General features: G+C 41.0%; 3 protein-coding genes across 5 annotated transcripts in view; all 3 read left to right on the top strand.

The window, feature by feature from the left end:
- LOC116816432 (uncharacterized) overlaps positions 1–6,290 on the top strand; it is a 40,623-nt gene extending 34,333 nt beyond the window's left edge. For both annotated transcript variants that reach the window (XM_032765653.2, XM_032765652.2), the window contains exons 9-11: positions 2,573–2,679; positions 3,647–3,759; positions 5,589–6,290. In XM_032765653.2, coding sequence (XP_032621544.1) covers positions 2,573–2,679; positions 3,647–3,759; positions 5,589–5,621 — 253 coding nt within the window. In that variant the 3' untranslated portion in view covers positions 5,622–6,290. The remainder of the gene's footprint in view (positions 1–2,572; positions 2,680–3,646; positions 3,760–5,588) is intronic.
- Positions 6,291–9,359: 3,069 nt separating this feature from the next.
- On the top strand, positions 9,360–15,908 carry RNF7 (ring finger protein 7). 2 transcript variants are annotated; one of them, XM_032765658.2, is made up of 3 exons: positions 9,360–9,567; positions 13,698–13,745; positions 15,275–15,908. In XM_032765658.2, the coding sequence occupies exons 1-3, from the start codon at positions 9,397–9,399 to the stop codon at positions 15,329–15,331; spliced, it is 276 nt and encodes a 91-aa protein (XP_032621549.1). In that variant the 5' UTR covers positions 9,360–9,396; the 3' UTR covers positions 15,332–15,908. The 2 variants fall into 2 exon arrangements, with proteins under 2 accessions (XP_032621549.1, XP_032621548.1); XM_032765657.2 differs by having other exon boundaries at positions 9,363–9,574.
- Positions 15,909–28,524: 12,616 nt separating this feature from the next.
- Positions 28,525–56,905, top strand: GRK7 (G protein-coupled receptor kinase 7). Its single transcript, XM_032765654.2, has 4 exons — positions 28,525–29,364; positions 29,818–30,255; positions 50,039–50,310; positions 56,127–56,905. The coding sequence occupies exons 1-4, from the start codon at positions 28,762–28,764 to the stop codon at positions 56,467–56,469; spliced, it is 1,656 nt and encodes a 551-aa protein (XP_032621545.1). The 5' UTR covers positions 28,525–28,761; the 3' UTR covers positions 56,470–56,905.
- The last annotated feature ends 13,181 nt before the right edge of the window (positions 56,906–70,086 follow it).

The raw sequence follows: 70,086 nt of genomic DNA, 5'->3' as shown, positions 1-70,086 counted from the left end.
TGTTCTTCGAGATGTGTTGCTCATATCCATTCCACACCCGCCCTCCTTCCCCACTGTCGGAGTAGCCGGCAAGAAGGAACTGAAGAGCGGTTGGGTCGGCAGGGGTATATATCAGGCACCATAGTGGTGCCACTCCAGGGGGCGACCTGCCGGCCCACCGAGTGTTGCTAGGGTAAAAGTTTCTCCAACGAATGTGCACACGGCGCGCACACACCTAACTGGAATGGATATGAGCAACACATCTCGAAGAACAACAGTTACAAAGGTGAGTAACCGTCTTTTCCAGTCTGTGACTACAAACTAGGGTGTGAAAGGATAAGATCTAGTTCAAAAATCTTGAAGGACACGGTGACCAGAAATAAACTAAAGCCACTTCCTTTGCTTAATAAATCAGTAAGTTTTCAGTGTAGAACAGATTTTGATAACCTTTTTTTCCCTTTCTTACTCATTTAACTTAATGTAAAAAAATTAAAACAGTTTTATGCACTTTTCATTGAATTCCAATTTCTGTCCAAATACAACTTGACACAAATCACAAGTAAACAATTAATTATTATCTAGTAAATAATAAAGGCATCATTCATTTTCTACTGTAATAAAAATTAAGAATCTGAATAAATGTATCTTATACCATATAACTGCTGAAATAAATGGGCATATACATATAGAATATCCTGCTGGTTAGCAAAAAAAAAAAAAAAGTACCAAACTTAGTGTAAAGGCTACATCAGTAGCAAATCAACATGTTTTAATGGTTTCCAACCAACTGAAATCAACCTTTCTTTAGGAAAATGACTAAAAAGTACAAGTGCAAAACATGATTAAAATTGATTATTTAAATCAAGGTCTCCTGCTTGCTGATTTTAATTGCTTTGATTTAAATCAATCCATCTTGCCACCTCCCCATGTTCCTTCTCCCCCAGCTTTGGAGCAGTCAAAAAAACACTCCCCACACTTGCTGGAGTCAGGGAGGAGAAGGTTAGGTTGGTGGATTTATCTAGTACAGATTCACTGGCTACCACCCTATATCTTTGTCAACAGGGCGGCTCCAGGCACCAGCGCAGCAAGCGTGTGCCTGGGGCGGCGGCCTGCTGGTCACTGTGAGGGCGGCAGTCAGGCAGCCTTTGGCGGCATGCCTGCGGGAGGTCCGCTGGTCCCACAGCTTCGGCGGTAATTCAGCAGTGGCTATGCCGAAGCCACGAGACCAATGGACCTCCCAAAGGGATGCTGCCGAATCTGCGTTACCAGCGGATCTCCCACAGGCATCCCGCCGAATCCACATTACCAGCGGACCTCCCGCAGGCGCGCTGCCGAAAGCCGCCTGACTGCCATGCTTGGGCCGGCAAAATATATAGAGCTGCCCCTGTTTGTCAATCCACTATATAACCCCCAGACTCTTCATCTGCTACTATCACCAGATAGAGACCCTGTGGAGCAGTGTTCTGCAGCATACAGGAAATACAGATCTGTGAAGTCTCTGCATTGTTGCTCCTGTTGCACAGTAGAACTGTACGTGTTCTGAATTCAGAGCCTCCTGTGGCACTTTATTAGACCAGAAGTTTTGGCCCAAGGAAATTAAAGACCAAGACCACAGATTTAAATAAAATTAGAAATCTAACTTTCTCCCACAGAGATGCCTGTTCTACACTCAGATGCAGATATACAACTGCCAGTGCAGTGGGAGCCACATATACATACCTAAGGGTCGTATCTGGCTCAATGGCGTGAATCTGATGTTGATTGTCAGCCTCAACTCAAGACTGACCATTCAGCCTTCTACACAAGGATAACTTTTAATTTAAAAAAAACAGATGATAAGCTAACACTTGGTATTAATATCATTAGCTAAGTGTATACCAGGTGAGAAGAAAACAGTGTCCAAAATTCAGGAAATAATAAAATATGTTATCAACATCAGTCGTCCTAATTAAATGTTAGAAACAGTTCTACTACAGTCCAAAGCAAAGTACATGAAATCAGAGAAATCTGGGAAACAAAACAAAGAGATTATATAAGAAGCAAGAGAAAATTTGGAAGACTTTATAGTGCTTTTACAATAAATAACAAAGATCCAACTGCTGCCCTCCTTAGTAATGCAGACAGTAATACTCATGTGAGTTGAGCAAGCAAGATGTGACTCTAAGGTTGTAATAGCTTTAAATGAAGAAAAGTGATTAATCGGCTGTGGAATCCACTTTTAATTTTTATTGTAATATATAAGAAATTCTATCACTCTTGTACCTAGAATTGTTAATATCAGTACAGGTGCCCAAATACCAAATTGATGAGGCAGTTTCAAAGTCCCATTAAAAATTTTAATTTACTAATGGAATTTTATCAATATTTATGTTCTTGGAACAGCTGAAGAACAATAATAATAATGAATACCAGCTTTAACTTTATTCCAGCACCCTCTTGTTTCTGAGCAAGTAGAAGAAGGGGATAGGATAAATATGACTGGGTGAAATTCTACAGGCTGTGTTATGCAGATCAAGATGGTCAGAATGGTTAGGGTTAGAGTTTTTTACTACAGCAGATTTCAGGGTTTTGTTGTTGTTGTTCTTAAATGCAGCCTAATCAAACACTCTGAACACTTGATAGAACTTGATCTACATGGCAACACTATAGGAGAACTTTGTGCAACAGACATCCTGGAAGCTCTTAAGGAGAGAAAAAAAGGTGGAGTGTCTCCAACTTCAATTCATAAGCTTTAAAAATTATTTTACTTTTTATTTAGGTGTTCATCAGGGTGTTTATACAAATGATATGAGGAATGTTATATGTAAGTTAAATTTCTATACAAATTCAGTACTATTTAAAATACAATACAACCATGAGTACCTTAGAGAATTTTCAGTGTAACAGATGTCAGGAGAACGTTATGAAAAATTGAGCTTTGTGTACTTATATTTGGGTGAATGCAAGGTAAAAGTCAGCAAAAGGATTCAAATCCTGAAAATGGCTATGTATGTGTGAGAGAGAGAGACTTGTTCTAATTTATACTTTAGTGATCCTGTAATAACCATATCATATGTATTGATGTATTAATTATATTTTATAGAAATGTCAGCAGCCATTTTCAACTGCTGTATCTACCTCCTTTCTAACCCTCCCCAATGCTGCATCCCTCCTAACAGTTCCTTGCTGTTGCACCTCATTTTTCCCATTCCCTCACCAATAGTGAACTTTCACACACACACTCCAGCTCCCTCCCCAACCCTGGTGGCTGTTTTTCCCATCTGCTTCTTCCCATTTGCTGACTCTCCCACATCCCAGGGAATTGTGATTTAGTACTTGGAAAAGTAAAAAAAGTGCTATTCTGTCTGTAGTTCAAATATTTTTGCTCTCAAGAATTACTGGCAGTCATTTGTCAATCAGAAGAGAACTGCAAACTTCAGGACCTTTTCAAATCAAACATGTGATGTTCTGTGTGACAGGAAAATATCTGGAGGGAGAAATGCTGTTCTGCTGGCAGGTCAATAGAAAACAGTGAAGAAAAATAGAAATCACAATGGAATTCCATTGTGGGGAACACTTCATTATTACATCAGTGAATATTTCTGTGAGGTAGAGAGGGTTGAAAAAAAAGTATATTTAATTTTTGTTGGTCGAAAATAGGAAAATATGTTCTTCACTGTCTCAACAGACAAGATGCCAGGCTTAAATATTAAGGTTACACCACAGATTTCCTCAAATACTTTCAAGTCAATTTTCAAGAACAGCAAGAAGCTCAAATCAACTAAAAAGAGAATGAAAAAGGTATGTACTTGCTGCTTTTCCAGCCTTTACATTAATAGAAAAGCTTCACCATGATTCTTGTTCTTAATGAAAAAAATTCACATAAATAGATTCAGATATGGAGGTTTTACTTCACTTAAGGCTTGTCTACACTTAAAAGGCTGCAGTGGCCTCCTGTCAGCATAGGTAGCATCTTCACTGACGCGCTATAGAGGTGCAGCTGTATCAGTACAGTGGAGCCGCGGCAGCCTTTTAAGTAAAGAAAAGTCATAAGACCCATGTTCTATTCACAATTCCACAAGAGCTGGTTGTTTCTGCTAAAATGATCAGCAGAGAAATAATTAGGTGCTGATATTTAAATTGTTGTTATTAGAATTCAGAATTAACATCTCATTCAAAAACAAGTGCAGTTCACATCCTCAGAGCTATTGCTCTCCTTCATGATTTTGCCTCAGAGTCCCACTGTAGTAGTTGTTTGCCAAGCCACATGACTCCTACAGTAGGGGAAAGGGGGGTTGTGCAAGCTGCATATTTGGAGCACAAGAGCTATTGTTAGTAAGTAATCCTTTATCAGAATGCCTGCTGTTCCCTCCCACACAGTGGAGATTGTTCTCTCCTACCCATCACCACATGCACTGCACAAATCTTCCTATCCTGGGTCTTAACTGACCCAGAGATCTGTGTAAATTGAAGGCTAGATATGGAGCCCTAAACTAAGAAAGGGAAAATGTTACAGTGGTCCAGCTGCCTACAAATCACCTAGAAGACACTTGGTAGGCTATTCTCTTGTATGAATTCCTCTCTGTAAGGGTCCTTGCCTTGAGAAACTGGACCACATAGTGGGAGCACTATGAAAAGGAATGCCATGGAGAAGGAACAATGCTGGAGGAAAAGAGTAAATCCACTCAACTACATAGTTGTACTAGTTCTGTTTCTGACATGAAAAATGTAGAGCCAAAATTTAATGCCCAGACTACAAAGACAACATGTCATGCTCCAAATTCAGGTTTTATTTGTAAAAAAAAAATTTCACATATAATAACAATAATAGAAATGGTTATTTTTTAAAAATAAAATCAGTTTTTGTTGGGATTTAAATATACTCCACTGTTTGCAGTCCAAATACTGCAGCACTGTGACAGTGCATGAGAACCAGAAAGAGCCTAGATAATTTTTATTTGCATTGTCTAAGCAGTGTGAAGTTCAAGTACTCAACTGTAATAGGGCTTTCTATACTTGGAAATTTACTGAAATAGCTACCCTGAATAATTCTACAGGAATAATTATTTCAATTTAATGGCCCAGGTGGACGCTCTTATTCCAGAATAAGAATGCCCTTTTTTCATTTAACTTTAGAAATAGTTTGCTTTAGAATAATTTAATTATTCTCGGATAGCTGTTCCAGTAAATTTCCAATTCTTGACATGCTCTGATGGATGATTTAGTTGGGGATTGGTCCTGCTTTGAGCAGGGGGCTGGACTAGATGACCTCCTGAGGTTCCTTTCAACCCTAATATTCTATGATTCTTGGCCCTGGTCCTGCATTTCACTGATGCAGGGACCCACTGAAATCAATGGAGATCTTCATGACTCAGGAATCTGTCCACATGGATCTAAATGCAAGACCGGTGTCTAAATGGTAGCAAGTAAAACTGACTTTTAAAATTATTTTAAATTTTTAATCATTGAAAGTGCTATTAAAGAACCTTAATTTTTTAAAAAATGATTTGAACCTGACAATGTCTTATTAAAGTTTGTTTTTAAACAATTTGAGGAAAAAAGGCATCATACTTTGAAAATAAAAATACAGAAAATGCTAACTGTTGTCCCTTTCTCATTAACATTTTTAGGGCCTACTTCAAACACTTCAGGCACATAAGTAGTGCCACTGAAGTTAACAGGACTACTTGTGTGCTACTATGTGTATATGCATAACCATTTTCAAGATCGAGATCTTAGCATAACTTATTTCAGATACACCAATTATGTATTCATTTGGAGTAAGATTGTGACATCCTATACCTTGAGATGGGAGCGCATCCTGGAACCCCCATATTCCCATGATCTTGCATATAAAGCATGCCTTATAAGGTATCGGGGAAAGGTTATGATATACTGAAAGTCATTTCTCTATCTATATATGTATATCACTAATGCATCTGAAGTTATGAGAATTATGTTGTATGGTGGTCACTAAAACATGCTGTAAGTTGGGGAATCAGTCAGATATTAGCTCCCCAGAGGCAACAGCAAGGAAAGTAGCCAACACCTGAGTGCACTGTCAATCAATCCATCAACAATCATTGTCCAGCAAGGGAGCTACAATGCAATGACTCACCTGCATGAGGCCACACCAGGAGATTTGCTTAACCTTGCCTGGAGACTCAGCAATGCACCCAGACATGCCTGGACTTGTGTTTTCCAAGCAAATGGCCTGAAGATATAAAACCAAACACAGGGGGCCCATGCTGGGCCTTTCTCCTTCACCTACATATGCTGCAAGCAACAAGGACATGCTGAAGACTCCAACTGAGGGGACTGGCCGAGATTTCAAAGATGAAATCTGTGTACTATGAACTGCAATATCCAGGTGGGTGAGAAACTGCTTAATCTAGATGTTGCCCAGTCTAATAAGGTTGAAAGTTTAGACTGAATGCTTATATTTTATTTTATTTTGGTAACCAATTCTGACTTTTTGCCTATCACTTGATATCACTTAAAACCTATTTTTGTAGTCAATACATTTGTTAAATTGTCTGTCTTTACCAGTGAGTTTGTATGAAGTATTTGGCAAAACTGATCAGGTTTGCAAAGGCTGGTGCATATCCACTTTCCATTGATGAAGTGGTGAACCAATTAATAAATTTGCAGTGCTCATCTTGAGCAGTGTAAGATGGTATATTCCTGAGGTACAATGCTGGGAGGTTCTGGCTGATGCTTTTCCCTGTGTGCTTAATGAGTGGCTCTGAGAGTATTCATGCAATATAGCTGGGTGGGAGCATAGGCACTGACTTCCCCTCTGCCCCATGGATGGTTGACACATCCCCACCCTGGCCGCCCCTGCACCACCCTCACCCTGCCCCAATTCCCCCTCCTTCCCCCAAATCCCCGCCCCGCCTCTTTACCACCTCCTCCCCCGAGCGCGCCGCGTCCCTACTGCTCCCCATCCCTCCCAGAAAGTCCTAAGTACTGCCAGAGCTGGTAGGTGGCAGGCAGGAAGCACTGGGGTGGGGGGAGGAGCAGGGATGTGGCACGCTCAGGAGAGGAGGAAGAGGGGGTGGGGGTAGTGGGAGGTTAGATTCAGACCAAGGACCTCATTTTGTAGGTAACATAATGAAAAGCATGTGCTAAGCATTTGGAATAAAACAGAAATTCCATGTTGCCAGTCACCCACAAAGCTCTGGGTTAGTGGAATGTACTAATTGGACTTTAAAGACTGCTCTGAGAAAAATAGTGACAGAGTCAAGAAAGGACTGGGATAGAAAACTCCCAATAATACTTATGGCTATGAGATCTACAATTGCTTCACATGGGTATACCCCCAGGAAGTAATATATGCAGAATAATGAGGACACCTGAGCAATGGTGGCTAGGTGGGATGCCGCTGGATGACTATCAACTATGTATTCTCACTCATGAATCAGTTTATGAGCAAGCTGCTAAACACTACTAGCACAATTCAGAATCAGGTTGCTATTAGGTTAAGAAGCAATATAAAGCAAATGGGCAAAAGATTGGGCAATATATTAAATCTTAAGGAATGGGATGTAGTTGACAGGGTTTTATATAGATTCTATTTGGAGAAGAACCATGCCTTAAGTCCCAAATGTCTATGTCCAGTAGTGATACTGAACAAGGCTTGCCCAATGGTTTACCAGGTGGAGGTAAAAGGGAAAAAGAAATGAACCCTTAAATGGTTTCACTCATCACAGTTAAAAGAGTGGAAGGGATTTGTTAAGTGATGTCAATAAATCCTTTTCTCTTTTTTCTTTTCTTTCCATCAGGAAAACCTTCACACCATGTTTTCAATCATTTGTTTTCGTACATTGATATACGTGTCAAGTTTAATGATTATTAAAAATGGGGAACACTGTTATTGTCAAGTAAACAAAAGTTATAATTATGAGTGGGATAGCGCTGAACAAAGTATGATACTATCCTGTGTCCAGTTCTGGGCACTGCATTTCAAGAAAGATGTGGAGAAATTGGAGAGGGTACAGAGAAGAGCAACAAGAATGATAAAAGGTCTAGAGACCATGACCTATGAAGGAAGGCTGAAATAATTGGGTTTGTTTAGTTTGGAAAAGAGAAGACCGAGATGGGACATGATAGCTGTTTTCAGGTATCTAAAAGAGTGCCATCAGAAGGAGGGAGAAAACTTGTTCATCTTAACCTCTAAGGATAGAACAAGAAGCAATGGGCTTAAACTACAGCAAGAGAGGTTTAGGTTAGACATTAGGAAAAAGTTCCTAACTGTCAGGGTGATTGAAATAAACTGCCTAGGGAGATTGTGGAATCTCCATCTCTGGAGATATTTAAGAGTAGGTTAGATAAATGTCTATCAGGGATGGTCTGGACAGTATTTGGTCCTGCCATGAGGGCAAGGGACTAGACTCGATAACCTCTCGAGGTCCCTTCCAGCCCTAGAATCTATTAATCTATCGTGCCCATTTCATTAAAAGGAACAGTTATAATTTATGTGAATGAAAAAGAGGACTGTCACATAGTTTGGAAGGAAGAGGTTAGCGGTAAGACCATAACTGCCTTCACAGCGAACAGTAATACACAGGATGTAACATTTTATGATTCAGAGGAAGAGCAACTCTCTTTCATGCAAAAGAATGATGTCACGTGTGCATGGCTTTTTAGTGATGACTTCTTGACTAGTTGTTCAGATGTAATGAAAATAACAGGGTCCTCCAAATGTTCATACATGAAATCTAATCTCACACAATGGGTGAACCATCAGTGTTGTAATGGATTACAATATCTAACTGATTCCATTAGGGTTAATTTGTATACTCCCGCTGATCAACATAATTTTACCATGATGTATTCTAATTACACTGAAAATTGTTTTGTCAGCTATTGAACTGTAAATCAGTTTTGAAACAAGGAAAATGTGACCTTTCATGTCAAATGTGATGGAAACCTTAATGTTGATGTTACTGTAAATGATACAGGCAAATGGTTGATCACTAGTTTATATCAAGTTAAGAAAGTGACAGGAGTTATTGTGTCACCTAAACCATATAAAAATCTAATTGAACCGCTGGTGGTAAAAGGAGACATAAAAAGGTTACTTATGATAAACCCCAGTGAGGGGCCCCAAAAATGAAGCTGAGCACATTGCACCTCTAATTCTAAATCCCCGTCTGCCCCCCGCCCTTCCCACAGCATCAGCGCAAGCTACAGGCAGCCGCCAGTAGGAGCCCTGCTTCCGTGGCCGAGAGGCGCCGCCTGCAGCTGGCCGCCCGCCACCTCTGCTCCCGGAGCGGTGGGGCCAGGGGGCGGGTCCCGCGGGCCTCCCCTTTGCCCCCGCCCTGCTGGCTGGGCCGGGCGGGTGCCGTCGCTCCCGACACCGGGTGGCGCTGCAGCCCCGCTCTCCCGGCTCGGAGGCCCCAGAGCGATTCCTCCGCAGCGTCTCCGCCCCCCGCCATGGCCGACGTGGAGGACGGAGACGAGCCGGGCGCCCCCCACGCTCACCCGGGCTCCTCGGGCGCCAAGGCGGGCGCTGCCGACAAGATGTTCTCGCTGAAGAAGTGGAACGCGGTGGCCATGTGGAGCTGGGACGTGGAGTGCGACACCTGCGCCATCTGCCGGGTCCAGGTCATGGGTAAGCGCTGGCGGGCCCCGGCCTCCCCCCCGCCCTGGGCGGAGCCCCGCACCCCCTCACTGCCCCTCCCCCTGCTGCGGCCGGGCCTCACATTCTGGGGGAGGGGCCTATATCTGCTCTCTGCCCCCCGCGGGGAGAGCCCCACATGCTGGGGGGAGGGGCCTGTAGCTCCTCGCTCCCCCCGCGGGCAGAGCTGGGGTCCCTGTATGTCCTCACTGCCGCCTCCCGCGTCCAGAGGTCTCCCCCCCATCCTGGGGGCCTGAATCTCCTCGGTGCCTGCCTCCCTCCCCAGGTAAACCCGGGGTTTCTGATGGAGCTGGTACGTACTGGGTTCCTTCTTTCCCACACTGACCTGTTTGCTGAGATGATACCAAGGCCATTTATGTAGTGCCTAATGCTCTACCTCTGTGTTTGTCCCACGTCCTAGCAGTAATTGCGCAAAGGATCCTGTGCTGGTACCAATGGGTGATGTAGCTTTATGTGTGTTTGTACCGGAAATAAATAATCAGCGGCTTCACCTAAGCAGTCAGCTTTACCTTGAAATACTCCTACAGTTCTTTATTTCCTTGAAATAAACTGCAGTTGGTTGACCTACCCCAGCAGCTCTCATGTATTGAGGGGACACTGAATAAACCAGGCTCTGTAGGCTACCATGTGGTGGCTGACCATGGCTTATGGTGCCATTGATATGGTGGTGGGTCCGAACAGATGATCCTCCTTAACTAGCTAAACAGAAACTTAATGGCTTAAATTGGATCACTTACTGGAGTCCTTCATCTCTGTGCAACTATTACACCATGCTGAAAACTTGTCTGTGGTCTGCTCTTCTCGCTGCATTTCACCAGGAAATGGTTGCTCTTCAGGGGTGATGTCTAGTGCATTCTTTGTGTTATCTGTTAATTTTGTCTTGCAAACCACTCTTGCATAAATGAAAGGTTGCATTATTGCATTAGCTAAAGTTTATTATCGCTGTATTTGTACAAATCTCCCCAGCTGATTACAAATATTAACACTTATCCAAAAGAAGGTTCTTATACCCATTTGTCAGATGTTACTGGAGTATCTCCTTCCCAGTAATATTGCTGCAGCTGTACTTTGGCTGAAAACAATGTTTAAAAGTAGCTTAAATTGTACAGATTAAGACATTGATAGCATAGCAATTACATATAATTATGATGACCTAAATACATTAAAAAGTGTGAATTTTTATTGCTGTTGAGATTGGATAGCTCAGGGAGTTAATTGGAGACACACAGAGCCTTTTCATCTCTAGGTCACGGTACAAATGCAGCTTGCGTAAGAAGTAATCCAAGTTACCATTTTATGTCTAATCAGTGTTGTGCATGATACAAATATAGTTTCTGTCCAGTTCCCAGTAGGTGAGTATTCAAATTACAAAAGCCGCTGCAGTTGGCGCACATTGGCAGCTTCAGTAGAATGGCCAAGGACAGAATGAATAGGGAAACTGAAGTGTCTTTTGTGTTGTAGAGACAGAATCACCAGAAAATAAAGAAGATATTTAACCCTTTTATATAGTGCTTTTCATCTATGAATTTCAAAGTGTTTTACAAAAATGGATAAGAAACTCCTTTAATGGGAAACTGAGGTTAAGTGACTTGCCCAAAATCATTCTTCCAGTGTTGTTCTGGGGAGCGAAAGATTGAGAATCCAATCTGAGTGCCCATCATGGCAATATCGGACATAACTAGGCCCGCTATTTCTCATATTTCTGTTTGTGTCTAGAACAGTCTTTTGAGCTGGGAGAATTTATGAGCATGCTAGAGGAAAAAAGACTATAGTGCAGAATGAAGTAGTGAAAAATACCTTCAGTGTCTTATTTAGCTTGACTTTATACAAGAAGTTTTAGCATGCTTTGAAGACAGTTCACACTTGGTCTTGGGCTGGTAGACAAAGCTCACATCAGGACTGAGAAATTATCTGCAATAGAATAACATTTTCTTAAAAATACAGTTTTTAGTTATATCCAATAATGGATTTTACTGAACCTGATTTATAAGGAAGTAGAAATAGCACAAAAGCACTGTGGAGAATAGATCTGAGTTTATACCTCTACTCATGCCAATTATGTTAAATCACAGAATTAAAGGGAAAAAAGGCTTAGATTAAAAGAAATTAAAATTCCTCTTATATTTATACCAAAAGAATAAATATTTTCTGTGGAGCTAAATATGGAACTCTGATTGCCTTTATATTTTAATTTAAAAAAATAATAGGATTATTAGTGAATTTGATATTTCTGAAGGTAATTGACTGACGACCCAGATGCTGGCAACAGGGATTGAAGTGTTTGAAGGGTGCCCTATGTGTTATCTCTTATACACTATTGAGATGTCTATTCCTGTCTCTGCCCCTCCAAATATGCCAAGACTTCATTGCTCATTTGTCAAATTTTCCAACAAGCACCTTCTCCCGTGGTGTTCCTTATGCATGGAATAGCTCCTTGTAAAAATCTGTAAAGCCACAACATTGTCCTTCTTCAGATCCCTCTTTAAAACACTCCTCTACTATGACACCTTCCAAAAATGTAATAGTGGCCACTAATGGTCATGATGTTTACAGTCATCTCACCTGTTACTGTAGAGGTGTGCAAACTATAGGCCAGGGGCTGCATCCGGCCCTTCAGACGTTTTAATCCAGACCTCGAGCTCCAGCCGAGAAGCTCCACTCTGCACATGCGGGGGCTCCATGCAGCTCCCAGAAGCAGCGGCACATCCCTCCTCCGCCTCATATGCATAGGGGCACGCGGGGGCTCCACACAGTACCCCCACAGCTCCCATTGGCTGGCAACCATGGCAGCGAGCAGAGCCGCCTGGCTGCGACTCTGCATAGGTGCCGGAGGAAGGACATGCTGCTGCTTCTGGAAGCTGCCTGAGGCACGCGCCGCCCAGAGCCTGCACCCCCTGTCCCCGCCTGCCCCTCAACCCCCAGCCCTGATCCCTTTCCCGCCCTCCAAACCCCTCCGTCCCAGCCCTCTTACACCTCCAAACCCTCAGCCCCACTGCAGAGCCCGCACCCCAGCTGAAGCCCTCACCCCCTCTGGCACCCCAACCCCCAATTTCGTGAGCATTCATGGCTCGCCATACAATTTCCGTACCCAGATGTGGCCCTGTGTTATTGTGTCTTTCCCGTGCCTGTTTGTTGTATTTCCTGTCTTTGGCAGGAAATAATAAAAGAATAAATAAATGAGAAACTCCTGATTGTCTACTAAAGGAAGAGCTGCTCTCCTCTGCCTCATTTGCGGAAATGTTGCTGCCTCAGCATTCCCATTCTCTTTGCTGTTTGATGACTTGATTAGGTGAGGAATCTGAAGTGGGAGCAGCAGTAAGCGCTTACATAGTGTGGAGCAGCCGCTGATGTGCTACTCCAACCAGGAGTCCCATATCCTTATTCCTTTCTGTCCCCTACAAGATTAGACACCATATTAAAAATATGTATTGTATGTCCCCGTCGGTCTCTGTACTTAGATTGCACAACTAATAAATGATCTAAAAGTATGGTGTGGTCTCTTCACTTACAGTGCATGACTAATAAATGATCTAAAACTATAGGGTGTGGGTGTGTGTTTTATATTCTGGTGAAGTTTCAGTTACACATCAAGTAAAATTGCAGTGTGTAAAAGGTGGCGTAGGGCAGGGTTTGATGAGAGGCTGAAAAACAGTAGAATTGTCAGCATCTCCTTTTAAGGAAATCATTCACATCTGAAAAACAAATTCCTGAAGTTGCGGGTTGCATGTGAGTGCTCTTATTTAATTTTTAATCTGCTTGAGTGGATTTGGCAGAAGTCTCCCAATGGTCACATATACAAAAAGGAGATTTTTTTTTTTGCAGCAGAGCTCATGAAAATGTCCAAAGAAAATGGAGGGTGTGAAGAGCTTGTCTTACAGTTTCCAGTTCTTTTTACCTCCTGAAAAGATATATTTTTCTTTTGGTATGCATAGTGCTTGTATTTTAATTTCCTTTTTATCTAATAAATACAGTTGATGGCAGAATTTGAGCTTTTACCATTATTAATATGTTCCACGGTTTATATTTTCATTAGAAAAGCCAGTTTAAGAATTGCATTCTGAGCATCAGATTGAGTTTTGTTCATGTTTACTTTTAGATGCCTGTCTTAGATGTCAAGCTGAAAACAAACAAGAAGATTGTGTTGGTATGTAGTGATTTCATTGTCATGTTTTTCAGCAAAGGCTTTTTCTCAGTGGGATGCTTTTTTAAGTTTGAAGATAATACTAATTTTATTAATGCGCAAAAATTAACCGTACAGCAATACTAATGTAAAAAAACACACTGTCATAGAAAAGTGCTTGACCGAGCAAATCTGCAACTAGTCATTTGTATATGTGCTTGTGACTGGGAAGAACTAGTTATATAATTCAGGACAGACAACTGTAGACTTTTGAGTTAAATAGGAAATACCTACTATCACTTCCTTTGAGATAGATACTAGAAGATATAACAGAAGAACTTCACTAAAACATGCAAGTGTGGATAAAATTTTGTCTAGGTTATGAAGCCATGGAATATATTTGATTGTCTTTTCCTCATCCAAGGTTTTTGAGGTTTCAAAGATCTTATTTGTTGTTGTTTTGTTAATCTGCTTTTCAACTAGAAAAGTGTAGCCCTAAGCAGTATATTAGATTTTTTATGTGATATGTAGACATTCAAGCATTTATTTAACTTGGAAGTATTACTTTGTTAATTGAACTTGTAAAATCAATAATGGACATTTCCATCTCTTTGCTGTTTACTTTATAAAACACATAATCTCAGTTAATTGAATGGTATTATTTTAGTTGATCATCTTATTGTCTATAAAAGAAATTACCACTTCCACATTCCATGGTTGTCCTGTTAGGTCTCCCATTTGAAGACAGATATAAAAGAGAAAAAATACAAAACTTGCAACAGTCCTGTGGATAGCGCCGTTGTCTACAATCACTGCTAAAAAAAAAAAAAAAAAACTAGTACAATGCAGAATTAGTCCAGTTTGGTATATTTAAATAATTATGGGCTTTGAACAACCTCTGATGTAGCTAAGAGCCCATTTTAAATGCTTGTGTACTAGTATCCTATATTATTTTATTTATCATGTATCTCAACTTTGAACTTTAAAAATTCAAATAAAATGTTAATTAGAATTTGTTCATATGCCCTTAAACCTTTGGCACATGATGGAAAGTCAATACTGAAACAATACACTAACTATACCTAATTAAGGAACCAGTAAAAAATAAGATCAAATTTAGCCAGGCTGTGGAAGTTTCCAAACCACTCACAGGCTTCCCTCGTCCCTCAGTAATATTTATAGTATTATGCACTGTTGATATAGTGCACAGCACCGTGCTAAGCATTCTACAGTTGTGTAAGAATATGAAAGTATGTGTATATGTCTCTTGAATTAGAAATAAATTGGTAGACATGTTTTAAGTGGCTAACGTGTGAGACATAACCCTGTGGAACACCATATTCTATTTATAGAAAATACTGTCAAACCAGTAACACTAATCTAGTCTAAATCAATAAATCATTATAATGTATTATTGCCCCAAATATCATATAACCTTCTATTTGCTGTAAAAATCTGAGTTAGGTTGTTAGTACTCTTTATTGTGAGTGTAGTTTGTACGTCTATATTGAACAGTGTAACTGGAACATATCAAGTATTTTCTTTTCTTTCAGTTGTCTGGGGAGAATGTAATCATTCCTTCCACAATTGCTGCATGTCCCTATGGGTGAAACAGAACAATCGCTGTCCCCTCTGTCAACAGGACTGGGTGGTCCAGAGAATAGGCAAATGAAAACATGGGCAGTTTTTCTGTTGAACTTGTTTCAAGCAATATATGTCTGATGCCATATATCCATATGAAAGGGAGGAACACTCGTGATTCATTCAATTTATATCTATGTTAAAAGAATACTATGGTTTTATTGTGCTTGAACATGCTCTAATGTGTTGGTGTGCCATTTTCTCTGATCTTATTTCAACATCCTTCCACAGCTAAGGACCATAGGCACTCTACCTTAGAGTCTGTCTCTCTGTCAGTGTTCTGGTGTAAATTGTATCAACTGCTTAGAAATGCTATGGTGCCGAAAATATACAATTACAATCGATCTTATGTTTTTGGTAAGGAAATGTAAGAAACTAGTCCATTCAAAAAGAAGGCCTTGTTTATGCCTGATATGCTGATATGCTGTATAATTTATTGAAAAAAGAAATTCTTGCCATTCAAATAATACTGCATCCATACCAAACCACCATAAATAATTTTGCCTGATAGTGATTTTTTGACTAAAATAAATAGTGTGTGAAACATTCTTGTTTTTGTTTGTTCCCTCTCTCCCTTCCTCTTCTCTTCTCCCCTCCCCCCCCGCACCTCTCCCAGTCCCCAGTATGGTCGAAACCTCTTATTTAGGTTTTAGTACAGGCTTATTTTTGTGATGGCTTAAGAAATCTGACCCTATAGTTCATTGGATATTAATAGCCTTTTCTTTTATAATGATATATACGTGGTTTCTCCAACATACAATTTTAAACTTTTACTGTGTTAGGATTTTTATTGTAATTTCTAGGAAAAGCAATAGGGGATGTCTTTAATCCGGCATTGGGCCATTTTAGTAACCATATTTGAAATTAATTAGCTGGCAATGTGAAAATATTGGTTCGGAACTAGCTGATCATGGATGTATTTTAGATAAATTGAGAACCATCTATTAATTGTTTCAAAAATATTATTGACAAAATAGATGTTATAAAGAAAGCATATGCTAATTAAATGTAGCAAGAATCTAATGCAGCACATTGTAGGTCTATTTGGGAATACGTTTTGTATCCATTTGTCTATTTGAATGCCCTCATATAGGTGGTGGCCTACCTTTTTGATTGCATCATGCTGATGTCTGTTAGCAAGCCTGCCTATATGTCTTGATCACTCACTTCACTGTGTGCTAATGCCACCTGCTGGGAAAAAGGTGAACTCACTGAAAGTTGAACATCTTGATTGGCTGGAATCTACTAGAATGAACATTTATATACCAGGCCATAAATGTACATGGCAATTTACAAAGCACATTACAGAAGTTAAGATGCAGTCCTTGCCTGGAAGAGTTTGCAAACTATACCGACTAGACCAGGGGTAGGCAACCTGTGGCACTTGTGCCAAAGGCAGCATGCAAGCTAATTTTCAGTGGCACTCACACTGCCCCCGTCCTGGCCACCGGTCCGGGAGGCTCTGCATTTAAATTTAATTTTAAAAGAAGCTTCTTAAACATTTTAAAAACCTTATTTACTTTACATACAATAATAGTTTGATTATATATTATAGTCTTCTAGAAAGAGACCTTCTAAAAACGTTAACATGTATTTCTGGCACACGAAACCTTAAATTAGAGTGAATAAATGAAGACACTGGACACCACTTCTGAAAGGTTGCCAACCGCTGGACTAGACAAACATACAGAAATTAACTCAGGCAGGAGAGCAGGGTTCGTGATCATTAAATCTCCTCCCCCAACACAAAGAGAGAAGGTGCACAACTTCTTCCTTACTGAATAAAAGTTTCACAGCGATTAACCCCCATTCTAATACCTCTCCCACCCTCAACAAAGAAAATAACCCACTTTAAATGCTTATGTAGCCGCCCACTCTTCCCCCTCAACAAAAATCCCCTTCATAGTCGCCCCCCATATACGCACACAAATTCCCAGTCAATCCTTGATGATAAATTCTTTGCACTTGTAGTGCTTTTTCATTTTCAAAGCCATTTACAAACAGCTAAGGACAGACTCAGCAAAATGCAGGGCCAGGGAAAATGAAAGTGCTCAGTTTTTCATGTGATTAGTTCCTAGTTGAGGAGTTCTTTTTCCAAAGTGAAGAACTTGAGACCCAGCCTATTCTTAAAATTTAGATGAACAGAACTACAGTGGTCAGGAATATGAAAAATCCACACCTCGGGCATCCTACCTATCCTGACCTAACCCCCCAAGGCAGACACAGCTAGGTGGATAGAAGCATGCATCCGTCACCCTAGCTGCCATAAGGTGGGGACAGGGTGTTCCTACAGCAGTGGGAAAAAACCCTTCCCTCATTGCAAGCTGAATCTACACTACTGGGTAATGCTAGCGTAACTATGGCACTGTATCCCTGCTGCTAGAGTCCCTGTAGCATAGACGTGGTCTTAATCTCCTGCATTAGTTATGGCCCACCCTGTAAGGCACCACATTATTGCTTTAATCTTTTTAAAAGAAACTGCAAAGGTAAGTTCTAACTTTCATGTCAGAGATTTATGGAGCTGTGCAATGATTTGCTGTGCAGCGCACACTCCAATCAAACCTCTTTTCCAAACTTGCTTTCTCTCAAAAAGGGGGAAAAAAATGAATCATTAAACACAAAAACCACCAACTATCAGCCAGAACTAGATGGTTTCACTTTTAGAGCCACATGCTGAAGTGGGTCAATGCAACATTTCTCCTGGCCTTGTCTCTTCTTTATAGCTAAGCACCTCAGGCACTTGGGAACTTAACTAGAACAACTGGCAAAGGTCTTGCTTTTGTGACTGTGGGGCTTGGTGGAAAGGCAAATCCTATTGTCCCAAAGTCAGAGTGTAACTTTGTAATTATTCTTTTTGACGGAGGAGTGGGTCTTTGCTGCTGTCTTAGCTGTATGCCTGCGTTTGGGAAAATTTTTAGAACACAGTTTTCTGTACATTTTCTTCACTGGAAAACTGGTCTTTTCCCCACTCTAGTGAGTGTCTGTAGAAAAGAGTAAAAGGAAATAGGATTACCGATTAATTAAAATTGATCTTCAGCTAGCAGCAGTTGTGCAACATGCAGAAAAAGAATGACAGTGGCCAACAGGAGGGAGGAGAGGAAAATGGACAGAGCAAATAATACCACACAATGGCATCTCTGTGTAGGTAAGGGAATTTCCACTGGGTTCTCATTAACGTTATGGCTGGGAGGGCTTGTTAATGTACAGTAACTCCTCACTTAATATTGTAGTTATGTTCCTGAAAAATGCGACCTTAAACGAAACGATGTTAAGCGAATCCAATTTCCCCATAAGAATTAATGTAAATGGGCGAGGGGTCAGGCTCCAGGGGAATTTTTTTCACCATACAAAAGACTATATATATATATACATGTATGTATGTATATAAAATATAATATGCAGTATATGTTTTAAACAAACAATTTAATACTGTACACAGCACTGATGATTGTGAAGCCTGGTTGAGGTGGTGAAGTCAGAGGGTGGGATATTTCCCAGGGAATGTCTTACTGCTAAATGATGAATTAGCTGAGCCCTCAAGGGTTAACATGTTAATGTAGCCTCACACTCTACAAGGCAGTGCAAATGGAGGGAGGGGAGACAGCATGGCAGACAGAGACACACCCTGTGTGTGTGCGTGTGAGAGAGAGATGCACATTTCTCCTTTAAGTACGCTGAACCCACTCTAAGTACATTGCCTTTTTAAGTATATCCTCAAGTTGAGACAGCAGCTGCTGAAAGCAAGCTCCCTCTGTCCTGAGCCCTGTCATGTGTCTCCTCCCTCCCCCCCCCCGCTCTATGGAGAGGCGGTAAGTGGGAGGCAAGAGCAGGGGGGAGTGGGACACCCTGACAGCCCCCTTATTCTCCTTCCTCCCCCCCCCCCCACTCCGCACAGCAAGCGGGAGGCTCCTGGGAGCAGCACATGGTTGTGGAGGGAGGGACAGCTGAACTGTCGGCAATTGATAGCCTGCTGGATGGCTGCCGCACAGGGACCATAGGGGAGCAGAAAGCTGAGTGGGGCTGCCGGTCCACTCTGGTTCCAAGCCCCCACCAGCTAGCTCCAACGGGCTGCTCTTTCTGCAAGCAGTGGACAAAGCAGGTGTCTGCCAAACAATGTTGTAAGGGAGCATTGCACAATTTTAAATGAGCATGTTCCCTATTTTCAGGGCTGGCTCCAGGCCACAGCGCGCCAAGCGCGTGCTTGGGGCAGCATGCCATGGGGGGTGCTCTGCCGCTTGCCGGGAGGGTGGCAGGCGGCTCCGGTGGACCTCCCACAGGCGTCCCTGCAGAGGGTCCGCTGGTCCTGCGACTCCGGTGGAGTATCCGCAGGCACACTTAATAATGTTCTGTTGGTCAAGAAGTCAAAAGTTAGAAAATAGCAGAATTAATGGTGCTTATGTAACATTAATTTGGCCCCCTTGTGCATATGTATTATGATACATTCTTTAATAACATGATTGCATACTATTTTTTCCCACACAACCCATGCCTCATTCAGGTCACAAGATGCTTATTAGGACTTCATGAGCAACTGTTCAAAATTTGGGTTTCTGCTCATTGTTCAATGTATGCCCCTAGATCTTATTTATTATACACTATTCAAACCCTGCTCTTGAAGATAGAAACGCCCGTGAGGAAATTAATAATTCTGTGGTGCTCATCACTATTGTATCTGAGTGTTTGTTTATTTTCCCAATTCCCGATTCATATTTTACATGCATGAAGATTCAGGTCAAAAGTATCTGTAATTTTGAGTACCCAAATGGAGACACCAGTGACCTGATTTTTCAGAGTATTTATTGTGCTCCTGTAACGATCAGTTGCAGCTGTGACTATTCAGCACTTCTACAAATCAATCTTCAGGTGCTTCGGTTGGATACTCAGAAAATGAAGAACCCAATAATAACCACCTGTGAAAAGTGTTTTGTTTAAGCAACTTGACTAGCCTCGCATAGCAATTTTGTGGCAGAGGCAGAAATAGGGATCCAATTCAAGAAGGCAACATTCAAATACCTTAACCATGAAACCATCCTTTCTCTCCCTTCAGTCTCCTGTCTCATTCATTATACACCATCCAACTTCTGCAACAAATTAAGCGGGGTTCCTAACATAACAGCCTCCTTCTCTACAAATCCTTGGTTCACCTTCAGGTCAGTCCATCCTCTCTACTGAATCAGGCAGGGGTCTTGTGGAAAAAGGAGTATGTGATCATGTAATTAAAGACTATGTCATAAGGCATATGCAGACTGTTGAATTAAAGCAACTTTAATGCTGGTGTTACAAACTTTTTCACGGCTTGACTTTGCAACCTTAATCAAGTTTTCAATGTAATTTGTGGGTTTTAGCAAACAAAAGCTTATGCCAAAATAAATTTGTTAGTCTCTAAGGTGCCACAAGGACGCCTCCTTGTTTTGCCGATACAGACTAAAATGGCTACCGCTCTGAAAAATTAACTTTAGTGTCTGGAATGTCCTAGGTTTTTAAAAAAGCAACCTGAAAAAACAGAAATGCCATCATGTGACATTATATTGACACACATGGTTGGAACCTTTAGATCCACCACACAGATCTCTGTCAACACTGGTTCTCCACTTGAGGTAACTCCCTTCTCTTCATGTGTCAGTATAATAATGCCTGCATCTGTAATTTTCACTATATGCATCTGAAGAAGTGTTGTTGTTTTTTTACCTACAAAAGGGTATGCCCAAATAAATCTGTTAGTCTTTAAGGTGCCATCGGACTCCTTGTTGTTTTTGTGGATACAGAGTAACACAGCTACCTCTGGACCAGCATTAGAAAGGGATGGGCATTTTATCAGTGGCTTTCATACATATTTGCTGACAGCAGAGGGATGGTGAAACTCCACGATCTTGGGTTCCATACTATTCCCTGGAAGAGTGCGATATAGTGGGCACAATTCCACCCCCCCACTTCCCCCCCAGCATGATTCCCACTCCCCGTCTCCCTGGTCTTATCCAGTTTTCTTCCCCATTATTCCCTGAATCCTTTTGGCTGAAATTTTCCAAAAATGAATTCAGCCTGAGTCAAACACTTGGCATTGAAAACTTCAGCCTAACTGGTTGAAGTTTGGCAACTGAAAACAAGGTAGGATGTGGCAGGCACCTTTAAGAACAGTAATGCGGTCAGCCCTACATGTAGTAATGTACTGAGCAGCCATTCAGTTGTCCTTATAGAATGTCACTTTTCACATATGCAACTATAAAATGTTACCTGAATAAGTTAAATGTCTAGAGGGCATTTCATAATCTTGAGGTGTATTGCCTTTCCATTTAGTGAATCTATTACAAATTCACTTTTTGTCTGTTATGGATAGACTATAAATGTAGGTCAATGCTAAATCCAGGCATTCTGACACTAGACAGAAGGTTCATAATTTTTGTGTAGCAAAAGTTGTCATTCAGTTAATATGGTATATCATAGAAGATTAGGGTTGGAAGGGACGTCAGAAGGTCATCTAGTCCAACCCCCTGCTCAAAGCAGGGCCAATCCCCAGACAGATTTTTACCCCAGTTCCTTAAGTGGCCCTCTCAAGGATTGAGCTCACAACCCTGGGTTTAATAGGCCAATGCTCAAACCACTGAGCTATCCCTGTTGTGTCCTCCCTATTTAGTGTTTAATGATTCTGTGGAGAATAGAGTAGATATGAAAAAGGAATTAAAATTTTCGCTTTCAGCTGCATAAGGTAACTTATTCAAAATGCTCAAGATTTTTCTATATAAGTATAGAAGATATTTATGAATATTTAAACACATTGAGTTATACTGCTGGTAATTTAGGAAGAAGAGAGAGAATTGTCCTTAGTTTCCTAGAGTTTCCTCCACAAACAAACAGACCCCTTCAGTAAAATGCAAATAACCCTACAATGTTAATATGTGGTACAGTGGGTAGCGTGTGTGTGTGTGTGTATATATATATATATATATATATATATATATATATATATATATATATATATATATATATGTATATATATAAATAGTATTTCAAACCCATTTTAATTCTGAAACATTCTTTGTGGCAACACTTTGAAGATAACAATGTATGCTAAAATTAGTTATGAGGAAACACTTTTCTATTAGAATTTCAAAGGTGCTCATGCATACTATTACTTGTGTGCTTTTTTTCCCAATCCTTTGAACAGATTATATGACATATAAATGTCAACATTTGAGTGGGAGGCAGGGAAGACAGTGTTCATAAATACACACATTCAATGTCTTTTTTTTTTAACTTTGAACTTACTAGTTTGAGTCCAATAATAAAATTAAGTCTATGTATCATTCAAATTAACATCAAAATATAAATTGACTTGGAGGCTGTTGTGAGTTCTACACAAAACACCTGTGCCTATATGGAGCCACATTGATTTCCCATGTCCAAAATTAAAGCCTACTTGCCAGAATGAAATATGCTGATGCCGCCAAGCTGTGCCCACTCCTGCTCAGTCTCCAAATACAAGTTTTATTAAAGCTAATGTTAAAATTATATAATACACAGGTTGAGAAAAGAGTGTTTGTACATCTGGGTATAGTGCTTAGATTATCCACAAATGCAAAGTTTGTTTTGAAAGTCATAAGGTACATATAGTGCATAATCAGCAGTAACCCAAATTTAGGTGAGTAAATTTAAGAATACAGTTTAGATATTAGCATCCAAGTATTCGGTTACATCAGTCATGAAAAGTTATACAGAGAGTTGGTTGTGGAAAGCACATATATCAGTGAGTGAAGATTGTCCCTCAGAAATTGAGAATTTAGGGTAGGTTGTTCATTTAGAAAATACAGTCTATGAAGGAAGTATTTCAGTTACTTTCCCCAATGCGCTTCTCGTCAGCACTCCAGCTCATCCCTCCTGGTATTGCCAATGTCTGGAGTTGTATCCTTGGCCATCTGATGGCGTCCGACACCATGAGTTGCCACATCAGTCAAGCATAGCATTGACCAATTCCGCATTCTCCCAACACTCAACTTGTTAGTTGGGTCCCATATGCCCAAGGCTCCGACGATCAGCACATGTCGGAACTTGGTAATCCTTAGCTCTCAAGGTTTCGGCCAGAGGGGTGTATTTCTCCACCTTTCGAGCTTGGGCATCATGGAAGGCCAGGGTCCTGTTGTCGAAGGGCACTGTGACATCCACCATGATGACCTTCTTCTGGTCCTTGGTGATGACGATGTCCGGTTGCAATTGGCTGTTGGTTCCAGGCATGGCGGAGTTCCTCCCCTCCCACCTCCCAAATTAATAAATGCTGTTCCCTACTTCAAACACAAATAAAATCAATTAATGCTACTCCTCAGCATACACACAAAATAAATAAATCAGTGTTGTATTCTGCAATGAATAAATTAATGCTGGACCACTTTTCTTCTCCTCCTACCAAAAAAAAAAATTCTTATTAATACTGGGCATAGATATCCCAGGTGCCTTACCAGTAGTAGAGCCCAGACCAACCTCCCCAGCAGTGACTGCAATAGTGCAGCTATGTCCCTGCAGTTTTAGGAAGACTGCACTGGTTACACTTGGTGCAAGTTTAGAAGGTTATCTCCACAATGAGGATAAGAGAAAGAAAGAAAGATTCCTACTCACCAGTAGCAAGTAGAGCACCATAAAAATATGGGTATTTCCTTGATCTGCTTCTGTCTTGGGACAGAAGCATCCTGCCATTAGGCTCTGGCTCAGGTACCTGGTGCAGAAATGACAGTATTTCCATTGGTGATTTAGAGAGAGATTACTGAAACCTATTATAGGGTCAACATATCCTGGGATTCTCCTTCGATCATTTAAACAAGTTGTGCTAAGGGGCTAAACATAGAGTAATTTCATAGCATTTGTCTTTAAGGGATAGCGTGGCTCAGGAGGAGTTGGTAATGTGGCCAATTTCAGTGTATCTTGGGCACTCTCCATTCTTTCAGAATGTTTTTTTAGGTTTATGTGCAAGCCACAGGGCCCTGATGCTAGAAGACATACTCTGTCTGGTCGGCTTTGGGCTGCAAAAACATTTGTATCCCAGCCAGGCAGGTGACAACCCATGATGGAGTTTTATTTTTATTATGTGAACGAGATCAATGGTTTAGGTCCATGTGGGCCTGATTTTCAAAACTGCATATGTGCCTAATTTGTACTTCCAAAATGCCACGATTCTATATGTAAATTGCATGGCAAAATAGCCAGTTTCCATATGCTGTTGTGATAATTGCATACCACTTTAGGCATGCAACTTCATGTATGCAGTTCTGAAAAACCCACCCTTAATATTTATATTACTGCCAACTAAACCAGTCAAATACACACTGAAGACAAATTAGTAGAACATCAACCTTTAGTGACAGGGATCACTAAAGGGGCTTCATAATCCATTCCCTTCTCTCCCCAACCTAGGTGTAAGGTAGTAGATATGAATAAGGTCTTTTCCAAAGTTAAGGAGGCAACGGCTCCATCTTCCTTAAAACTAGCTATATTTCTTCATAACATCTCTACGAGATTTTTCTGATCAAAAAAGTTCAGGTATTTTCAGTGACGAGCTCCCAAAATCCAAAGAACTGGTTCCCCACCGGGTCCTCAATGGCACTTCGGTGGGGGGGTGTCTTCACTCACTCAGGGTTTTCGGCGGCAGGTCCTTCACCCAGAGTGAGTGAAGACATTCCCCTGGCCGCTGAAGTGCCACCGAAGACCCGGTAGGGAACCACGCAGTGAGTACAGTACAAGCCCCACGTGCCTGTCCTCTCCCCCAATCCGACCCCAACCCACATCCTGCCCCCGACTGCCCCCCTCAGAACCCGCAAGTTTCTCCTCTCCCCCTCCCCCATTGGGGTAGCAGCAGCACCCCGAGGCTCCAGGGGCTATTTAAAGGGCCGGGGCTCCCCTGCTTCTACCGCCTCAGCCCTTTAAATAACTGCTGGAACCCTGGGGAAGTGGCGGGGCTTTGGCAGCTATTTAAAGGACCAGGGCAGCAGAGGCAGCTGGAGTCCCAGGCCTTTAAATAGCCCCTGGAGCCCCTCGCTATCCCAGGGCTCTGGGGGCTATTTAAAGGGACAGGGCTCCCCTGCTTCTACCACCCCGATCCTTTAAATAGCTGCCGGAGCCCTGGAGTAGTAGCAGGGCTCCGGCAGCTATTTAAAGGGCCAGGGCGGCAAAAGCAGTGGGAGCCCCAGACTTTTTAAATAGCCCCCAGAGCCCCGGAGCCCTACCCCAGAGCTCCAGCAGTGGGGCTCTGGTGGCAATTTAAAGGGCCTGGGGCTCCAGCCCTTACTGGGAGCCCCAGACCCTTTAAATTGCCCCCTGGGGAAGCCGGACCACCCCTTTAGCAACCGATTCTACACAGGCTTCTAAATTTAACAACCGGTTCTTGCAAACCAGTGTGAACCGGTTCCAGCTCACCACTGGGTACTTTTGTTAGGAGATATACTTTTTGGTCTTAATAGACACATGCTAATTTCCTTCTTCATTTTATCCATCTTTCATTTTAAACTGTGTCTTTTTGTTGTTCAGTGTTTACAGGATTAAGGAAGTCAATCTGCTTTCCTACAATAACCCTTACATTCACATTTATTCCTGTCTTTTGTGAAACATCATCTGCATATGTCTACATTCATTATTGCTATTAGGGTCAAATGGATCCTCTTCCAGACAGGTATCAATGCCTTCTTATTTGTAGTGAGAAGTCCTTGATGCAGCAAAGATGCCTCTTCTGGATGTTCATTTAATAGAGGAAATCCTTAAGATGGCCAATTGATCTTACATTTCTGCTTTTTATGTACTTTCTATGACTTAAGCCATTTTCATAATCGTTAAAGCAGCTTTTAAGTTGTCACTGGAGACAGAACTTCCATATCTTGACTTAAAATAATGGGTGTACTTTACACACAGTCAAACTTGTTAGGAAAAATAGGAGATTTTTTGGTTCTGTTTTTAAATTAAAGACAGGAAAGATACTGTATACAAACCTAAATATATGCCTTTATATGTAATTGTTGTCTAGCTCCTGCCATATGGGAGATGGATGATTTTTATGCTTAATATTCTAGATGGAGTATTTTTCCAGTCACTTTATGTGCTAGAGTTATGTAGTCAGTAAGTTTGTACTTGTACAGTATTAGAAGGCTGGAGTGAGTTTCCACATTAAACACTTTTACGGGGTGGGCACATGACGATAACTATTGGCCACTGGACTATGATGGAGGAATTATAATGTACTGCTTGTGGGGTTTTATATTGTTGGGTGTTTTTTGTTGCTTTGCTGAGCAATTAAAGGAAGAGGGGAAACACAGGATATAAAACTTCTAAGAAACCTCTGATTTTCCTTCAAATTTGAGGAAAATCAAACTTGCTTTTGACAAGATTCTGAGAGGAATCCGTAAGTGGCATCACATCCCATTAGCCATTCTGAAACATTCTTCCAAACAGTCCTTATTTCTGAAGAAAATATCAGACAAACACCTGTAATTTCAAGGTTTAAACTTGTTTTTAACAATATGAGTAAAAACAAGATTTTCAGGTGAAAGCTTCTTTTGGCTTAGGGGGATGTTTGAACTCTTCCTGGACTATTTTTCATCGTTCAACTACTTTATAAATTACATTAGTAGCAAATGAGAATGAACTTTATCTATACAGTTGATTTATAAATAGCAAGTGAACATTTAAGCAGTTTCCTTTACGAGATGTAAGATACAGGAAGCAATTTGCTCTGTATTGCCTTTCAGCAAAGTGCAGGTAAGATTAATGTGCGCTTACTGTTCTTAAAATCATGTTGTACCATTAAATAACATAATATATAAAATATCTGAGAATGGCAAACCAATTCACAATAAGAATATACAATGCCTTTAGAGATGATAGTTACAAAATTTCTTCTATTGTCAATTTCTGTCCATTTTCATTAAAATTGCTGTTTTCAGATAAGTAGTATGTATAGAACAGTGAAGGCAACAAGGACTACCGACATCTCTCTTTTGTTGAAGAGGAATAGTTTCACTGTTGCTAGAAACTTAGTTTTTAATACTTTAATCTTTACCTTAAATAACAATGCATAAATAGCTAATAGAATTGTGATCAAAAAGATCAAAGAATGTACAGGCAATAACATTTTTTATATTCCGTTTTTAAATAGTCAATGGGCAACAGAATATTTTTTCACAAGTGATATTCCCTATCAGCTAAATTCATAGTATATTTCCAGTCCCTTGAATTACCAAGAGCTAAAGTAAGTAGATGTTCTCTTGTCCTAAGTGACATTTTCAGGATTCAAAAAGTTTGGACAGTAGTTTGCAGTGTAGGATAGAGGTTTGTTTGTTTGTTTTGGGGCTGGGGTAAGGGGGATATTTTTAGGAGTGTAATGGAGAATCACTTGTCTCTTAAACAAGTTCAGATTGTTTCCACTTCGCTATGTGTAAGGGAGACTAGGATTCAGTGGTGTTCTGTTTGTACACACGGATCATTATTTTTAGAATAGCAGCGGTTCTTAGCCTGTTCTTCATCTAATCCAATTTCTGTTCTTTTAGAAGGAGCAGCATATGACAGCAATGAACTTTGTGCACTGTATATGTGCAGCTTACAAGCATTTTGTTGTGTGTGTTGAAGGATGTGATGGTGCTCAACGATCAGAACTGAGTGATTATTAAGCAACTCCAAACACCCCCTGTGTTTCTTCTGCTGTTACTCTCTTCTGACTTATGTTTCAGAGACGGCTTTGACTTTTGAGTGGCTTTTACATCTTGTAACAGCTTTTATTTTATTTTATTTTTTTTTATTTTATATATGTTTTAATGTAATTTCCAGTACCCCAAAGCTCAGGGTGCAATGGGAAGAAGTCAGGGAGATTTTGTGTAACCTCCAGGGTCAGGGTGCCATGAACAGTGGATTTGTGTGGGATTTTGACCCCACCCCAAAGGGCAAAGTGCCATGGAGTATGTGTGTGTATCTGTCTGTCCAAGGCACACTTGCAGAGGGTAAGAAGCCAGTAGACAGTGGGTGGGTGTGGAATTCTGGCACACTCCAATGGCCATGGACAGTGGGTGGGGTGGGAATCCTGGCACATATAAGGGGCAGGAAAGAGTCCGTGCTGAGGGTCACCAGCCAAGCTGTACCTATTCAGTGACAGCAGTGGGAAGGTTTTCCTGGGATGTCATCCCGCTGGCTATAGATAGCAACCCCAAAGCTCCTTAGAGAGAAACCTCTTACCAGTCACTTTCCACAAATGGTACATACACCTAAAGGTACTTAGTGAAAATCCTTGAGAAGTATTTAATGCTAAAGCAGCTAGTCTCCTCAGTGTCTCTCTGAAGCCCACACAAACACACGCAGGCTCGGAGAGGTGCAAGACAGCCCCAGGACCAGTGAGTGACTTTGCCACAACCAGGCTTTGCCACCCCAAGAGCTCACCAAGATGTGTGACATGGGGGGCCTGGACAACCTGATTGCCAACACAGCATACCTGCAGGCCAGGAAGAGCACAGAAGGGGACACCAGGGAGATGCAGAGGAGGCGCAAGAGCCTCTCGCTGCCCAAGCCTGAGCAGTGCACAGAGGTCAGGCAGGCCCTCTCGGCTGAGTATGAGAGCATCTGCGAGCAGCAGCCCATTGGCAAAAGGTTCTTTAAGGATTTCTTAGAGACCGTGCCTGAATACCTGGTGGCCAGGGACTTCCTGGATGAGGTGTCCAACTGGGAGCTGGCAGAGGACAATGCCAAGAGTAGCATCATGCAGAGCTTGGTCACCAACTTCCTGAAGTCCAGCTCCAAGGGCTACCTAGCCTTCATGAGCTCAGACCTGGCCAGCAAGTGCCAGGCTGCCACTGAGAAGGACTATGAGAGTATCTTGCAGCTGGCCAAGGAGGAGACCAAGGCTTTCCTCCAGGAGAAACCCTTCCAGGACTTCCTGAGAACCCCCTTCTATGACAAGTTCCTGCAGTGGAAAGTCTTTGAGAGGCAGCCAGTGAATGAGAAGTACTTCTACGAGTTTCGGGTGCTGGGCAAAGGTGGCTTTGGAGAGGTAGGGCAACTACCATCAATCCCTTCCCTGATCTAATGGGTGGGTATGGGCAATGCAGAGAAGAGCCTACAATAGACTAGGCAGACATCAAAAACCTTGAAAAACTAACTTCCTCCTTGGGCAAACCAGTGTGATGTAACCCCTTCTCCACTTTATTGCCCCAAAGCATCCACATGCTGGTCAGTAAAGGGAACTTCTGAGAACTCCATAGGATCCTCAAGAGCTTTGGACTAGGATAAGACAGCCCCCCCTCCCCGCAAGCAGAATAGACCAACTCCCTACTCCCACTATATCCCCATCCAGTCTTCTGTCAGGCTGATCACTAGCAGTGCCCTCTGAAAGGATGGGAAGATATATCTTGCTTCCTTAAACCCCATCCACCTCTGCTCTTAATTCACCTCCCGTCTGTATTTGTAAAGCCCTTTCCTTTCTTTTTCCATCCTGATCCTCTAGGTTTGTGCCATCCAGGTGAAAAATACTGGCAAGATGTATGCCTGCAAGAAACTGGACAAGAAGAGGCTGAAGAAGAAAGGTGGGGAGAAGATGGCTCTACTGGAGAAGCAGATCCTAGAGAAAGTTAACTGTCCTTTCATAGTTACCCTGGCATATGCCTATGAGAGCAAGAGCCATCTGTGTCTTGTTATGAGCCTCATGAATGGAGGGGATCTTAAATACCATATCTACAATGTGGGAGAGAGGGGCTTGGAAATGAAAAGGATCATCTTTTATTCAGCTCAGATCACCTGTGGGATTCTGCATCTCCACTCCATCAGAATCCTGTACAGGGACATGAAGCCAGAAAATGTTCTCCTGGATGATAATGGCAACTGCAGATTGTCTGATTTGGGCTTGGCAGTGCAAGTCAAAGAGGGGAAAACCATCACCCAGAGGGTGAGTGAGTGTTCATGGTGCAGGGAAGGGAGGAAGGGAAGCCATTCTATTTCTAATGTATTATGAGAACAAGCCTTAATTCCTCAGGATTTGTTCTTCACTAAAGATCTTATGTGATCTTTTCATTCTAAGTGACAGGTGGTAAGAGGATTTGGTTAATTAACTCTTTGGTGCTATGTGCAGTTAACACAACTTGTCTCCTAGCAGAAATAAAAGAACCAAACTGATGTTGTTGTTTTTTTTAATTGGGATATGCACTTCACTCAAACTAGCCATTTGAGAGGCACTATGCTTTTCATGGGCTACGTTGCCTCATCAAGGGTCTAACTAGGAGTGAATCATAAGTATAATCAGAGACAATCAAAGGTGTGATTCCTCCCCCAATCACCAACCATTATTTCAGAGGAATGGCATTTATCCGATTTCTTGTCTGTTTGGGGATTTTTGTTTGTTTGTTTATTTAATAGTATTATTGATGGTTCATTGCGCTAAGTATGCATAGTGCTGCACAATAAGTAAACTGTGTCAAACACACAAGTTCCTGACCCATAGAGTTTGCAGTCTAAAGATCTGTGAAAGCTAGGTGAGAGTTTAAATAAAAGTGTGTATATCTGTAAGAGAAGGGTAATGGTTGGCTATTTTTTTCTGCTTCAGTTAGAATGTGCAGCACATTAAGCACTACCTATGGCAGTGGTTCCCAAACTGGGGTTCATGAACCCCTAGGGGTTCGTGAAATGTTACAGGGCGTTCTCAGGGAAAAATTCCCTAATAGCAGACAGAGCTGTCCCTAGGGTCCCTGGGCAGCATGGGGCCAGCAGCCCAGAGTGCCTGGACTTCCAAGAGCTAAGCAGATCAAAGCAAGCATATCTATTACACTGAGGAGATTTAAACTTCAAGAATCCTTTTAAGTAATGAAAAGGGAGTTGGATATTTTTTGCTGGTTTTAAAATTAAATAGGCAGCTGGTATTGTTTTTAAAATGATTATGAAGAACAAGTTTAAGCTTTGTTGTAACGTGCATTGTTTGCGTGGACTGCTCAAGACCTGAATGCTTGTGTAAGAGGAACTCTTTGAGTCGGCTTCTTAAATACCTTCATGTTGTTTCACATCTGATACTCCTTGATGAAACATAGGAGCCTTGTCTTATAACAGGGTTATTCAAAGTGATACAAGCTATGAAAGTGAGATCTTGGAAGAGTGGTGCCGTTTTCATAATGTAATAAAAATATTGTAATGATAAATAATAATAAATAGTGCGTAATAAGCATATCATAAAAACCAATTTAATATTTCCAAGATCACTGCTTTTATAACTTATACTCAGGTAAAGGAAAAATCCTTTGAAATATTTATTTTTAGGAGGGGGTTCACGAGACTTGACATTTTAGTGAAAGAGGTTCACTTGTTAAAGTTTGGGAACCACTGACGTATGGTGATTACAAATTGATCCAGGTTTAAAGTGATAACGTCATGGTGGTTCACAGGAAAGGTGAACTGTATAATGTAGCACATTTGTCTCCTGCTGGCCAGAACACACAGACATATATAATAAGTGCATGAATGTTCCATATATTTTATATATTTGACAAAAGGGTAGTTATGAAGTTACTTCTAGAGATGCTACATCTGGAGCCTATAATTGTTTGCATTGTACTTACATGGTACTTGGGGGATTTAAAATTTCCACATCAAACTCCCAGTGAGTTGAATGTTGATACGCATAGTCTCAGTCAAGGGGAAATGGCTCTTTATCATTCTTCCTCCCCCCAATCTTGAAATAAACACATTTTTAATGTTTTGATGTGTACAGATGAGATGAAATTTTTATTTTGAAGACTGACTTCCTTTTTCCTGTAATTAATATTTTTAATTGTCCATTGTTGAGTTTTCAGCCCAAGAAAAAAATACAAATCTGTTTTGTAGATAGAGGAAATCAAACTTATTAACATAAGAATGGCCATACTGGGTCAGACCAAAGTGGCTAATGCCCGTTGCCCCAGAGGGAATGAACCCAACAGGCAATGATCAAGTGATCTCTCTCCTGCCATCCATCTCTACCCTCTGACAAACACAGGCTAAGGACACCCTTCCTTACCCAGCCTGGCTAATATCCATTATCGGACTTAACCTCCATGAATTTATCCAGTTCTCTTTTAAACACTTTTATAGTCCTAGCCTTCACAACCTCCCCAGGCAAAGAGTTCCACAAGTTGACTGTCCGCTGTGTGAAGAACTTCCTTTTATTTGTTTTAAACCTGCTGCCCATTAATTTCATTTGGTGGCCTCTAGTTCTTATATTATGGGAACAAGTAAATAACTTTTCCTTGTTTATTTTCTCTGCATCATTCATGATTTTATATACCTCTATCATATCCCCCCTTAGTCTCCTCTTTTCCAAGCTGAAAAGTCCGCTCTTTCAATCTCTCCTCATATGGACCATTTCCAAACCCTTAATCATTTTAGTTGCCCTCTACTGAACCTTTTTCAAGGCCAGTATATTTTTGAGAGGAGGAGACCAATCTGTACACAGTATTCAAGATTGGGCGTACCATGATTTATAAAGGGCATAAGATATCTCTCTTATTTTCTATCCTTTTATGATTCCTAAATCCTGTTTGCTTTTTGACTGCCACTGCACACTGCGTGGAACTCTTCAGAGAACTGTCCACGATGACTTCAAGATCTTTTTCCTTATTCGTTGTAGCTAAATTAGCCCATCATATTGTATGTATAGTTGTGTTATTATCTTTCTATGTGCATACTTACATTTATCCACATTAAATTTCATTTGCCATTTTGTTGCCACAATCATTAGTTTTGTCAGTTTTTTGAAGTTCTTCACAGTCTCTTTGGTCTTAACTATTCTTGAGTAGTTTAGTATGTCTGAACTTTGTCACCATCATTTTTTACCCTTTCTTCAGATATTTATGAATAAGTCCTGGGACTGACCTTGGGACACCATTGTTACCCCTTTCCATTCTGAGAATTTACCATTTATTCTACCCTTTGTTCCCTGTCTTTATACCAGTCTCAGTCCACGAAGGACCTTCCTCTTAACCATGACAACTTAATTCTTAAAGCTTTGGTGAGGGACCTTGTCAAAGGCTTTCTGGAAATCTAAGTATGCTTGTCCACTGGATCCGTTGTCCACATGTTTGTTGACCCTTCAGAGGAACTGTAATAGATAAGGAAGACGTAAATTTCCTTTCAGAAACCATTGTGATTTTTGCCCAACAATTTAGTTCTTCTATGTATCTGACATTTTATTCTTTACTATTGTTTCAATTAATTTGCCCGGTACTGGCATTAACTTCCGGTTCTATAATTGTGGATCCCTCTAGAGCCCTTTTTAAATATTGGCGTTACATTAGCTACTCCAGTCATTGGGTACGAAGCTGATTTAAAGGACAGATTACAAACCATAGTTAATAGTTCTGCAACTTATTATTTGAGTTCTTTCAGCTCTTGTAATGCCATTCTGCTCCCGGTGACTTTTACTGTTATTTGTCATTTATTCCAAAATCTCCTCTATGACACTCAGTTCTGGACAATTCCTCAGATTGGTCACCTACAAAAGCCGCTCAGGTTGAATCTCCCTAAATCCTCAGCCGTGAGACTGAAGCAAAGATGCATTTAGTTTCTCCTCAATGACTTTATCGTCTTAAGTGCTCCTTTTTTATCTCAATCGTCCAGGGGCCCCACTGGTTGTTTTGCAGGCTTCCTGCTTCTGATGTACTAAAACCATTTTTGTTATTACCTTTATTTTGGGTCGCCTTTCTTTAAACTCCTCCTTGGCTTTTCTTATTACACATTTTTAACACTTAATTAGGCAGTGTTTATGTTCCTTTTTATTACCTCACTAGGATTTGACTTCCACTTTTTAAAAGATGCCTTTTTAATCTCTCACTACTTCTTTTACATGGTTGTTAAGCCATCGTGGCTCTTTTGTAATTCTTTTACTGTGTTTTTTAATTTGGAGTATACATTTAAGTTGGGCCTCTATTATGGTATCTTTGAAAAGTGTCCATGCAGCTTGCAGGGATTTCACTCTAGTCACTATATCTTTTAATTTCTGTTTAACTAACCCCCTCATTTTTGCATAATTCCCCTTTCTGAAATTAAATGCCACAGTGTTGTGCTGTTGAGGTGTTCTTCCCACCACAGGGATGTTAAATGTTGTTATATTATGATCGCTATTTCCAAGCGGTCCTGTTATAGTTACCTCTTGGACCAGCTCCTGCACTCCACTCAGGACTAAATGGAGAGTTGCCTCTCCCCTTGTGGGTTCCTGTACCAGCTGCTCCAAGAAGCAGTCATTTAAAGTATCGAGAAATTTTATCTCTACATTTCGTCCTGAGGTGACATGTTCCCAGTCAATATGGAGATAATTGAAATCCCCCACTATTATTGAGTTCTTAATTTTGATAGCCTCTCTAATTTCCCTTAGCATTTCAGCATCACTATCACTGCCCTGGTCAGGTGTTCGATAATAATTAGTTTGGTTAGAATATTAAATATGTGTCATGAAGGTATTATTTCAGTGATGGTTAAGACAGATTTTATTTTTAAATGGGAATGTTGCTGACTATCTGTTCTTCTGAAGACCAGGTACTTAACATTATTTTTTGTTGTTAGCATTGTTTTCCTGACTGGTGTGGATGTGGTTTTTTGTTTTGGGTTCCCCCCCCTCAAAAAAGATAATGTTATTAAATTGTGCTATAGAGCAATGTTAGATCTAGTCATGTTTTATCTATCACAGTAGCAAAAACATGCAAAACCCTAGTTCCCAATGGTCAGGAGTTGTTGTTAAAGCAACTGAGAGCAGAGAGGGACAATTTATATTATATAATATATGCTTGTTTTGCTTTCAGTCTCTCTAATATCTATGTTTAAAGAGATTGTTGTGTGGAAAAGTAGCTTGTATTTACCTATATAGTTTTTATTATAGGTGACTGGCAGCAACTCCAGTAGTTGAGGTTGTCTAAAATTTTCCATTTTTGCATGTTATATATGAGTGTATATTTGTGATGGTCTAATTTGATCCATAAACTGTATTTTACTATGAAAACAAAACATGCATAGTGGCCAGAAAAATCTGTTTGTCCCTGGATTAAAACATACTGGTTTATGTAAGAAAAAGTTGAGGAAAGTCATTTTAAATTATAGGTTATAATTAGGGCTATCAATTGCATTTAACTCAAAAAAATTAATCGCGATTAATCGCAGTTTTAATCGCACAGTTAAACAATAGAATACCAATTGAAATTTATTAAATATTTTGGATGTTTTTCTACATTTTCATATATATTGTATTCTGTATTGTAATTGAAATCAAAGTGTATATTTTTATTACAAATATTTGCACTGTCAAAATGATAAAAGAAATAGTATTTTTCAGTTCACCTCATACAAGCACTTTGTTGTGAAAGTGCAACTTACAAATGTAGATTTTTTTTGTTACATAGCTGCATTCAAAACCAAACCTATGTAAAACTTCAGAGCCTACAAGTCCACTCAGTCCTACTTCTTGTTCAGCCAATCGCTAAAACAAACAAGTGTGTTTACATTTATAAGAGATAATGCTGCCCTCTTATTTACAATGTCCCTGAAAGCCTTATTTCTTCACTTGGTCAGTAAATGAAAAGAAATCATTATGAATACAACCCCTTTTTTTCCCTAACAAGATTGCGCATAAAATAAGCCCTGTCCTTAAAGTTTACAATATTTTGCCTAAAGCTGTATCATTCATAATCAACCTCCTTTTATATATATATATAGAGAGAGAGAGAGAGAGACCTATCTCACAGAATTAGAAGGGACCCTGAAGGGTCATTGAGTCCAGCCCCCTGCCTTCACTAGCAGGACCAAGTACTGATTTTACCTCAGATTCCTAAGTGGCCCCGTCAAGGGCTGAACTCACAACCCTGGATTTAACAGGCCAGTGCTCAAACCACTGAGCTACCCGCCCATCATAATATTAAATTCCAACAAGTTCCCTATTTTTCACTACTGTATCTGGCATCTATAATATCTAATGTTTGATATAATGTTTTTTCATTCATTCACTCAATCACTGGGAAAAGGGCAAGTATTTCTAGCTCCACCAATAATACACTCCTATAAAAGGCTGCAGTATTTCTGAGTTTCCTCAGAATATTGAAGAAATCTAGCCATTAGACCTTGAGTTTTCTTTTCTCAGAACTCTTCTTTCTTTTGTAAAATATCCTTAATGTCTGGGGAATTCTTAAATAGTAATAACTCATAACTTTGGAGCCTTAGTTACTACAGTGTATACTATCTATGTGGTGATAAAAGACTCCCCTAAACTTAACTTCACAACCCATTTCAGAAGACATGGGACCTATCAATTTTTTATTGTCAGAACTATTTGGAAGTTCTGCATAACTCCCTCACAGTTTCATGAGTCATGAATAATACATTCATCCCAAACTCAAGGCAATAAAAACTTCATAGCATCTCATGTATAAATAGACTCCCACCCACACATCAACAGGAGTAGCTCAAATACCCCTTTTATAAAACATGTTAAGTCAGTGTTTTCAAACTTGTTCTGCCGCTTGTACAGGGAAAGCCCTTGGCAGGCCGGGCTGGTTTGTTTACCTGCCTCGTCTGCAGGTTCGGCCAATCGCGGCTCCCAGTGGTCGTGGTTCGCTGCTCCAGGCCAATGGGAGCTGCTGGAAGCGGCACAGGCCAAGATACGGCAGGTAAACAAACTGGCTCGGCCCACCAGGGGCTTTCCCTGCACAAGCAGTGGAACAAGTTTGGGAACCGCTTGTGTTAGGTTATTCGCATGAAAGTAGTGGCATTCTACTTAAGGAAGCATTTCCATCGTAAGTCCCTGTTTTAGGCACTTGCAACTCTCTAGTGAAATTACCCTGTAATTGCTCATGTACTTTTTCCAACCCAAAGGTGATTTTGTTTGTATGTATGGAAAGGTTTTTTGAATCTGATTTGGTCATTTTTGTATGATCAGTGAATTAAGTAATCCTTCATGCCAGGATATATAAGGAGTTACATTAGCCACATTTCCTTAGTTTCCTCCGTTTCCTCTGGCTCTCCTTCCTAGCTTGTCATTCATATTTTCTTGCCTCTACTTAAAGACAGTTGTAAATAATTAAAATAGCTAATATTAGTTTTAATGGTTAGATAGTTTAGATAACTTTAGTCCTATGAAGGAAATACTCTGTTTTTTCTGAGATACTTGGTGGTTCCTGGATTCAGATCATTATGATTAGGATGGTAGAATCCATAAAAATGACCAGGTTTGAAGAATGCCCATTTTAGAAATAGAGAAGTAATGAGTGATTTAAAATAGCATATAGTACATAAGCACTACATTAAATTTCCTTATTGAAACAAGCATGTACTGAAACTGGTCTTCAGGATATACCTATGCCTATTGCCTAGGCATTCTTTTATCTAGAAGTGCATACATGTGAGGTTACTCAGGTTGAATATATGGTATGTAAAGCAGGGTTGTGTTACATTTATTTTAAAATTACTGTTCTTTCATTTGTAGTGTCCTCTTTATCTCATATAATAGGAATGGGTAACAAGGAGGAACTGACTGGTTTTCTTTATGCTCTTGTGAAGGGACATACCCTCACTCTAGCTTTGAGGAGACCAACAAACTCTTCTGGGCCTGTTCAGTCCTAATGAGGTACATCTGCAAGGCTAGATCACCCTGGAGTGGGAGGTAGTTAAAAAGGGAAGCCTGTCACAGGAAGGGTTGGTGAACAGGAAGAAGGCTGTTCCACCTCAGATTGCTGGCAACAGAGACAGGTCAGCTGAGAAGGTCAGTCACAAGCCGCACCTTTCCTGAAGTTGCCCTGACTGGCAGCAATGTAGTATGCCCCAAGTGGAGGGGCAGAAAGTAGGCCCGAGTAAGAGGCAATAGACTAATAGACCAAGCTCATAGAGCTGAATCCCAAAAGACTGTCTCAGAGACAGGCCACCTTTGCCTTTATTTGTTTTCACCCAGATCTTCTCTGGGATTCAAAAAAGAACTAGATAAGTTCATGGAGGCTAGTCCATCAATGGCTATTAGTCAGGATGGTCAGAGATGCAACCCCATGCTCTGGTGTCTCTAGCCTCTGATTGCCAGAAGCTGGGATGAAGGGGATGGATCATTTGATGATTGCCTGGTCTGTTCATTCCTTCTGAAGTACTTGGCATTGGCCACTGTTGGAAGACAGGATACTAGACTAGATGGACCATTTGTCTGACCCAGTATGACCATTCTTATGCTCCCTTTCCTGTGTGTTTGACTCCTAGAGCCCTCATATGCTATGAAATGTGGGAGGAAAGAGAATGAATGATGGATAGTAATGCCTGGGGGGTCAAGGGAGCCCCTGGCACCTATAGCCCTTCATAATTATAAAGCAGTCAAGATCTTAATGAAGAGACCTCTAAATATTAGTCCTTTTCTACACAGTGAATTTGGTCCAGTTACAGCTATCACTCGCTAGCTACCAGTGTAGCTGCACTCCTGCAAATCTCTAGGCTTTATCTGTGCTGGAAAAAATGCATTGTGTTAGATAATAGGTTAATATTTTAACAAAGACAGTGTTAAACACAATTTTGCTCTACATGTGAACAAGAAGAGTCATCATTAAAAACATGCTTCATTGGAAACAACATAATGCTGCTCACTCAATAATACAGTAGCACCTTGTTAAATTGAAAGATCTCTGACTATATTCCTGTATAATGTCTCTTTAAACAATATCTAACTGTTGTAATGATTGTTTTGTTTCTGCTATTTATATATGGCAAAGAGTTATAAGCTTGTTAAAACTTATTAAATAAATAATTTAAAAAACCCAACTGTTTATAATTAACTCTAGCATAGACTTTTGCATATGAGGCAAACTCCATCTTCTTGATGGAACACTATGAGAGCATCCTCACAAAGCAATCTTTACATAACTTTCCTTCCCTTGTCTTCCTCCTACTGGACTGGATGAGCTGGGCTAGGGTTTCCACAGCAGTCGTAACTCGGCCATGTTGCACATATGTACTTCTTATATTGTTGCATATGGAGCCCAGTCTTGCTGGTCTTATTTATATGTGTAATAATGCTGAATTCATTGGTGTAAGAAAGGTGAGCAGGATTTTGCTTGTGGTGTTAACGTCAATCCCTTAAGATATGCAGTATGCTCAGTCTTAGGGGGCCAAATTATGTTCCATTGAAGTCAGTGGAATTTTGCCATTGATTTCAGTGGGAGCAGGCTTGGGCCATACTGAGTGTGGTTGTTATAGTAAGTCAGGTATTTTACAAGTTAACATTAATGTAGCTTTTAGTGCAGGTAAGTGTGTGCATAATTTAGGACACCTCACCTTTACCCTACAATGGGTAATGGCTCAAGGCATAACCTGGTTAGTTTAGGCACTTCATCCTTTCCCATCCTGGGCTTGGGGCGTAAGGCACCCACCCTGACCTGTCCTTGGCTCAGGATGAACCCTGGTCAATTTAAGTACCCACTGTTACCTGTCCTAGGCTCAGGGAATAGCCTTCTGCAGATTTGTAGGCCAAGGTCTTTCTGCTGTTAAGAAGCATTTCTTCCCTAATAGCACCAACAGTGACCAAAGAAACAGACAAATCTTAAGATGTGTAAAGAAAATTTTGCAAGATAACACTCTGTACTTGTGCCTTCAGTCAGAAAGGATCCCTACCTACTTGGCAGAGTGACCACCTCAGAGCAACAAGAGAGAAAGGAAATGAAGAAAGGGGACCAGGATGGTTGGGGCTAATTGCAGAGCCCACCCTCCTTGCTAAATGGGTAAAGGGACAAGGCCCAAGCTCATGTGGAGGGATGGTTCTGTGAAGAAAGCAGAATCAGGTCCAGGCAAGCAGGGACCATGCAGTCTGCAGGCAACAACACATGCAAGCCAGAGAGAGAGAGAGCTTAAATGGTACATTGATAACTGTGAGCAATAAAGTTATGCAAACACTTCAAGGGATTCTATTGACATTATAGTAATCATAAAAGCAAAGCCCCTTAAGATGTGTATATAGGCTTCTTAACAGTTTTCCTGTGCTGTGTTTTATATATTTGAAGGACATCATAATATTTGAATAGGAAAAACATGTTTTGCTTAAAATCATATTCAGAATGTCCCTTTGCCCTCCTGTATGTTTGTTTTTTGTAAGATTAGGTTTCTTAGGAAAACAAAAGAAAAGCTATTTAGATGTTCCTGAAACTTGCGGTTTCGTTTCAAGACAGCTTAGAACTAGTGCGTAGGGAGTCACAATTCTGAAATGAAAAATAGCTTAGCCAGTTCTGATACTGCTGATCTTTGTTCACGAGCACACACCAATCCTGTTGGTTAAGATTCTGCAGAAGTTACTCTTCCTTTGTGCTTTTAAAGTGACAGCTCAGCATTTGTTCAGAATTAGCAACAAAGTGATTATTTTATATATTACCACTATTTAATATTTTCAAAACCAGGACTGATTTCATCATAGCTCTCTGATACATTGAGTTTACTCTTTTTCACTAGTGGGATTTTGCTATTTTTTTAAAAAATGGATCCTGCTAGATGGTATAAAGCAGTAGTTCTCAACCTGTTGTTTGTGGACCCCGGGGGTCTGCAACCTATGTCTAAGGGGTCCACAAAAGGTTGTCATTACCATAGAACAGTAGTTTTTAACCTGTGATCCATGGACCCCGGGGGTCTGCAGACTAAATCTGAGATTTCCAAAGGGGTCCACACATCCATTAAAAATTTGTTAGGGTTCTGCAAATGAAAAAAGGTAGAGAACCACTATTATAAAGCATCTGTTAGTGATAGTATAATAGTGTAATAGTTTGTCTCTTTACTCATGACTCTCATAGCACTTTACCAGGACTTGATCCTTAGAGGCATCAACGTCATGCTGAGCAGAGTTGGGGAAGCAAAGGTGAATCTGCCAGCCTTCTGCCTCCCTCCATTCTGGGCCTGGTTGAAGGGCTTTTTTACTGGCCAAAGATCACCAGCATGCTGGGTACATTAGCCACCTACTTTCTAATTTCTGACCCACATCTTACACAGTGGAGGAGAGCAGGTGATCACCAGGAGATTTCTTTAATGTCAAGGGAACCCCTGGGCCCCTTTAGGCCAGCTTTAAGTGCCCCTTGCAAGACTGGAGTATCACAACGGGACTTCGTTTGGCATTAAAGGCTCAATCCTGCACAGCCCAACCTAACAGTCACTCATAATTGTTAAACAGTAAAAAAAAAAAAAAAAAAAAAAGAGAGAGAATATTCCTTATCTAGAGCATAGGACTGTTATGAGGATTAATTAGTGAACACTTATGAAGCTGTTGGAAGATGAAAAACACCATATAAATACTGTTATTAATTTTAGTCTCTATTGTTTGAAGCAATTAGCTATTATGGAAACCATGAGGCATAAGTATATTGGAATGATGTCTTCAAGTACCATATAGCAGTTTAGATAATGGTTTGAAATTCATATAATTATTTGTGAAATATAGGAACCTATCTGACAGTTTTGTTGATCAATATGGTATGAGTGCACAGCATACATTTTGGGTGTATTTACTGCATATTGTCAGAAACATGCATGTGGCAGGGAAAGGGTTATATGGCCTAAAATACTTGGCCAATCGTATTTTTCTTTGAAATGTTGATTTGGCTGCCTTTGGCTGAATGAGGTTTACATGATACTTTTGTGAGCAATCCATAAGCTGTGGTACTGTCGATGTAGGCTACTCACAAAATCCAAGTACCCTTGATCACATTGTGAACAGTCCCTTTGTTTTCAGAGTAAGGTTCCACTCAGTGTGATTAAGGGTATCAAAATCTGGCCAAAAATGACTGAAAAAAAAGTCATCCTCTTCCCCACTCCCACACATTAACAATATGTTGTCAAAATGCAAAACTAGGCACAGACTCTACAGCAGGGGTGGCCAACCTGTGGCTCCAGAGCAATATGCGACTCTTCAGAAGTTAATATGCGGCTCCTTGTGTAGGCACCTTGTGTAGGGGCTGGAGCTACAGGCAACAACTTTCCAGTGTGCCAGGGGGTGTTCACTGCTCAACCCCTTGCTCTGCCACAGGTCCTGCCCCCACTCCACCCCTTCCCACCCCCTCCCTTGAGCCTGCTGTGCCCTCACTCCTCCCACTCCCCCCCACCCAGAGCCTCCTGCATGCCACAAACAGCTGATCAGGAGGTGCAGGAAGGGAGGAGGAGGCGCTGATTGGCAGGGGTGCCAATGGGCAGGAGGCACTGGGAGCAGGCAGGTGGGAGCTAATGGGGGGCTACTAACATATTATTGTGGCTCTTTGGCAATGTACATTGGTAAATTCTGGCTCCTTCTCAGGCTCAGGTTGGTCACCCCTGCTCTACAGCCACAAGAGCAGGTGAAGTCTGGGCTTGTACCCATGTATGTGTTGACTGAATTTGGCTCTTTATTTAGAGTGACTTTAACCTAATTGTATCTCTAGCATGAGTCCTGATGCTAAAAGTGGTACCAATAAGATGCAAGCACCCTTAAATCGCACAGATTTTAGTGGCATTTAGGGTGCTGAGCACCATAGAAGTTTTGGCTCATCATCACCTGCTAATATTTCCTGCTACGCTAGAAATAAGCAGAGAAGGAAAACACCTGCACAAATTGTAATATTTGTTTGATGACTTCTGCTGAGTAAGTTGCCCACTCATAGTGCTATTAAAAGCTCTAATACTATTTTTGTTTTCATTTCCAGAGGATCTCCTTAAGTATCTGTAGAGTAGACTGAAATTCTTCTCTTACACTAATAATACTTATATGGTATTCAACAACCATTAAGTAATTAATTCTCAAAACACCCCTCTTTAGTAAGGAAGTAATATTATCCCTATGTTATGAATGGAGTTGCTGAGGCAGAGAAGGTAAAGGACTTGCTCAAAGTTCCAAAGGAAGACCATGCCAGAGCTTGAATAAAAACTGCTGTTGAAAGCAGCTACTGCTATTTTTAGTAAGCTAGCTTGAGCTGAGCTAGCACAAATCTGTCTCCTCACTCTGGGAATAATACCTCTCTACTGCATTGTAGACAAACTCTAGGAAGTCCTTGTATTTGCTAAGCAGTAATTGCAGCTGCGCTAAATTCTTCTGGGTTCTGTAAGTCTTTTTATAGGATGCAAACAAAGAATGTTTTCATTTGTTACAGAAACCTAATTTTATCTTGGCTTTAAAAATAATCACCCCATTTATTTAAGCAATCAAGTGGATTATTGCTGTAATGTGAATATTTGCCAAGATAACAGGATGATGGGAAACGGTAGTTCTGTATCACCAATTTAAGTTTTTCTCCATTCTTCCTCACAGTCGCTCTGGGAAAAAATAAAACATTCAAATTACCATTATTAAATGAATGGCAAAGAAAGATCAGCTATTCTCCTCCCCTCTCTGGGGCCCAAGAACGCATATGCAGAAAAAATATCTTGAAATTTAGAGCTATCAACAGCTTCCTGTGGTCTAATGCTACATTCCTCCAACGTCTGGTAAGGTCACTGCTGAAGGAGCAGAAGAACAGTTGGGAAAGAGAACAAAGCAGTCAGTGGCACCCCTTGGAGGAAAGAAGAACTGAGCCCCAGGAAAGAGCTGATAGAGCTAAACTCAACTTGGTTTCCCCCGCCCCCATTCAACAGTTCTTGTGCCATGACAAACAAAAGATAGATGTTCTGGTTTTCTTTGCTGTTTGGTTTATAATGTTGACTGAATTTGTTTAGTACAGATCTACGGGGAAAGGTAGAGAGAGAGAAATCCCATTTTTTCACCTCTGTTTGCCGGTTCCTGCGCTGATGGAAACTGCAGAGTTATATTGTGTTTCTTCCCCTACGCTATTTACTAGGATCCCAGATGCCACAGTGTTTTACCCAGGGCATTACTAGTACTTTACCTTTTTCAGGACAGTATGGTCAGTGTATAAGCATTTAAATTTTAAGCCTAGTCCTGCTGAAAGCCCTCACAATGAGCTAAGCTCCTTTGGCTCCAGTGTGACTTCAGTGCATGTGATGACTCCCAGAGTTAAGTCTTGTGTTATGAGAACACATTAAAAAATGAGCCTTTTTAAAAATACACAAAATACAATGTTCAAAAAGGAGTTTTCTCTCTTCAGCGTGCTCCTTACATCAATTCAACTATGTCTTGTTGTCAATCCGTTCTTAAAATACCTATTGCCCTTAATTGAAATTCCTTGTGTGTCTAGTGGCTGGATTTGCCCTTTTGATATCAATTCTACAGCCACATTTTATCCTGGTATTTATGTATGGGGTTTCCATCAATGTGATTCATATGTCTGACAGAAGAATTTGGTCATTGACTTTGATTTTATATTTCTGGCTGTTCCTCTTTGAATAAAAAAAAGAAGACAGAAATTGCTTTAAAAGTGCCACTTAAAATAATAACATTAAAATTCACATTAATGCAAGCATTTGAACAAAGTAGAAAAAATAAAGCATCTTACTCACTCTCTACAATTCAGATAAAAGGTTTCCATGACAGAGATGAATGGAAGCACAGAATGGTTGGCATTGGACTCTAGCTGCATGCCAGAAGAACGACAGGAAGAGAAAAAGGCACATGGACTGCCGGATTTTGCCTCTTCCAAAAAACTGTGGCGACACCATATGCTGTGGGTCCTCCATTATTTTTTTTTTATGAACGTGCCTAATGGGACATGCCTAGCTGATGCAGGGGTTGGTCTGCATGTTTATGTGCCCACAAACATGGGTTTCCTGACTAGACAGTGGCCTATATGCTCTTAGCAGGAATACTGTGGCACAAAAGAGAGGGCAAGTCTCAGACAAGACTGAAGCATATTAACAGTATTTTGGCAATACAGTGATGTGACTGTTTGAGGTTGCATTTACTACACCTGTTTCCAGTCACACACTAGAATTTGTCCTAATATTGATAAATCTTTAGCTACAAAATACTTTTCCAATTAATAAAAATCTCTTTAAATCTATTTGCAATTTGTACCAAGTGAAAAAAATAAAGTCTGCAAGTCATTATAGAAACGACGACTTCTGAGGAATTTTTAACTTCTGAAAAACAGCAGTAATAAACTTAAGAGCACAAATAATATCTGTATTGGGAGATATCCTCATTAGTTTAACTGAGTCAAATATTCCACAGTGAACCAGGATCAAAATCTCAGTGCTGGAAAATTGAACTGCCTTCAGTAATGTGCACTTGCCACCTCTATTCCCTTCTTCCAGTGCATTTTAATTTCCTTGCTTCCCATCCTGTTCTCACTTTTATATTGTTAAGTCAATATAAGATACCTTCCTGTTTTCTTTGACCTAGATTGGAGCAAGATAAATGGCTTTCTCTGGCTCCTGCTTTGGAGATCAGCGGATATATTCTCAATTTAAATCACTATCTTTTAGCCACCCAAATCCCATTGCAATTACAGAGTTGTGCAGTTAAAAATTCAGTGTATCAAGATGAGAATATGCTTTGATATACCTTTGCTGTGCTGGGGGAAAGAGTCCTGAGTCATTTTGGCCTCAGTCTTTTGTGCTGCTGCAAGAGGTTTACTGTGTTAGTTATGTCATTTTTTAATTGTCACCTTTTGACATGTACTGATTTGTACATGTAAGAGTAAAGACTGTGCAAATTGCTGGTTTCCTCCAATTCAATCCTATCCCAAGAAGTATAGCTAAATCTTCACTTGAAAGATATTTGCTCTGCCAGTTCAGGGCATTGAATTGTTCTGTTCAGTGTGTTTCCTGACAACACCCTGCATCTTCTTATTTCAGCACATACCTTCCTGTTTTCCTTATTTACTGCTCAAGTTGTTTACATAGCTGAGTGCTTGTGGTTTTATAGCCCTTTCTTATCAATACAAACTTTTTGCACAGACATTTAACTATATAGGAGAAGACAGAAATCTAAATTCCATTTGTCCCTCTGCTTGCCAGTTCCTGTGCTGATTGAAATTATAGTGAGATTTACTCTGTTTCTTCCTTCCCCAGTTTCTTAGGCATATGGGTCAGTGTCTACATATCAAACAATAGGATTGCCATTTGTAACATATATGTTCCACCAGAGAATGGTCAAATCTGAATCCCTTTGAATTTCAGGCGGTGGGAAGCTGGATATGAACTCTGACATTTTAATTTATTCCTTTATTTTGGATTCTGGGCCAGGTCTAGAACTAGAACCTGGGTTCTTTTCAATTTGGGTTCAAATTCTGAAATTTTGTGAGAAGCGGCTCTCAAGATTTTGGATACAATGCTGAAAACCTCATGAGAATAGCAGATCTTGCAAGACTTCCCTCACTTTGAGCTGAATTTTCATAACAGCTCACAGAATTACAATTCCATTACATTAGAACCTCAGACTCTACCCCTGATTCAACCTTTAATCCAAATTCTGATCTCTCACTTAATCTGACCCCAGCCGTCACCTGGCTGATCCATCCCTAATTTTCACTGAAACAATGATGCACCTATTGGACCCTGACAGTTCTTTTGAATCTATGAGTAGGACTGGCACTCCTCTTGCTTTGCCTGAGCTCTAGGAGCATGAGTGCCACATCTGTCAAAGCCACCTCCTGTATTGCATGACTAACACAGTTATGCCGTTTATGCGTGTCAAATAGGCTAAAGGCTCCTGGCAACCACCCCTTCAAGCAGCCGTGCTGGGGAGGGGAAAAGAGAGGAGGGAAAGAGAGAAGGTATTGCTTAATGGAGCCGCAGTGACCCACATTGATGATCCAGGAATGACATTCTGACAGTGCTGTGTCATGTGTGTCTTGATATTGTCCAGCATGTGATGAGGCTGAATTCCAACACAGCAATGTCTTAATAGAAACACAATGCCAGGATGTAACACTGTGATTATTGTGTTGCTCTCTGTGACTCCATTTGATGATGAAGTGGCTCACCAGTTCTTCAGGGTATCACTCACTAAATCAACTTCACCTCTGGCCTAATCAAACTGAGAATGCTTATTGCCTCCCACTAAAAAACAAGACAAGGCAAAAGTACCTCAGAGGCTATGCATAGTTCCTACCCCTTGTGGGTCTGTAGACATGCAGATAGCCACACCATTTATGCTTTCTGATCATGTAGCTGCCCATCATTCACAGGAACTCCAGTTCTACCCTCACATTAGGGCATTTGTGTAGAAATCAGCCTCTCTGTACTTCTCCCTGGTCCCTCATCTTTCCTCCAGATAGCATGACTCTGGGTTTCTGTCCACAGTTACACAATGCCCGCTTTCTGAATGGAGGAGTAGCCATGAATAAGATTTTAACTCTCCCTGGGGCAGAATCAAATTCCAGTGGGAAAATCCAATACAAATAGTGCAGATTGCCTAAGGGGAAATGTCAGACTGAGAGCTCCATCCACCCCATATAACTCTACAAAACAGAGTAATTTCTGTGGGCTTGGTGAGTCAACAAGAGAGACAGTGCCACTTTGGCTCCATTCTTCCTTTCTGTGCTTACTGGCCACATCTGGCTGATAGTTGTGCTCTTATCTCCCTGCTGCCTGTCTGCAAAGGGGATGATTTGGCCCTGTGTCTCTAAATAAGAATAGTTACTAGCAAGGAAAAAGAAGTGTATTTCATCTACTGCCTACCTTTTGTAAACAATGGCCTGGCCTAGCCATATTATGGGAGATATATATATATATATATACGTACATTGGCAGGAGCTGAGGTTTAGAGGGGGTTGAAAAACTGATGAAGAGAGGAACATTGTGCCTAAAGCTGAAGGAGTAATAGTCTTCCCACTGCTCAAACTGAAACTGCCTGTGCATGTGTTTAATTGTACCACTCACAAATTCCTTTGTGTGCCCCAAATGAGCTATGATTTCAGTTATTCTTTCCTGAGGCACCTCTGTTTTGGCTCATTGTGACTCCCTCAGCCAACAGTAGAACTCTGGTACTAATAGCAACCATAATCTTGAACAACTGTCAATTGGATTTTGCACCAAGACCATGTCTATACTAAAAAGAAAAAGAAGAAAGATTCCCATCAGTTGAAAAAGGCATAGAAAAAGTTCAAGTGACTTTTGGCACTTTTACCATTCTGCTAGTTAAACCTGCTAGGTAACAGGTATAACTAATACAGGGGTAAAAATGGGTCTGGTTGTGGGAGCCTTATCTATACTAAGGGTTCCACCCGCACTAATGATGGTAATACCTTGGCAGTGTAGAGAAAGAGTGATTTCCTCAACTCAAGGAAATCAACTTACCAGAAATCCAGTAGAACTCATTTGGAATCCTACTTTGCCTGCCCTGCAGGCTGAGTGATGCAAATCTGGCAATAGGAGGATTGTAGTTATATCCATAGGGCATGGTCAGTTTGTCTTATATCTAGGAGTGTTCTTAGTTCAGAGTTATGTGCTGCAACTAGCTAATGCTGACTACTTAATTCTCCCCAATTTGAATGCAGAATACCACACAACATTCAAGCAAGGCTCACTTGCTGTTGCATTGGTTGCAAGGGACCTGGAAGGGCAAACTGGATCTGTTTCCTTTTGTGTTTGGTAATGAATTTTAAAGAAGACCTGAAGGTATTATTTTGTTGTTGCTTTTTGAACCTTAAAATATCAGGAAAATTGAATGTTTTCTTTCCTGTTTTTGCAAGGAAACTACTTAGATGACTCAGAGATGTGGGTTGAGAGCGTTCTCTGCTGTTAATTGAAGGGATGGGAATGGCAGAGGTAACGTGTTACTGTTGGTAGTGGGGGGGTGTATTTTGAACCCATTCCCCACAAAAACTATAAATAAAAAAATTCCCCTCTCACCCCTATGGGTGGTATGTGTCTTCCTCAACCTCGGGTCCTCTACCAAGGCCTGGGAGTTTGAGGGTTCTGCGCAGCATCTTAGCTGTTCCTAGCACTGCACTCTTCTGGACAGAGAGCTCTGATGTTGTTCCTGGGATCTGTTGGAGCCACTCACCCAGCTTAGGAGTCACAGCCCCGAGAGCTCCTACCACCACTGGGACCACTTTGGCAGAAATTGAAGGGGGAAACGTGACGCCCTCATGCCCTCCTCCACACATCACCTCTGAGTGGTGGTCAATCCTTATTAAAGAAAGGATTTTTCCCAAATAGTTAAGTCAAATACACCTCTACCCCGATATAACGCAACCTGATATAACATGAATTTGGATATAACATAGTAAAGCAGAGCTAGGGGGGGGGGGGGCTGCGCATTCCGGCGGATCAAAGCAAGTTCGATATAATGCACTTTCACTCACCTCAGTAAGATTTTTTGGCTCCCAAGGACAGCGTTATATCGAGGTAGAGGTGTAAATGTTAATAGTTAATCAGTTTTCACTTCTCTGGTTTCTCGTGATGTGCTATACCTTCTGTTCCTCAGTTCTTCATAGTCTTCCAGGAAAACAAGGTAGATAAGGCCTGAATTTCTAATGTGAAAGAAAAAAATAAAGCAGAAAGAAATATTTTTTTAAAAAACAAAACCTCTCAGGCTTCCTTTAACATCATGCAAAAAAGGGACAAATCCATATTTTTCCTTTGTAGATCATATTTTAAAAGTTTCCGTATTGAAAGATATTTAACCAACAGAAATAATTCAGTCATGTGCCAAAGGTGTTATATGGATATTACATAGATGCACATCTATAGAATGTCATCTGTAGTTTCTATAAGCACAATTCTGTCATGTTTGCTACTGATACCTTCAGATTTTGTGGCTTGGTGTAATTAACTGTAGGAGACTAAAATGTACTTACTCCTGTGTATTTCGTTATTGCCATTGTCTAGTAAACATATATGTTTGATTGCCATAGGCTGGGACTAATGGTTATATGGCTCCTGAAATCCTGAAGGAAGAGAATTACTCCTACCCCGTGGACTGGTTTGCTATGGGATGTAGTATTTATGAGATGGTTGCGGGTCGAACTCCATTCAAGGATTTCAAAGAAAAGGTCAGTAAGGATGAAGTGAAAAAAAGAACCTTGGAAGATGAGGTGAAATTTGAGCATGCCAACTTCACGGCGGAAACAAAAGATATTTGCAGGCTGTTCTTGGCTAAGAAATCAGAGGACCGTTTAGGAAGCAGGTATGGATTATTTCCCATGTTTAAGCCTAGATCAATGATGCAATCATTATTTCATACAAATGGAGACCAAATCCTAAGGTTTCTAAAAGACTCCAATCTTCCTTTCCACTTCCATGAATGGAAGTGATCTTGCTCTAGCAGATCTATCTTGGGAGAGCATTGAAATGGAGGAATGTTGCCTCTGTGGTGTCAATCCCAATTACCTCCGCAGAAATCCATAGAAGCTCCTCTTTTGGAGTTTTGTAGAGTTTTCAGGAATGGGAGGAGCCCCCTGCATAGCATTCTCTTCCCTCTAGACAGTGAATATTCTAGTGTATATCTGCATCTAAGTTAATGCTACTTGAGTGCAGAATGCTTGGTCTATGTCAGTGTGACTCTTGTAGGAACTGTGCTGTCAGGGTTCCAGAGCAGCAGCATGAAGGGATAACCCCCAAAAAGCCTCAAGGTATCAGGGTTGGAAAGCTGAACCATGTGTTTCCTGCAACAGGTATCCTAACCTCTCTCATTGACAGGCCAATTTCATGGAAACCCACAGAGTTTCCTGGGCCTTCTGCCATCATCCCAAGGGTATTTGTAAGGGAGAGTACACTTGGACCTACATCCTTATTAGACAAAAATTCCATTTGAGGCCTTAATGAGAGTTTTGCCTTTGAAAGGACTGCTGGATTTGGCCCTGAGTCAGCAATCCTAAAGATTCTTTGAATAATAAGGTAATTGGAAAGCTAAACATTATAGTATTTAACTTTTCAAATACCTTTGTAGTGATACATGGTGAAAGATTCAATAGCCTTACTGTCAAGACAGAATAAATACAAGACAATCTATAAGACATATAAGTAAACTGTAATAAGATATAAAGGAAATTGGTGGTAGCTAATTTTAGAACACATAGTAACTTTCATCAAACATGATTGTAAATTTATCTACCAATTCAAGTAGTTAAGTTTTCCAATATAATGTGATTGAGAACCTACCAAAAAGTAGATGAACAGACTCATTTAAGACAGTCCTTTAACATTTTATGTGTATACTTCACAAAAATACAGGGAAATCTTCCATTGAAATTACTGGGAGACTTTTCTGTGCAAAGATTACACATTTTGCCTTAAAACTTTTATTATAGCATGGTATTTAGGAAGGTAGGAAATATGGTCTCTAACTATCACTTGTTTAGCAATACAGTATAGTATTCAGTAACCAGTACAGTTAAATTTGTAAAACATATGGTAATTAGAATAAATTAGTGGATTCTATTTTGTAAATCTTGTTATTTGCCAATAGTCCAGATTGCTCTCTATGCAGTATTCAGTGTTAATCTGAATGCCACGTTGTGACACTGATAATGCTTGCAATAAATATAAAACTCCTATTTGCAAAGGAGGGGCTTAATGTGAAGATGTATAATTAATATTATTTATTAATAATATTAATTTGTCATACTGAGTTTACAAAGAATCTAGAGATATTTGAAAACACATTAAAGAATGTCATAGAGTATCATATAACAGTGTTCTATATCTAATGTAGAAGTGAAGACCATTTGATTTTTCCAAGGATTTAGCAGGAATGTGTGTATCATTTTATCCCATGAATCTTCTCTCCAGCCGGGCAAGTGTAACAGCTACACAGCTTTTTGACTGAAGGATGTCCAAAATACACATCTTTGCATACTGATATGATATGGTCATGGTTTGATCAGCCACATACTTTATTTCTGTGAGGATTTCAAATGTGAACAGAGGCTGTGATTCCCCTTTTTTTGTCGTTATAAGGAAGCTGACAATTCTAACACTGAATGAAACTGTAGATACTATTCAGCAACAAATTATCTTGCAACACAGATGACAGAAATTCCCTGGTTTAGCATAATAATAGTAATACTCTTCACTTAGAGCAGTGTTTCCCAAACTTGGGACACCACTTGCATAGGGAAAGCCCCTGGCAGGCCAGGCCGGTTTGTTTACCTGCCACGTCCGCAGGTCTGGCCAATCGCGGCTCCCACTGGCCGTGGTTCGCTGCTCCAGGCCAATGGAGGCTGCGGGAAGTGGCGGCCAGTATGTCCCTTGGCCTGCACCGCTTCCCGCAGCCCCCATTGGCCTGGAGCAGCGAACTACAGCCAGTGGGAGCTACGATCGGCCAGACCTGCGGATGCGGCAGGTAAACAAATCGGCCTGGCCTGCCAGGGGCTTTCCCTGTGCAAGCAGTGTCCCAAGCTTGGGAAATACTGACTTAGAGCATTCCATCTGAAATCTCAGTGTGCTTTTCATACATTTAGTCTCACAACACCCTTGTGAAGTAAGCTTTATTACCCTAACTTAAAAGTTGGAGAAACTGAGGCTTTGAGAGTCTGAGCGAGTTGTTCAAGGTCATACAGAAAGTCTGTGGAAGAGCTAGGAATAGACTGCTCTCCTAATGGAACCACCATCCTAGTCATGTCCTTTCACCACAAAACCATCTATCTGCCTATTTAATGTTACATTAGCTCTTAGTGGTGAGTGGGAGAAGCACCTCAAGACAGTTATTTGTGTTGAGGTTTTTCATTCTGCCACTTTGATTTTTCAAAATATGCTGCCTCTACTTTCTTTGCTGTTTGGTGTCGCTTCACGTTTTTGGGGGCACTTTTCCCCACCAAAATTTCTACCAGCCTAACAAGTAGAACTACAGATGGAGCAACTTAGCCTGTGTTTTATGACACGTGGGGGAGAGGAAAGGGGACAAGTTATTAAAATACATGAGCATGGAACAGCCTACAACTGTAATCTGTAGTGGTACCTTGAAGTATTGAGGAAGGGACACAATGGAATCCATTAACATAATGTCCCATTTTTTCTTCCCTTCCCTTCAATGTCCCTTCAATACACAGTTTGATGAGAAATGGGCAAGGAGAAGTCCAGCCTTTCTGTACATGATGTTAAAAAAACAAAACCTGTCACTGCCTATTACACTGGAGATATTGTTCAAGAACAGCTCATCCTTACGTAAAGATTAGCCTTGTAATTCTGCTAAGGTCAATCAGGCCTTGGGTTATCTACATAAGTGCCTGTTGCATAAGTTAAAGCTGCTCAAGGGCAGACCTGACCTCTTGAAAATGTTCTAAATTTTGTATTCAAGACTCGGTGGTGTTGGCTTATTCTGGAGAGATTAACACCTTTCTCTCCACTCTCTCTCCTTTGGAACTTGCTCCCTGCTGTCCCATGGAACAATGAAATAGTTCACTGAGGAATGTTAACGTGAGAGAAGTTAGACAAGCTCATTCACTTTTTCTGTCACAGTCATGCAAACATCAGATTCACACAGGAAGGGGTCATGGCTAGGTAGAAGAAGCAGCGTATTAGTAGGTGCCTTTAGATGGCACCTGTCGCTTCATATTTTAAAAAAAAAGATGTATTTCTGATGGTATCAAAAGAAAATATATTAGATCAGGAGGGGAAAACACTGCAGTAATCCACTGTGGAACCTACACCAAGTTCTGATGCTTTTAATAGCATGTTATAGAAAAGCAAAATAAAATAAAATCTGCATGAATATGCTGAGTATGAAATCACCCAGTAACTCCATAGGGTGACTAACGGAGCTGCTAGAGTCACAAATCTGTGAGTTCCTATTATCTGATCTGCAGCTCTAATGCACTCCAGGCTAATAAAGACAGTCAGCAATTGACTTCAGGTTCCACAGCTGTACCAGTGTTTATGTGTCACTAACTGAGCTGGCTGGGTTTTGCAAGACCCTATGCAAAAATAACATAAGCCCCTGTTGACCTAATCTGTGTTTTCCTACTGTGCTCATCGCTGTAGTATACATCCCCCTTGCCACTTCTTGATGGGTAACACCATCTCTGTGTACCTTTGAGGCCCATATGGCTGCCTCTGAAGCCTCTTGGGCTATGGCAATGCTCCCTGATCCCATTTGTTTACAAGACTGTGGCCTCTGGAGACCTGCCTACATGAATTAGTGTGCCAGGAAGTGAAGCTAAAGTGCAGTTTTCTGGGCAGGAGTGAGCAGTTAGGGAATGGGAAGCAGTGCAAAGGGAATTAAAGATGCTGTTCAAGCTGGAGGGTCTGTTACATGTGCATGGTGCAGACCCTTGGCGGAACTGGACTTTCTGTGGTCACATAGGCCTAAGGCTGCATCTCGTCACTAAGTAATGGTGCTTTTGCACATTAATGAAGATGATTGGCTTTAACAGAAATTTGCATTATCTCTTTCTTTTAACCTTGTTGTAAGGAGTCATGTCCATAGAACATTCAGTTCTTCAGTACTATCTCATAGTGCACTGTGAATGTGTGAAAGCGTTGTCTTTATTTAGTATATGACTTTGTATAAAAGTGTGATCAGAAAACTGCAACCAAGTAACAAGATTGCTATTTACTGAGGCCAAGGAATAGAGAGAAATCTGTTTCCCCGGCATTGTAATGATAGCTTGGTTCTTCATACTCCTTTACCTCATGTAGGACCCAGTCCAAGCTGTATCATCCATATATACAGGAAAAAAAAAACGCAATTTTCCTTCCTGTTCATAGCTTCTCCAAAAGTCAGGGCAGGTCTACACGTTAAACCCTGCACCAGTGCAGCTGCACTGCTGTAGCGCTTCAAAGAAGATGCTACCTACACCAACAGGAGGGCTTCTCTATAGTTAATCCACCTCCCCTAGAAGCCATAACTATGTAGATGGGAAAACGTAACACTGTCTGCAGCAGGGGTTAGCTCGATTTAACTGTGTCAGTAATGGATGTGGATTTTTCACACCCCTGAGCGACATAGTTATACCAATCTAATTTCCTAGTATAGACCTGGCCTCAAAGGTCACTCTTTGCACATTCCCCACAGCTAAAGTTGCAAAAATGGCACATTCTAGGATGGGGCCTAGGTCAAGGATCATAGTATGTTTTGATTGTACCCTTGAGACTCAGATTATTCCTGTCCTGGCGGTCATCTTGGGATCTGAATGTGGGCCCACATTGCAACAGTTCGTGTGTTTCTGTTTCTCCTTCAAGAGAAGAGAACCTTAATTCAGCCCATTGCATGGACTGCAGTTATTCTTTCCAAGATATACTTATTTTGAAGTCTAAAAAATGTTTGATTCATTTTATTTTTAATTCTTGGGTGAGTTTTATTAATGTTTATGTTCATAGTAGTGAGGGACTAAGATAGCTTTAGCTCTAGAGGGTCATTGGGTGTGAAGGTGCTAGGAAATGTGCTTGCATTCTTTTGCTAGCATACTAGTCTCTGGATCTGATCCTGCAAACTCTTGCTCATTTGAGTAGACCTTACATGAGTAGCCCCATTGAGCTAAGTGGAGCTACTTATGTGAATAAGAAATAATCATGAGAATAAGGGCTTTTGTATTGGGCTTTGTGTGATTTTTTGTGTGCACGCACTTTGGACCAATACTCATTTCAGATGAGACCACAAATATCAGTTTTACTTGTCACCAGTTTCACACTGAAATCACTGTTTCCAGAGTTGACAGCTGAACGTATTACCCATTGAACTACCTACTAGAGTTTCCTGGAATTCTTATTCTACCTAAAATAAAACAAGTTATCTGGGCTTTTGTTGTTAACAATAGTCCCAATATTTCCCACTCCTTAGCTTCAGTTCCACTGAAAACCTGACTTTCCTAGCTGAAAAGTACAAAATATCTTGATCCCATTATGCACCTAACAACCCTTGGATTTTAAAAGAACATGCAGAGGGATGCTTTAATGAAACCCATTTAAAATTAAAATAGACCCAAGTTATGCAATTGAACTTTCCCAAAATATATAGTTCACCCACATCACAGTTTTGACTGACAATCTCTTGTTTTATTGCAGGAGCAGTGACGATGATCCAAGAAAACATGCTTTCTTCAAAACAATTAACTTCCACAGGCTGGAGGCAGGCCTCATAGACCCCCCTTTTGTGCCAGATCCATCAGTTGTCTATGCCAAAGATGTCGCAGACATTGCTGACTTCTCTGAAATCCGGGGGATTGAGTTTGATGACAAAGATAAGAAGTTCTTCAAGAAATTTGCGACAGGTGCTGTCCCTATACCATGGCAGGAAGAAATTATTGAAACAGGACTGTTTGAAGAACTGAATGATCCTAACAGAATAGCTACTGGGGAATGTGCAAATGGAGGTGAAGCCAAGTCAGGAGTTTGTTTGTTGTTGTAAGTATCACACAATTAACAAAAAGGGTTAAAATGCATCACAGAACTTTCCAAATTCTAACAATGTTTCAAAAACTCAGCTAAGCTGTTTAATGAGAACCGATCAACCTAAAATATGAGATCAACAGGACAAGTAGGAGCGCAAGCTGAATGGACATTCTACTACTTTCTTCTGGCAACAGAGATAATCTGCTTATTGTGCTGGAAGCTATCAAGATGAAGAATCAGGTTTACTTTAGGAAACATAGAAGGATAGCACTCCATCACTCTGTGTATGTGAAATATGAAAACAATAACAGGGTGAGGAGGCACTTGTTCTGAAAATGAATGAGTCTGCCATTATAATACACTCATTTCCTTTCTTGATCTCTCTCTCTCTCCTTTTCTTAATTCAAATGTTTCCCTTTGTTCTATAGTTTTCAGTAAAGGCTTTTAAATGATGAAGTAATACTCTGAGTAATTAGACAATGAATTTGGACTTCATGAATCAGAGCAAACTTGAGAATCTTTTGGCTATCTAGATTTCTGAGTTCACCTTAGTCACTGAATGATTTATAGTAATACATCCAAGTTCTCATTAATGTAAAAAATTCAGTAGGCACAAGGATGGAAAAAACAGGTCAAATTCTCCTCTATCTTAACTTAATCAGACTGAGGGTGAACTACTGAAATTGAGAAAATAAATTTACTTAATACTGTGTAATCTTATGCTTTTGAGTAGTTATATTATAGCTTATATGAAGAAATTGATGTTTGATTGTGAACGTACATTCATTTTTTTGTTACCAAGTTCAACTTTCTATCAGGTTTCCTGATATACGTGTCTATATTTGGTTTAAACTGTAGTTTAAATTAAACTACAAATAGATCACACCAGTTTGTAACTGGCCTTTGAAAAGAGAAGTTTCTAAATATAATAGCAATGTTAATTCAATCAGTCACAAAAATAAAATACATTGCACTATTTTTATAAGTGATAAGGAAAAATGATATATGTAAATTGATATTATTGTCTAAATCAGGAGTAGGCAACCTATGGCACATGTGCCGAAGGCAGCAGGCAAGCTGATTTTCAGTGGCACTCACATTGCCTGGATCCTGGCCACCGGTCTGAGAGCTCTGCATTTTAATTTAATTTTAAATGAAGTTTCTTAAACATTTTAAAAACCTTATTTACTTTACATACAAAAATAGTTTAATTATATATTATAGACTTATAGAAAGAGACCTTCTAAAAACGTTAAAATGTATTACTGGCATGCGAAACCTTACATTAGAGTGAATAAATTAAGACTCGGCACACTACTTCTGAAAGGTTGCCAACCCTTGGTCTAAATGTATAGTTTCATCAGTTCTTGAACAAAACTTTATATATTTCTGTTTATTTCTAGTTTTGAACACCCTGACATTAATTCATTTGAGGCTCAATTCTGCAAAAACTCTATATGAGATTTAATGTTTCCTACCAAGAGAAGTCCTAATGACTATTCATATGTTAGTAGGAACTATACTACATAGTAACTTCTAGCAGGATTAGGCCCTTTTGTCCCCTCAACTTCTTCTGATTTCAAGGGAAACTGATGGTGTTCAGCTCCTTAAAGCACTGAGCCATTAGAACCCAGTCCTGCGTTCCTTACAGAGGCAAATCTACTGAACTCAAAGGTTTGCCTCTGTAGAAACTACAGGATAAGACTTCTACATCTGATACACAAAGGAATTGCTAAAGATACACTGCATCTATAACCACCTCTAATGTACACTATGTGGGTTTTAATAACATTAATAAACTATTAACATAATAGCTTGGCTCGTTCCAAATAATGTAGGTGTCAAACCATAAGTTTCAGATATTAAAAAAATGATCTAATATTACAGGTAAATAAATAAATTCCTAACTTTTGTACGGAGATGATTAAATATAAAAGGAGTGGTTTCTTTTTCGTCTTTTAAAAATACTTGTCCAATTCTCTTCTTTCTTGTTCTGCATGTTAATATGAAAGTTGTTATACAATATTGGTTAGATAATTCTGTTCATGAATGATATTAGGGCATCTCTTAAAGATAATCAAAACAAAACAGTAAACAACCACCACCTCACTGTAGGGGTGAAGGAGTACGGTGGCCATCCTATCAAATTATTGTAACTTTGCTATGGGCCAAATTTGGACTTAGGCTGCTCATATGGCAGCAAGGATGGTCTTGAAAAGATATTGAAAAATTGATGGACTTGGAAATGAATTATGATCTTGTGGTTCTAACACAGGATGAGGAGAGAATGAATAGGTGTCCTATTCCTGGCTGTGTCACTGTGTTCCAGTGTTTTTATTTCTCTCTGCCTCAGTTTCCACCTCTGTAAAATAGCCTACCTCACAGGAGTGTTGTGAGGCTAAAATCATAATCTTTTTAAACTACTTTAGCAACTTTCATCTGAGGATCTCAAAGAATTGCGAAGTATATTGTACGTGCACACCAAAAACCTATGTAGTTAAGAGGGGAAATGAGTGGCAGAAACTTGTGGACAGATCCACAGAAATGGCACTTCAGAGGTCCTCTCTAGCTAGAGTGACTGAGAGGCACTGCAGAGTAGGTTGTAAATGCTCTGGCACATGCCCACTCTGACTCAGCTTCATAACCCCATTCCATGCAGATTACTCCCTGGTGTAGATTAATCCTGCTCCTGGCAGGGTAGTACGCAGCAAGAGCTGAGAATGGGGGTGGAAAGCAGCCAGAATATGGGTTCACATTAATGCTACTTTTGTAGTATAAACATGTTCCCCTTAGGAGGGAACTGATGTATATATAGAACCAGAATTTGACCCTATGGTAAAAGCACTTCAGCTAAGATTACTTTGCAGAACACAGCCCTTCAACACCTGGTAAAGCAAAATCTACTGCAGTACCTAAATGGGAGAGTTCAGGACAAAATTTCTCTCATCACAGGTCCACAATACTATATGATTGTTGTTTTAAAAAGATCTATTAAGCCAGTTAATCCCTAAAGGCTGTGCATTAGTAGGCTATGAGTACATGCCTTAAGTAAGCAACTCAAAAGAGTGCATCAATAATCTACTGATGCATATCCTGCAGGTCATTTTGCTAAGAGCATAGCGCAGTAGTTTTACAATTCAATTTCTAAAGTCTGTTAGTGCATGGATTTAGATAGCAGGTGTTTCTATTATGAAGAGAAAGAAAAGAAACAGAAAAAAGCTTGCAAATGCATTTTCTTTGCTATTTCTAATATATACACTTTCTAAAATGTACTTATTTAAACTTTTTTTTAAATGATTTAGTGAAATATCTGAGTCCCTTCTTCCTTCTCCTGCCCTTGCCATTAACCTTGATGTACTCTCAACAACATTTTGGTGGTGCCTTAAAGGCCACTTTTAACATCTTGCTTTGTATTATAAAAAGCCAGGCCCCAATACTGCAAAGACTTATGCATGTGATTAACAGTACGCTGAAGCCAATGACACTACTCACATGGATAAAGTTAATCACCTGCCTCATCTGCCCAATCAGGGCATAATTTAGGAATCACATTGACCAGTTCCCCAATTCAGTTTTTGTAATAGAAAGTGGGATTTGAAGTGCTCAGAGAAGAATGACCTGCCCTCCAAGGGATATATACGCTCACGGGGCAAAGGAAAGGTGTATAATTTGAAACTACCTCTCCCTCCCTGTTTTTCCCCTGCCAGCTCAGTGACCTCTCTTTTCCCTGCCTCTTTTGCAGGCAACTAGGAACTATGTTAAAGTGTTAATCTCATTTAAAAGACTGAATTAAGAGCCCAAATGCAATAAACGCTACCTGTGAGGGGCTACTAATTGCCTTGGGCACTCTGCAGTGATTTCTCTTCCGGGATTCTTCCATGTGTTTCCAGAGAAGAGAACTAATGCTCTCTTTCCCAGCCTGATTCCCACTCTCAAAGGTGCTGGACGGTGCCAGGGCAGCTTTAACTGCACCAAGCTGAGTTGGGAGCTGGTGAGAGCTCCCAAACCAGCCTTTTAAGTAACATTGTCTTCTAAACTTACCCCAATTTACATTTAAAAAAGGCAGCCACAATTGGGGGGGAGAGGAAAGGAAGAGGCTGCTTTTATACCCGATGCCTATAATGAAATCAGTATTTATAGGGATTAGTTATTGGTGGTGATGAAGTCCCAGCTGTGCACCATAAGGAATGTTGTATTAGTATAAAGGTCCAACTGACCAGTCAGAATCTGGCTTTGGGGAAGCAGTTCAACTTACTATTCTGTATGCCTCTGGAATTTCCTTGTTCCATATCAAGAACATATTTTTGTCAGAACAGTCAGTTTAGTACAAAATCAAAAGTTCCCTTGTAAATCTAATTCTTAGGATCATCTCCCCCACCTACAGTCACAAACAAATTTCAGCACAGGAGCAAGAAACAGTAAGGAAAATGGAAGTGGGATGAGATTTCCCTAGGATGTCTAATTATGGCTGCAGGAGAGTGTTGTGCAGTACAGCTATAATAAACTATTTCTCATCTGAACACTACTATTTTAAGAATACAAAATTCTTATTAGTGATCTTCAAAATAATGTAACTTTTACTGTTTAAATATCCACATAAATCTGATTTTCATATCCAGAGGTAAACGTGAGGTGAGTAACTGAACTTCTGTCATTTATTTTGAAGATTGCCACTGCTCCTCTGAAGCTAGGAACGTCTACTGTATCTTTATCTGCTATCATTATAATTTCATAGCAAAATGTTTCAATGGCTGGAGTCCACTGATGCAATAAAAGGTAGTAAAAACTAATTTGTGATTCTGCACAGTAGTCATTTTGTTAATGTACAAGTGGTAAATTAAGATTTAAGATATCTAAAACTTTTTAAAAAACAGTACAAAAATCACTCTTCCCCCCCATTGAAAAAAGCTTTGTTGGTAGATGGGCAACTTGTATCCCACATTTTAAAGACAAAACTAGTGTTTTTTTCACCAAATTTGGAAACTTTAGATATGGAGGAAATTCCTGGCCCATTTTTGTACTAAAATCTTAACTGGCCCATAACTGAAATATTATGGCTAAAGACCATCTATGATCACTTCAGCTGAAATGCTGCAATCTGATGGTTCTAAGGGGCTCACTTCATACGCATGTTAAAAAGTAAAAAGGCATTAGGTGAATATAACTTCTTTTAAACATGACTATGGTTATTAATTGTTCTGCATTATTGAAAAGAACTTTAAAAATCTAGACCTAATCATCTCTCATTTAAAAAAAAATAAAAATGAGAGGTTGAAAGGCACTCACAAAAATTTTGCTTGTTTTTCAATTGCCTTTCATTGTGTTTAATTGTTTAAGGCTGTGCAAAAATGAGTGTGAAAATATTATCATTTTCTCAGTAGCATTTTACACAGAGGTGAAAGTAACTGAAAGGACTTACCAATATTCCAGAGTCCTGAGTGGGGGCATGACCTCAACCGGGAGATGCAGGGTTTAAAGGTCCTGGGGCTGCGGCTGGGAGCTCCAGGGCCTTTAAAATCACCCCGGAACTACCAGTTGCAGAGGTAGCTGGGAGCCTTGGGGCTCATGGGTGAAATAAAGGGCCCAGGGCTCCGGCCGCCGCAGAGCTCTGGGCCCTTTAAAGAGCCGCCTGAGCCCCACTGCTGGAGCTCTGGTGGTGATTTAAAGGGCCTGGGGCTCCCCACAGTGGCCAGAGCACCAAGCCCTTTACATTCCTGCCTGCACCTGGCTGCCAGATCTCTGGTGGTGATTTAAAGGGCTCAGGGCTCCCTGCAGTGACAGGAGCCCTGGGCCTTTTCAATTCCCGCCCAAGCCTGGCTGCTGGGCCCCGGTGGGGATTTAAAGGGCCAGAGGTTCCGGCCACTGTGGGGAGCCCTGGGCCCTTTAAAGCACTGCCCAAGCCTCGCTGCTAGAGCTCCAGCGGCAGCACTTTAAAAGGCCCGGGTCTCCCCACAGCGGCTGGAGCCTCTGGCCCTTTAAATCACCGCCGGAGCCCGGCTGCCAGGCTCATTTGGGAATGTAAAGGGCCCACCACTCCGGCCGCTGCGGGGAGCCCCAGGCCCTTTAAAGCGCTGTCCAACCCTTGCTGCCGGAGCTCCGGCGGCAGTGCTTTAAAGGCCCCGGGGCTTCCTGCAGTGGCTGGAGCTCTGGACCCTTTAAATCCCCACCCAAGCCCAGCTGGGGAAGCCGGTCCAGTCCGGCACAGCGTACCAGCTCTTGCCGGTACACCATACTGGACTGTACCAGCTTACTTTCACCTCTGATTTTACACTTTGTAAAATGTAAGACAGTGCAAAATCAGGTCTTCCATTTGGTGAATCAGGCATCACACCCAGATTAAAAATGTTGGGTCCCTGTGCACTATAGAAATTGGGGGAGGAGTGGTTGTTCCCCCTACCTTCCTTCAACTAGGCAGTGATTATTTCATCTCTTCCCTATTGCATGACAGTGAGGATAATCTAGTCCCTCATTTATTTTGCCACATTTAGACAGAGGTTGCCCTGTGTTCTCTTAGAACTTTTCAACTACCAATATCTGTTAGTGTGTTTCACGTACAACGGCATGGTCCAACGTTATTATTTTAAAACCAATTCTATTCCTATTCATTTTAAGACATTTTTCCTTATCAAACCTATATTTTTGGCCTGTATGGCCTGACCAAGTCACTACTACAACAGTTGCAGTTCACAGAGTGAAAAGATATCGCAACACTGAGTCACATATTTTATTACATTCACATCCTGTAGTATGAGAATTCCTTATGATGGAATGTTACAATGAATGCCAAACGGATGATTCTGGCTTTGTCACTTGTCATAACTTGTAGCCCAGCTAAATAACAGTTTAAAAAAACAGCTATTGAAAGGAGCTGTTCAGTTGAACTGTATTTGCTTTAGAGACTAACAAATTTATTTGACCATAAGCTTTCGTGGGCTAAAACCCACCTCATCAGGACTCCTCGTTGTTTTTGCTGATACAGACTAACATGGCTACCACTCTGAAACCTGTAATTGCTTTGCAAGACTGCATGCAAACTTGACATAAGTTATGCTAGACATGTCACCTGACTGAGTTGCTAAGGTGAAAGATTCACCATATGTAACAGTAGATTTACTTTATGCCTTCCCTCCTGCCCACTCTCCCACCAGCAGACACACTCACATGAGAGCATATACCATGCATCTGGCAAGCCTAGACAATTTGAAAGACAACTGAAAAGCCCTTTAAACCAGAATTAAAGTTTTGCTTTAACTACAGTAATAGTCTTAAATCTTCATAGTATAACATGAAATAAAGACATAACATTTACTTAACTATATGGGGTAAATTGTTCCAGTATGCTGGCCTCCTCAGTAGGGGGCAGTGCAGAGCCCATCACTGGAAAGATTACTTTTGAAGACTTTGGGCCTGATTCTGATTTCACAATTATGCTAATTAGAAATAACGGTGAGATCAATGGAATTACATCAGTGCAAAATTGATGCAATTGGGGCAAAAGAAGTGAAGGGTGAGTATTTTTAAAGCATAAGATGATAGAAGGAGTGGAAGGGGAGAGGAGAGTGTAGGCAAGAAGAGGATGGAAATGATGGAGACAAAAGCAGATGAACAAATGTAGCTGTCATGGTGAGCTCAGACCATTAAAAGAAGTTGGCAGGAGTGTTAGTCTTTAATGGAAATGGAGACATTTCTTGATTCCAAGGGGGGAGAGAGCAAAGCAGAACAAATGAGAAAGTAGCACAAACAATATCAGATGGTGCAATCACTAAGGCACCGCTGATAGTGCAGTTTCCTGGTGTGGAGCTGACTGAGGACTGGAACTTCTTGGAAGCTGTCTATAGCCCACAATAAAAAGTACTGTGCTGGCTCCTAACAATGGGGAGGGACTGTGCTGTTTAATGAGGGTTGAAGATAGCGAACAACAGATGCTATCTATCTCCTCCTGTTCCCCTTTCCTAACTGGAAGCTGGCAGGAGCCTAGAGATTCCTGGCTGCCTAATGCCCACTCCAGGAAATGCTGAGTTAGGCTCTGTCTACACTGCCATCTACATCAACAAAACTTGTCACCCAACGGTGTGAGTATTAAACCCCCCTGAATGACATAAGTTACACCAACATAAGAACTAGTGTCCCGCACTATGTTGGCAGAACAGCTTCTCCCGCTGACATAGCTAATACCACTTGAGGGAGTGGGGGTTTTTTTATGCTGACGAGAGAGCTCTCTCCCATCTACATAGAGGTCTTCACCGTACACACTGCAGTGGCACCAGGGCCGGCTCTAGGCACCAGCAAAAAAAGCACGTGCTTGGGGTGGCACAATGTTGGAGGAGGCATTCCAGACACCTTTATTTTATTTTATTTTATTTTATTTTATTTTTTGCTTCGGCAGTTTGCTTAGGGGGGCAAAAAAAATTAGAACCGGCCCTGAGTGGCACAGCTATAGCTGTACAGCTGTGCCGCTGCAGCGCTATAAGGGTAAACATGACTTCAGTTGCATGGAGAACTGTGCTATAGGAGAGGGAGTTGGGGAGGCAGGATAAGGAACAGTACTTTATTTTATGCTGTATGAAGCAAAAATAATTCTCTTAAAAACTTAAAATGACATTTAGTGTTTATAGTCCTCATCAGCTGAGGAAAGCAATTGAGGTTGACAAGCATGAGCAGACTCATTATCAATAATAGCAACAGCAATAACACTAGGATCACCATGAAGAGGCATAATGTCCAGACAGCATAAATAATCTTTCTTTGTGATACTCTGGAGAGAGATGCCTGCTGTACAAACTTAAATCTCTAAGCCAAAAAGAAGTTTGCTGCTTTTCTCACAGAACAACGTCAATAAACAAGAGGGGGAAATTCTCCACTGAGGTTACATGGAAATGGGTCATTTGGCAAGACAGAGAGCTCAAAGATGACATTATTTGTGTATGACCAGAACATCAGCATTGGGTCTATAGATCCATCCTAATAATTCAAGAAATGTGTATGAGACAAGTGTGAAAACATGCAATGAATCACTATGGGAAGAGTTGTTGCTATCGTTGTCCCAGGATATCAGAAAGACAAGATGGGTGAGGGAATATCTTTTATTGGACCAGCTTCTGCTGGCTAGAGAGACAAGCTTTCAAGCTACACAGGGCTCTTCTTCAGGTCTGTGAAAGGGACTTAGAGTGTCACAAGATAGAACACCTTCTTTTGACATAAATATTTAACACATCTTGTAGGAGACCATTCAAAGTGAAGTGCCCTGTTGATACCTTTTCAGCCATAGGTCTAAAAAAGGGGATTAGTAGGTTACTGATTTTTGTAATAAGCCATAAATCCAGTGTCCTTATTAAGATCAAGATTTTTAGTGTCTAGCAAAGTTACGAATTTCAGCTCTCAAACTCATCTTTTGAAGGTATTTTTCTATGGGAAGAAACAGATCTATGAATGCATCCATAGGCGCCGAGATTCTAATCTGCCAGGGGGTGCTTCCCCCCTGCCCGGCTCCGCCTAGGTCCTACCGTCATTCCACCCCTTCCCCAAAGCTTCATCCCCACCCTGCTTCTTCACATCCCTGCTCTGCCCCTGTCCCACCTCTTGCCTCCACAGCCCCACCTCTACCCACCCAGTTCCGCCCCCTCCCCTAAGCGTGCTGCACCCTTGCTCCTCCCCTTCCCCCCAGTGCCTCCTGATGCCACAAAACAGCTGATTCACAGCAGGCGGTAGGCACTGGGAGGGAGGGAGAGGTGCTGATTGGAGGGGCCCCCAGGTGGGCAGGAGGCACTGGGGGAGGGAAAGCCCTTGATGGGGGGCTGCACCCACCATTTTTTCCCCATGGGTGCTCCAGCCCCAGAGCACCCACGAAGTTGGCACCTATGAATCCATCCAAATATTCAGGCAGCACAAGCAGTGCACTGCCGTCCCAATCTTTGTTTTTCACACATTGACCATGTGGTGAAGCAACAGGCAGGGCAAGAAGATACATGCTGCTCAGAGTTATCTGTTAAGTGCTATTGATTCTCAGTTGAACTTCAAGCCACAAAACATGCTGTTGTCTGAGGCAGAGACATGCCTAATCTAGAATTTTTCTCTGTCAAATCAAGTGATGGGAACTTCTCCAACCAATAAAACTAACTTTTGCTGAGTCCTATGTAAATCTCAACAATTTTCCCCCCTCTCCTCACCCTTCCTTAACAGAACTACATCAGAATGGTTACTTTATTGTTTAATGTGATTAAGAATGTGGTTATTGAAAGATGCTGGATAAAAGAACAGTCTGGGAGGATTCAAGCTTATCTAGGGGGCCCTCTGACTGAAGGCCTTTACCCTACTCAAAACTCTTTACCCTACTCATCCTTTACCCTACTCAAAACTCTTATGCTACACCAGCTGTGGGACAGGATGTGGAATAAAAAATAGGTCCAGAACTTTGTGTATGAGAGAACTGTGAATCAAATTTTAAAACCATGTAAAGAAGGAAACTTCAATATCCCAATTATCAGAGGGGTAGCTGTGTTAGTCTGGATCTGTAAAAAGTGACAAAGAGTCCTGTGGCACCTTATAGACTAACAGAAGTATTGGAGCATGAGCTTTCGTGGGTGAATACCCGCTTCGGCAGACGCATGCTTATGCGCCAATACTTCTGTTAGTCTATAAGGTGTGTGATACAGCATGGCCAGAGGGCAGCATAAGAGTGTTAGCAGGGGGCCTTATTCCCTGCCAAGGGAGGAAGGTTTGCTTTAGATTAACTAGAACAGCTGTGGCCAATTAGAGCACCTGACTCCAGTTAGAGCACCTGACTCCAGTTAGAGCACCTGACTCCAGTTAGAGCACCTGACTCCAGTCATGGGATATAAACCCCTGCTTCAGTCAGACAGGGGGTGGTAGTTGAAGGAGAAAGGTTGGATTGGAGCAGAGTGCAGATTGCAGAAGAGAAGAGTTTGTCCAGAGAGAAATAGAAGGTTTGGAGGAGTGCTGCGGTGGATTGGGAAGCCCAACAGAAACCCTAGGTAAGGGGCACCAGGCTTGTATAGAAGAGAGGCGAGAAGCCCTTCACAAGCTGACGGGTATGAGAGGGAAGTAACCCAGGGGAAGAAACCGCTAGTCAAGTGGTTCACCACAACCCCAGGGCCCCTGGGTTGGGACCTGGAGTAGAGGGCGGGCCCAGGTCCCTCCCTCTCCACTCCCCTCCTCCAAGGACACTAGGGGAGTGATTAAGAACTGGTTCAGAGGCAAGCAATATCGCCCTGAACCTACCCCAGAGAAGAGAAAGCGCGAGACCCAGAGAACAGTATCGGCAATTTGCCACAGGTGCCACAGGATTCGTTGTTGCTTTTTTCAATATCCCAATGGTCACAATGACGACTAAACATCTGGACTCCCTACAGGGTTCATCTTACTGTCAACAAAGAGCTTTTTTGTTACAAAACAGCTTTTTCCTATGTGGTAAACGTCACGCCAACACTGGTGAGTGTTACACTGTCTAGAGTGGCTCACAACTATAAGTCTCTACCTCAGGGCAGACACCCCAAACTGGTGTTATGTTCTATAATTAAATTTCACCAAGCCAATAACAAATGTGAACTTCTGGATCACTATACCAGTCTTACCATGAGTCAAAGACCGTCCGCTTAGACCAGAGGTGGGCAAACTTTTTGGCCTGAGGGCCATATCAGGTTTCAAGAATTGTATGGAGGGCTGGTTAGGAGAGGCTGTGTCAGGAGCTCAGGGGCTGGGCAGAAGGATCCTGTGGGCCAGATGTGGCCTGTGGGCCGTAGTTTGCCCACCTCTGCCTTAGAGTCTCTAGCCTATCTTGCCACCTGGACAAACTGAATTTTGTGATAATGCCAACTTAAACCAACAATCACATCGCATTAGATTGGACCCAGTTGCAAGAGACTGGTCACTTATCCCAGATCAATTAGTACTCCAGATTTTACTCCAAAGACAAGCCTGGCAGCCAATTCTATAGTAAATTAACTACAGGTTTATTAGCTAAAAAGAGGAAATGAGAATTATTAACAGGTGAGTCATAGTTTATAATCCCAAATGGTGGCAGTGATATAATAAACTGCCAGTTTCCCAAAAGTATCTCAGGGTCCCCATATTGTCTCTGGGGATCTCTGCTTTGCATCTGGTACACTTCCCTGTAAGAGTCCAAATAATCCAGAGATGAAGGATTTTTCCTTCAATCCATATTTAGTGCTTCTGATAGAGCACAAGCTGAGTGTTGCTGCCCAGATGGGCTTTTCCTTTGAGGTGAGTGAGGAATGCATTTTGACTTTCTCTGACTCCGGGGTAGTCATCATACACAATGGCCGTTTGCTTTAAAATTAGTACTTTTTCTGATAAAGTCCTTCATTTGGCATTTCACAAGGCTTCTTTGATGTGTTATTTGGTTATGGGGAACATGTTTGCTTTTTCATTGTAATAGGATACAGAAAAATGCAAGTAATGTCCCATTAGTTTTATTAAGTCTAAACACTAAATATACTCTTTTTTACTTCCATCAGTCACTTTGATCTATACTAATACACAAGTGAATTGGCCTGAATATACTCTGGCCTGACCTGGTCTGTCAGGATCACACTATTGCCAACAAAGAGCTTTCTTCCACTAAACAGCTCCTTCTGTAGTAAACATCAAACCAACACTGGTGGGGCAAATGAGCAATGCAAATTTGGCAGTATTATCAAAATCAGCCCTGCCCACTAAACATGTGGACTAACCCTCTTCTAGCTCTGGTATATCTGCACAAGACTGAAACCCAGACTCACTGGAAGTGGATTGCAACTGAGCTCCTACAAGAATAATTGTTTTCTTCAAACAGATGAAGGCTGCTGGTTTTGTGTGTTGCTCTTTTACCAGTTAAAAGCTATTTATCTGCTTTTGCTGTTGAATAAAACATTTTTCTGTTTTTCAAGTCTTCATTTGCTCTGTTTTTATTTTTAAAAGATAAAGACTGATTAATTCTCTTTTGTAGATGCAACTAATGTGAAGAGTGCTTTTGCCTCTGAAATACAGTAACTCTCTACTTAATGTCCTCTCGCTTAACATTGTTTCGATGTTACTTCCCTTCTCCATTACAGAACATGCTCGTTTAAAGTTGTGCAATGTTTTGCTATAAAGTTGTTTGGCTGCCTGCTTTGTCCACAGCTGGCAGCACCCCTATCAGCTCTCCTATGCCCCCCCTGCACCTCCCACCCACCGGTGGACCCCACAGATCAATGCCTTCCCCCTGCTCCCCTCCCCGCCTCCCGCCCACAGCAATCAGCTGGTTTGCAGCATTCAGGAGGCAGGGGAGGGAGGGGGGAGGCTGCATGGTGCATATTGCTCCTCCCCCCAGCCTCCTGAATGCCGCAAACCAGCTGATTGCTATGGGCAAGAGATGGGGGAAGCAGGGGAAAGGCACTGAGCCACAGGATTAGCCAAGGGAGGGAGGCGCTGGGGGTGGGGGTGTAGGGAGCTGATATGGGGGCTGCCAGCCTGTTTAGTAGCTGTATTAAATTGCTTGTTTAAAATGTATATAATGCCTTTTTCTCTGGCAAAAACAAATTTCCCTGGGGACCTAACCCCCCCCCCCATTTACATTCATTCTTATGGGGAAATTGGATTCACTTAACATAGTTTCACTTAAAGTCACATTTTTCAG

Source organism: Chelonoidis abingdonii, chromosome 8, assembly GCF_003597395.2.
Source record: "Chelonoidis abingdonii isolate Lonesome George chromosome 8, CheloAbing_2.0, whole genome shotgun sequence".
In the NCBI taxonomy this organism is placed as follows: Eukaryota; Metazoa; Chordata; order Testudines; family Testudinidae; genus Chelonoidis; species Chelonoidis abingdonii.
This window is presented reverse-complemented; position numbering and strand designations above follow the sequence as displayed.

Bases quoted from the DNA above. Each gene is read 5' to 3' on its own strand.
- RNF7 (XM_032765657.2), top strand. From the start codon at position 9,397: ATGGCCGACGTGGAGGACGGAGACGAGCCGGGCGCCCCCCACGCTCAC. The intron at 9,575-13,697 runs GTAAGCGCTGGC...GTTTACTTTTAG, and splicing joins CTGCCGGGTCCAGGTCATGG to ATGCCTGTCTTAGATGTCAA. The intron at 13,746-15,274 runs GTATGTAGTGAT...CTTTTCTTTCAG, and splicing joins CAAACAAGAAGATTGTGTTG to TTGTCTGGGGAGAATGTAAT.
- GRK7 (XM_032765654.2), top strand. From the start codon at position 28,762: ATGTGTGACATGGGGGGCCTGGACAACCTGATTGCCAACACAGCATAC. The intron at 29,365-29,817 runs GTAGGGCAACTA...CTGATCCTCTAG, and splicing joins GCAAAGGTGGCTTTGGAGAG to GTTTGTGCCATCCAGGTGAA. The intron at 30,256-50,038 runs GTGAGTGAGTGT...TGATTGCCATAG, and splicing joins GGAAAACCATCACCCAGAGG to GCTGGGACTAATGGTTATAT.